Source organism: Cajanus cajan, chromosome 4, assembly GCF_000230855.2.
Source record: "Cajanus cajan strain Asha chromosome 4, NIPB_CcT2T_4, whole genome shotgun sequence".
Classification (NCBI taxonomy): domain Eukaryota; kingdom Viridiplantae; phylum Streptophyta; class Magnoliopsida; order Fabales; family Fabaceae; genus Cajanus; species Cajanus cajan.
The window spans coordinates 68,985,304-69,046,528 of NC_138520.1; the positions used below are offsets into that span (position 1 = coordinate 68,985,304).

Consider the following 61,225-nt stretch of genomic DNA (forward strand, 5'->3'; position numbering starts at 1 on the left):
CTCTGGGTTCTCCTTATTCTTCAGAAGGCGTAAGAAAGAAAGAAAATGAGTCAGAGGAGTGAATGCGTGGAATGACTCTGGTAACTTCTAATAACCTCTCTTTTCTCAAATTAATAAAATAATAATAATAATAATAATAATTAGCAAAAGACTACTATATCCTTCCTTCCCTTCTCATAAAATAATATAATTAAAACACATTTCCTCCTTTAATAAATAACATGAGCATAATCCTTCATAAATAACTTTCATAAAAATACATTTTATATCACTAATGAAAATAATAAATTACAACTCATGCCTTATAATAAAATAGTGCTCATATCAATAATTAAATGACACCAAAAATCCCTTAATAAATAGAGTTAATCACTTATACACTGCTAGTGTAAAGTTTTTTTACACTGTCAACCAATTATATCTTTTAACTATGTCATATCACTGTAAATACATTTACTTTTAACAGTGACATGACACAGTTAAAAGATATAATTGGTTGTTAGTGTAAAAAAACTTTACTATAATTGGTTGCTAGTGTAAAAAAACTTTACACTGGTAGTGTATAGGTGATTAACTCTAATAAATATTTTAAAATATTGAAAGACTACTACATCCTTCCTTCCCTTCTCATAAAATAATATAAAACACCTTTCCTCCTTTTTATTAAATAACATGAGCATAATCCTTCATAAATACCTTTCATAAAAATACATTCTATATCACTAATGAAAATAATAAATTACAATTAATGTTTTATAATAAAAATAGTGCTTATATCAATAATTAAATGATACCAAAAATCCCTTAATAAATATATTAAAATATTGAAATAATTTTCTAAAATATCATTAATATAATTTATGAAAATTGGGGTGTTACAACAAGTTGCATTCTTATCTTTCAAGAGACTTATTTGTAATCATCAAAATCAATTAAGACTATGTCTTATCTTAAGCTTGATCAACAACGTTGATGTAGCCCTTTTCTCCCACCAGTTGAGTTTTGGTTCAAGAATTTGCGTCCTAAATGATTAAGGTAACTTTATTTAGGCAAAATCCACTCTATACCAGGCGCTTCCACCTACACATAAGGCAGAAGCTCATAGTCTTCTAGAAGCTTTAACCTAGATTTAAGAGGATGGACTCCATGATATCTTCATTAAGCTAGATTGCAAATTTATGGTTGACATGCTAGCAAGAGCACCTCCATTTTAAACAAAAGTTGGTACGCTTCTAGCTTGTTGTAGAGCTATTCTATCTATTTCTCAAACCTATGTGGTCAGTTTAATTATGGAACAAGCTAATAGGATTGCTTATACTTTAGCTAGAGCATCCATTTTTCATGCTAGTCACCATGTTTATGATTTGATTTCCATTTGTATTGAATATCTTAATATGAAGAAAATGATATAATTTTCTTCTTGTAAAAGAAAAGTTGTAAAGGCACAAAACAAAGCTTAAACTTTTAAATTGAACCACACTTCATAACTTGATCTCTACAACAAAATTAAGTGTCAAGTAAAATTTTATAATGCATTAAAATATAACTAGATAATAACATACAAATTTAAATTATCGAGGATAAATGTCACTCATAGACATTTCATTGATAGAGAATGATGTGGAATAGTTGGTAATTCGCCTCGAACTTGCATGTGCAACAATTGGATCCATTTTATTATGCAAGAAAAATGTCGGTTCTTTTGGAGAAGGCAATTCAACTAAGTTACTAATGAGATATGAGACAATTGTCATCATCGAAGGTCTATCATTTGGATAATCTTGAACACATAATAAACCAATTTGAATACATTTAATGACTTCAATGTGAGAATGATCTTCTTTTAATTTTGGGTCCAATGTGTTCAATGGTGTTTCATTCATCCAGTGTCTCCAAACCTGTAACAATTTGTTAGCTTGGTCAAACCATTACACTTCCTTACTTTTAGATTGATTTAATGATATATTAATCATGATTAAAAATAAAACCAAAAATATTGTAAAATCATTGTACTCACAAAGTTTCGAAGACCATCATCAACATGGTGTGGCTCATATGAACCTAGGTTCTTTCTTCCACTAATAATCTCAAAAATCATAACCCCAAAACTGTAAACATCTGATTTCTCAGAAAATTGTCCAAACATAGCATATTCAGGAGACATATAGCCACTGTAAAATAATGAAAAATTACAAATTAGTTTAAAAAATATCATACAAAGAATTAGAAATGTAGGAATAAGTATTTGAAAACTTACTATGTTCCAATAACTCTCTTTGTACTTCCTTCTTGTTGATCTATTTCAACAATTTTAGCAAGACCAAAATCTGAAATTTTTGGATTCATATCTTTGTCTAATAGTACATTACTAGGTTTAATATCACGATGTATAACTTTAAGTCGAGAATGTTCATGTAAATATAAAATTCCTCGAGCAATCTCTTGTATAATTTTGTAACGCTCAGACCACCTCAAAACCTTTTCTAATTCAGTATCTACAAGAAATATTCATCATGTGAGAAAAATTAAGTGATGCATGTCTTGTAGTTGATCATTTGAATACAAGATATAATACACGAAATATCATAAATAAATAATGCATGAATGTTAAACTTTAAAAAACTAAAGATAGGTCAAAAGTATCAAACCAAATAAGAAATAGTCCAGACTCTTGTTTGGCACGTATTCATAGATAAGTATTTTCTCTTGTTCGTCAATACAAAATCCTATGAATGCCACTAGATTTCTATGTTGAAGCTTGGCTATTAATAAAACTTCATTTTTGAACTCCTCTACACCTTGCTTAGAATTTCTTGAGAGTCTCTTTACAGCTATATGTCTTCCATCAATAAGAACACCCTAAAAATGTAAATGATTATTTATGTCAAAAATAAGAACATATAAGAATTAAAATTTAATAACATATTTTCTTTTACCTTATAAACTTCTCCAAATCCACCTTTCCCAATCTTGTTTTCATTCGAAAAGTTATTTGTGGCTGCTTCAATTATTGCTAAATTGAATTGCAATGACTCTATAGTAGAACTTTCATGTCCAACTAAAAAAAATATTTTAATTGTTAAACCAATTTTGTAATTAAACTTCTTTAAAATTTATAATTGAAAATTTAGTGCTAAATTGTTTTTTTACCATACTTACAATTTTCTCTAAGAATAACTTTATTATTCTTTCTTGTTTTTCTTCGGATCAAATAGCAACAAAAAGTAAAAAGTATCCCCGATACAATAATGGTAGGGAAAATGATTACGATAATAGTTCGTGACCGGCCTTTCCCTACATTAAAAGAAAAAAAAACAATAACACGTGTGATTAAACCATTGTAAGTTGATAAAAAGAGAGCGAGAGAAAAAGCTTATTTTTGTTTTCAACTAAAATATTATTGATAAAAAATGATCTTAATTAATTAAACCACATAACCTAAACCCAAATACGTCAAAATCTAGCACAATCAAAAAGCCACAAATAATAAAATGTTATCACATGTGCTAGAAAAGTACCCAATAAAATGTTAAAACTTATGATAGGAAACTAATCATGTACAAAACAATTGACTATAGTTTGAATAATATATTTAAGATTTTACCTTATTATCTCTACTACTACTATTATTATTATTATATTATGTTAAACATCAGTATTTTAGGGAAATATTTTTTGTAAATCCAAATTTTCTGAACAAACCACGTATTTTTTTATTTCATAAATAAATACCTATAATATTAGAAAAATCCCTTTAGCATATATCTTTTAAATTGAATGTACTAATTCAATGTAACCTAAAATTCAATTAAACTTTAAATTTCACGTTAAAACTAACAATCTGTAATCTTACTAAATCTTAGTTTGAATATGACTTTTAATTTTAAATTTTAAGATACTTACAAAATTAATTAATAACTACAAGAATAATACATTATTTATTTATTTATATATAATAAATAATACCATTTATATAAAATTAAAATAATTATATTAAAATAATTTAAGAGTTATTTCTTGAAGAGTGCATTTTAACTAGATTGTTTTTTAATAAAACAAGTTTTAAATTTTTTCTTAATATGTTATATATTATTTCTTTTGTTCTATCAAATTTATTTATTTTTAAATTTAATTCTAATATTTTGAAAAATAAATTATTAATACTTTATATCAACCTCTATATATTAAACATAAAAAATTATCTCGCATGAAAACAATTTTAAGAATAATGAGAACACTTTTAATAATTATTTTAACTTATTATATAATTATAATTTTATTATCATATTTATTTATAAATTAAAATTCAATATCTTAAAATAAATTAGCAATAATTAAAAATATTTTTGCACCAAAATATAAATTATTTATCTTAAATATAAAATATAATTTATATATATATATATATAATATAACATATATAGAAGCGATGGATTAATTTAATAAAGACATTTTTTGGACAATTTTATCTTAATAATAAAAATAATATTAATAATTAATTATCTACAAGACTCAAACCTAAGATCTTAAAGTTTAAAGACCAAACACAATACTAATAAATTTAACAAAATATCGATAATTTTTAGATATTTTTATTAAATAAATATAAAGATATAAAATATCTTAATCCTACTAATTATATATAAAGGGATATAACTATTTTTTTTTGTTTTCACATTTTTTAAATGGTTTTACCATTAAATTTTAAGTAATAAAAAATAATATTAAAAGTTAACTATTTTTATAAAAATTAGTTCAATAAATATTGATAATTTTTAAACACTTTTATTAAATAAAATATTAAAATACAAAGTATTTCAATTCCATTAATATATAAAAATATAATTTATGTATTAAAATATAATTCTTATTTATATATATATAATTTATTATAAATTTTAGTTATATATAATAAATATTTAAAAATACTAGCAACACACTTTTTAATATATTTTTTTATAATGATTTTACCTGTAAAATAAGTGTGATAAATGGAATTTATTAGAAAATATATCGGTAGTACTCCTTAATATGCTAATTTAACTAACTTTCATTAGTACAACTGTGATTAATCTTCAAGTCTCAAAGTTTAGAGACTGAGTTTTTATTTAATAAAAAGATGATTTAAGAGGAATAATTTTAATGAAGTATTACCATAGTAAAAAGAAAATTTACACATCTTAAAAAATGACTAGTAATAAGAAAACCTGGTGATGGAGAAGTTTTGGTTGGTGTCTGATTGGTGGCGAGGCCATAGAAAGGGTAGAGTTCATACCAAACGGTACAACTGGGAAACCCAACTCTGCCTCCTTCCTTTCCCTCGCAGCACGACGGAAGGTACCCAATGGCTTCACCAAGACACGTTGAGCAGTTTCCTGGCGACAGATCCTGCGTGCACTGCGCTAGACAGTAAAGGGTCTTCGAAAGCGACAAGTTCGTTTCCTTCGTCGAGAACCTGTTGCCTGAATTCGCCGCTTCTTCCGCAGTTCGGTTCATGGCGTCGAACAACAACCCCATGAACCGCGTCGAGTTGGAGGAGGCATTCACGTAGCTGCTCAAGTCCCACGAGGGAGAAGTGTCCACGGTGGAGAAGAACGCCACGTTGGAAAACCGAACCATGCACTCGGCGTACCAGATAACGCCGTGTTTGGACAGGGAACATTCTGGGTCTGAGGATATATTCGTTGTGGCGTAACTCACGCAGCGGAAGCAGAAGTGGGAGGGTACGTCGAGCCTGCACATGAAGAGACCGTACAAGGTGTCCGAGGAGGTTGTGCCGAGGACTGTGGTGGTGTGGAATTTGGTGGCGGTGGCATTGGAAGCCATGAGGGAGAGGAGGGTTCTGAGGTTGTTTTCGTAAGTGGCGGTGTTGGCGGTGGTTTGGTTTGCACTGCAGCTTTGTTGAACGAAAACGGGGTCGGCGAGCTGTGCTTGTATGATTGTTGTGAAAGTGAAGAAGGTGATGAGGATGCAAAGGGAGATGATGGTGTTGGAGGAATTGGAACGCATGGTTCTATTAGGGTTTGTTTGGATAGAGTGAGTGGTGGATGAATGGATGGTTCTTAGTGTGTTATGATGGATATATATATATATATATATATATATATATATATATATATATATATATAGCGGGGTATGATCCTTTTATTCTATGAGTAAGTCTATCTAGACTTACTCTGTTCAATAATTTATGTTTCGCATTAAATTTTAGCGATCCAATTGTTGAATTTAAAGTTCTTAATTCATATATCAAATCTGCAAATTTTTAAAAAATTTAAAAATCATTTGATACTTCATTTCATTAATTCAAAACAATGTATGAAATAATTTTATAATTATCTGTCAATTTGAATTAATAAAATGAAGTATCAAATAATTTTCAAATTTTTTAAAAATTTGTAAACTTGATCTATGCATTAAGAACTTTAAATTCAACGATTGGATCGTTTAAATTTGATGCAGAACATGAGTTATTGAACGGAGTAAGTCTAGGTAGACTTACTCTTGGAGTAAAATGATCCCTCCTATATATATATATATATATATAAGAGGAATCCTTTTATTCTAAGAATAAGTCTATCTAGAATTATCATGTTCAATAATTCATGTTCTATATGAAATTTCAACGATTCAATCGTTAACTTGTTCTTAATGCATACATCAAATCTATAAATTTTAAAGAATTTTGAAAATCATCTGATACTTTATTTCATCAATTTAAATTGATAAATAATCATAAAAATATTTTATACATTAATTTAAATTAATAAAATAAAGTATCAAATAATTTTCAAATTTTTTAAAATTTGCAGATTTAATCTGTGCATTAAAAACTTTAAATTCAACGGTTGGATTGTTGAAATTTGATGTAAAATATGAGTTATTTAACAGAGTAAATTTAAATAGATAAACAGGTCTCTCCTTTAATATATATATATATATCATTTTCGGTTAACAACATATTTAACATGACAGTGAGAAATAGGTGCAAGCATTAGCAAAAGTCAATGAAGCATATGTATAAACAAGATCCGATATAATTAATAGATATATAATCTTATTTTTTAAAGTATGCTTATATTTAAAATAATATTTATTGTGAGAGATTAATTCTTTAAATAGTTCTCGTAAGCTAGTTTTAAGAATTAATCTTTAGTCAAAGCTCTCTCTCTATATATTAGTTTAAAAAAAAAAATCTGTGAATATGTGAGTAAAACAATTATGTCTCTATCGTTTTGTTGTCTATCCACTATTGATTACCTATAATTATTTTTTATAGATAGTTTATATTGTGTTGAATATAAAGTTAGAAAATGTCAAAATTAGGGGGTGCTTATCTAGTTTGATTCAATATACACTTTATAATTGAATAAATATTTATTAATATGTATATTTAAATATAACAATTTATTAAATTTTAAATATTTATGATATAAATTTTTATTATATAAAAATTTATTAAATAAAATTTTAAATAATTTGTTTATCCAAACCCTAAATCAAATAGACGGTTAATTAGTGTTTCCCTATCAGTTTTTGCTTTATGTTGTAACATCAACACTTTCCAAAAAAAATTTGACTAAAATTGACAAAAAAAAATAAAATTAACAAAACTGAAAAATGATTTTGAAGATCACAGAACTGACTGAACCGTTTACTTTTGAGGTTCTATTTTTGGACACTCCATGCTTGATAAATACTTAAAGGATATGACATCCACTAAGTGACAAAAGAAATTATTAAATTATTAAATTAATTACAGAATGGAAATAGGAAAGAGAAATTATTTTTAATGGATATGTCTATGGGATGATTGTCTTTTTTTGGTGGTCCAAAATAAAAATATTGTGCGTAGAAATAAGAAAGAGATATATAGAATGAATGGAAATGATTTTAAATAGAAGAAAAGTAAAAATGTTTTGTTTAAGTGAAATAAAATAAAAATAAATAAAAATAAAAATAAAAAAGTCAAACACTGTTCATATATTTTTTTCTTTTCTAATTTTTTCTCCCTCATCTGTATTTCCAAGAAAAAAGTCAATCTCAAACTAAATCAAACTGTTTATAGATTCAATGAACCAATTTGATATTAAAAACTGAATTAAAATATTGTAATATCAGTGAACCAGTTCTATATTAAAACCGAACCAAATCAATAGCCGTGGTTCGCGCGTGTATAATTATAAAAACACACTCTAGCACGCCAGAAGCAAGTCGAAAGGAAAGAGGAAGAACTTTTAAATATATATCTAACCATAAATTAGATTACGACACGTTTGTACTTTTCATGTAACACTATGATTTTTTTAATAGCGTGTGGTTCAGCGGTAAGGGTTGATTCATGCTTAAGTAAGGTTAGAGATTTAAATCTTGTATTGTGTATGCAGCCGCGTTAAATCTTGGGGCCAACTATCAAGACCCTTCGAGAGGTGCCTCCAACATAGTAAGGAGATTAGTCACTGCTATTGAGGGTGGATACTCCAAAGATGAACCAAAAAAAGTATGATTTTTTTCTTAATTATTATATTTTATAAACGATTATTTGGTCTGTTATTTTGGAGTTGTTGATAAGAGACTCTGAGAATTAAAGAATTCTCAAAAACTTAAGTAGTTTTAAGAATTTCTCTAGTTAGAAATATAGTTTGATCATGAAAAAAGAAGTGTATATTAAATTTCTTTTAAGAATTACGTTTTATAAGTTTATTCTTAAAAATCCTAAATAGATAAGCTAGAGAGAAATTCTCTAAAGTCGAAGTTTTCCTTTCTTATTCCTTTAACCTTCTTGTGAGTGTGTGATCCCTCCCTTAGAGATTTGAGTTGTTGTTGTTGTTGATTCAAGTCCATAAAGCAGTGAATCAAAACTTTGAGTGTGTAGAGTTCCCTAAAGGAGTTTGGTTTCTTGTTCTTCCTCCTTCATCTCTTTTGATTGGAATTGAGGTAAGAGAACTTAGAATTTGTGTTTATGTTGACCTATGATATATGTATTGACTGAAATTCAATTAAGATTCACGGATATTAGAATAATTGAGATGGGATTACATGTGGTGGAGTAGTTGAGTTTTGAACATGTTGAATAATTTTGAAGGTGGTGAAGACTTTGAATAACTCACACGTAATTTTACATTAAAATTTCATTGTTAAAAAAAATAGTTTACATCAACAATGTCTCGTGAAATTATTTTTTTGTCGCTTCTTATGTATAAATATACACTTTTAAAATTAATTTACATTTTACATGTTTTTCTTCTAATTATTTGGTTTAAAAAGTTAAATAAATTAAACTTTTCCTTCTTTGTTTTTTATTATACCTTGTTGTGCATCATCTCAGTAAGAAATTAATATAAGGCAATAAGAGTTTCTTATGGTATGAATTTATATTTTGATTTGTCAATGATAATAATTAAAATTGAATACAAGATTAATTATTGTATATTTTAGTCCCTTTATCATGAATTTAGTCCAAAAATTATTTGTCAAGGAAGCAACTGCCACGTCCTGCAATTTTCGCCACAACAAGGGCATATTGGAGCGCGTCTGGCACATGCGTACTACCTCCTCTCATGCCTTTGCTAATGTCCCTCTTTTCATTTATTTAATATTATTAATTCTTTTTGCTTTCATTCTTTTATTTTATAGGACGTAATGAGTTGAATTAAACATAACTAATTTGCCAATAAAGATTAATTCAATTAGATACATCTTTGTATTTATAAAGAGAATAAAAAAATATATTAAGTTAATTCTCTTTTAATTTTTTTTTAGTAAATCACTCAATGAAACAATTAGACTAATAAAAACTCATTGTACAAACTCTAATCCCATAATATCTTTAAAATATTATCTAAATCATTTTTTTATCTAGATCTTTAATTACATGAATTTAATTATATTCTTTTTTTCTACAAATAATCTTGAGAACCATAATCTCAAAACTATAAACAGTTAATTTCTCATAAAAGTGTCCAAACATAGCATATTCTAAATTCATATAGCTACTAAAAATTTAAAGGAAACTAGCAAATAATCTTAAACATGTCGTGCAAAAAAAAAAAGATGAGAAATATAAAAATGAGTATTCAAAACTTACTATGTTTCAATAATTATATTTGTACTTCTTTGTTGTTAATCTATTTCAACAATTCTAACAATGTCAAAATTTAAAATTTTTTAGATTCATATTTTTATCTAATAGTATATTATTAGATTTAAGGTCACAATGTATAACTTTAAGCCAAGAGTATTCATGTAAATATAAAATTTCTCGAGTAATTTCTCTAATGATTTTTGTGATGCTGAAACTAGCTCAAAACCTTTTGTAATTTAGTATCTACAAAAAATATTTGTCATGTGAGAAAATTAAGTGATGCACATTTTGTAATAATTCATTTCAATAGGTTTAAATATAATACATTAAAATTCATAAATTCATAAATACATAATGCATGAAAGATAGACTTTAAAAAACTAAAGAGATCGAAAATATCAACCAAATAAGTAGTCCAAACTCTTATTTGACACATATTCATAAATAAGTATTTTATCATACTTGTCAAGATAGTATCTTTTAATCACCATTAGATTTCTATGTTGAAGTTTGACTATTATAAAACTTCATTTTTAAACTTTTTTGCACTTTACTTAGAATTTCTTGAAAGCCTTTTTACAATTATAGGTATTCCATCAATAAAAATCATCGTAAAAATTGAAATAATTATTTATGTTAAAATAAGAAAATATAAGAGAAAATAAAAATAAGATTTTTTTAAATTTTCTACCTTATAAACTTCTCAAAATCCATTGATCTTTTTTCTTATTTAAAAATTTGTTGGTTGCCTCTTCAATTACCGTCAAATTAAATTATAATGACTCTATAGTGAAACTTTCATGTCCAACTAAAAAAAAATATTTCAATCATTAAATCAACTTTGTAAACTTCTTTTAAGTATTTTAATTAAAAATTTATAATATTAAAATTGCCTTTTCTTAACATACATGTAATTTTCTTGGAAAATAGTTTTATTATTTAGCATGATTTCGTATCAAATAACAACAAAAGGTGAAAACTATCACCAATATAATAGTGATGGAGGTAACCACCAAGATAATAGTTCGTGACCGACCATTTCCTACATAAAAAAAAAAAAAAAAAAAAAAAAATATATATATATATATATATATATATATATATATATATATATATATAATTGGATCATGTTGATTTGAGGAAAAGAAGGTTTTACACCAACCTAAAAGTTAATAAATAGATTCAAAAAAATAATTTTATAAAATTTGTTTTATAATTATTTTTTTTATTAAATATGATGTAATATTGTAATCATTTTCTAAAGAATGTTATAAAGGATATAAATAAAAAATATATAATTAATATTATATTAAAATTAATATAATACTTATTTTTTAAAAATTCTTACAAATGATGACACTTATCATAAAATAGAGGGAGCATATTTTTAATTTGCATCTTCACAAATATATTATTTTTTTACGGCACCTAACAAATATATTATTGAAAATTTAGTTAGTGATAGTCATGACATAGCACAAGTTAAAAATGTATAATACCTTAAGGCACATAATTGAAATCTCCTAATACATTCTTCAAATAAGACCTTTACGTGCCAAATAAAATTTAAAATTCATTAAAATATGACTAGATAATGATACAAAAATTAATTATCGACGATAAAATTCACTTATAGACATTTCATTGATAGATGATGGTGTAGAGTTGTTGGCAGACTGCCTTGAACTCGAGCCATTTGAAACAATTGGATCTACTCTATAGTACAGGGGAAATGTTGGCTCGTTTGGAGATGACAACTCAATTGAGTGACTACTGAGATATGAAACAATTGACACCATTGTAGGTCTAACATCTGGATCTTCTTGAACACATAATAAACCAATTTGAATGCATTTAATGACTTCGATTTCAGAATAATTTTCTTTTAACTTTGGGTCTAATGCGTTCAATGATGTTTCATCCCTCCAATGGCTCCAAACCTGTAACAATTTGTAATCATGACTAAATCATCACTATTTCGAACTTTTATTAGGTTTTTTTTATGGTATATTATGTATGAGTAATAATAAAGTGAAAACACTATAAGAATATTGTACTCACAAATTTTAGAAGACCATCGACAACACGATGATTCTTTTTCCCACTAATAATCTCGAGAACCATAACTCCAAAATTGTATATATCTGATTTTTCAGAAAAGTGTCCAAACATAGCATATTAATAGATATATAATCTTATTTTTTAAAGTATGCTTTTATTTAAAAGAATATTTATTGTGAGAGATTAATTCTTTAGATAGTTACTGTAAGCTAGTTTTAAGAATTAATCCTTAGTCCAAACCTCTCCCTATATATATATTAGTTTAAATAAAGTCTATGAATATGTGAGTAAAACAATCATGTCTCTATCGTTTTTGTTGTCTATCCACTATTAATTATACCTATAATTATTTTTTATAGATAGTTATATTGTGTTGAATATGTCTCGAAGAAAGTTAGAAAATGTCAAAATTAGGGGGTGCTTATCTAGTTTGATTCAACATACACTTTATAATTGAATAAATATTTATTAATATGTATATCTAAATATAACAATTTATTAAATTTTAAATATTTATGATATAAATTTTTATTATATAAAAATTTATTAAATAAAATTTTAAATAATTTGTTTATCCAAACCCTAATCAAATAGACGGTTAGTGTTCCACTATCAGTTTTTGCTTTATGTTGTAACATCAACACTTTCCAAAAAAAAAATTTGACTAACATTGACAAAAAAATAATTAACCAAACTGAAAAATGATTTTGAAGATCATAGAACTGACTGAACCGTTTACTTTTTAGGTTCTATTTTTGGACACTCCATGCTAGATAAATACTTAAAGGATATGACATCCACTAAGTGACAAATTTTTTTTATTAAATTATTTAATTAATTACAGGATGGAAATAGGAAAGATAAATTATTTTTAATGGATATTGTCTATGGGATAATTGGATCATGTTGAATTGAGGAAAAGAAGATTTTACACCGATCTAAAAGTTAATAAATAGATTAAAAAAATAATTTTATAAAATTAGTTTTATAATTATTTTTTTATTAAAAATAATATAATATTATAATCATTTTTTAAAGAATATTATGAAGGGTATAAATAAAAAAATATAATTAATATTATATTAAAAAATTAACATAATATTTATTTTTTTAAAAAATCTTATAAATGATGGCACTTATATCATAAAATAGAGGTAACATATTTTTAATTTGCATCTTCACAAATATATTATTTTTTTACGGCACCTAACAAATATATTATTGAAAATTTAGTTAGTGATGGACATGTCATAGCACAACTTGCAAATGTATAGTACCTGAAGGCACATAATTGAAATCTCCTAATACATTCTTGGTAATAAAACCTCTACATGTCAAATCAAATTTAATAATTCATTAAAATATGACTAGATAATGATACAAAAATTAATTATCGAGGATAAAATTTACTTATAGACATTTCATTGATAGAGGATGGTATAGAATTGTTGGCAGACTGCCTTGAACTCGAGTCATTTGAAACAATTGGATCCACTCTATGGTACATGGAAAATGTTGGCTCGTATGGAGATGGCAACTCAATTGAATTACCACTGAGATATGAAACAATTGATACCATTGAAGGTCTAATATCTGGATTTTCTTGAACACATAATAGACCAATTTGAATGCATTTAACGACTTCAATTTCAGAATAATTTTCTTTTAACTTTGGGTCTAATGCGTTCAATGATGTTTCATCCCTCCAATGGCTCCAAACCTGTAACAATTTGTAAGCATGACTAAATCATCACTATTTCGTACTTTTATTGGGTGTTTTTTATATGGTACATTAAGTATGAGTAATAATAAAGTGAAAACACTATAAGAATATTGTACTCACAAACTTTAGAAGACCATCGACAACACGGTGATTCTTTTTCCCACTAATAATCTCGAGAACCATAACTCCGAAACTGTAAACATCTGATTTTTCAGAAAAGTGTCCAAACATAGCATATTCTGGAGACATATAGCCACTACAAAATTAAAGGAAACTATCAAATAAGCATAAACATGTCATGCATAGGATGAGAAATATAAAAATGAGTATACGAAACTTACTATGTTCCAATAATTCTATTTGTACTTCCTTCTTGTTGATCTATTTCAACAATTCTAGCAAGACCAAAATCTGAAATTTTTGGATTCATATTTTCATCTAATAGTACATTACTAGGTTTAAGATCACGATGTATAACTTTAAGTCGAGAATGTTCATGTAAATATAAAATTCCTCGAGCAATTCCTCCTATGATTTTGTGACGTTCAGACCAGCTCAAAACTTTTTCTAGATTAGTATCTACAAGAAATATTCATTATGTAAGAAAATTAAGTGGTGCATTTTTGTAATCAATCACTTACTAGGGTTAAATATAATACATTAAAATTCATAAATATTTTCTTGGAAAAACTAAAGAGAGATTGAAAGCTTCAAACCAAATAAGAAGTAGTCGAGGCTCTTGTTTGGCACATATTCATAGACAAGTATTTTCTCTTGCTCATCAAGACAAAATCCTATGAAAGCCACTAGATTTCTATGTTGAAGCTTGGCTATCAATAGAACTTCATTTTTGAACTCCTCTACACCTTGCTTAGAGTTTCTTGAAAGCCTTTTTACAGCTATATGTCTTCCATCAATAAGAGTACCCTAAAAATTGAGATAATTATTTGTGTTAAAATAACAAAATATAAAAAATAAAAATTAACATTTTTCTACCTTATAAACTTCACCAAATCCACCTTTGTCAATCTTGTTCTCGTTTGAAAAGTTGTTAGTTGCTACTTCAATTATTGCCAAATTAAATTGCAATGACTCTATAGCGGAACATTCATGTCCAACTAAACAAAAATACTTGAATCATTAAACCAACTTTGTAAATTTCTTTATGTATATTTTAATTGGAAATTTAGTATTAAAATTAATTGCCTCTCTCTTTTTTACTTTTAACATACTTACAATTTTTTTGGAGAATAGTTTTATTATTCTTTCTAACTTTCTTTCGTATCAAATAACAACCAAAGGTGAAAAGAATCCCTGCTACAATAATGCTGAAGGTAACAATCAAGATAACAGTTCGTGACGAACCATTTCCTACATCAAATGAATATATAATAAGATCATATTGAATTGAAGAAAAAAAGAAGCTAATTAAACGAAATATGTAGCCAAAATAAAACCTAAATATTTTTTTTAAATAAATGATAATTTTGTGGCACAAAGTCTACATAACGCAGATACGCCAAAATGTAGCACTAACATCCAAAAGCCGGCAATAAAATATGTTAACACTTAGGCATATGATAAACACACCTCCACTCTTGTATAATCACACCCCTTTTTTAAAAAAAAAATATATAAAATATTTAAATTACCCTTAAAAAAATGAAATTCTTAAATTTACATCCCCATCCGCACCCCACACCCCCCTACCCCGCACCCCTACACCCCACGCCCCCCTTCTTCCTAAAGTGACAAACATTGTAGTCCGCAATTGCACCCCCAGTTTCTCTACAGTGCCCAGGTCTCTATTGTTCCCCAGAAGCACGAGGCCCGCCCCAATTGCAGCGAGCGTGGCTGCTGGCACACACATTGCACAGAAATAGTGTTCACCATGGATTTGTCGATGAACACTATTTGTTTTGATTTTGATTTGAGCGAAACAATGGTTGTTTTCTTCCTTGCGTGATTATTGACGATCATCCCCATCCACATTGTTTTTGTTAGGCTGGATATTTTGTGTACCACGTTAGAAAACAAACAGTGTCATCCAAATTAACTTTTTCTGTTAGAGACTGGGTACTGTAGAGAAACTGGGGGTGCAATTGCGGACTACAATGTTTGTCACTCAATGTTGCTACTATGCTACATAGCATGAAACGGACCACCAATGCTTTCCAATTACTCCATCGACTGAGGGATATACTATATGTCAAGTTAGAACCATCCATCATAATATAAATTAAGTTATTTGATATCCAGTATATTTTAGTCCTTAATCGTAGATTTAAGATATATGAAAGATATGTTGAAAATTTTGTTATAAATTTTCAAATTGATAAATAATTATAAAATTATTTTATATATTGATTTGAATTAATGAAATAAAATATTAAATAATTTTTAAATTTGTTATAAATTTGTAAATTTGACTTATGTCTTAAAAATTTTAAATTCAATGGTTGGATCATTGAAATTTGATATAAAACAAAAGTTATTCGATAAAGGTAGACTTACTCGTGGAGTAAATGAATCACTCCTCTCTTTACATACATATATATATATATATATATATATATATATATATATATATATGTTAAACATCAATATTTTAGGTAATTAATTTTTGTAAATCCAAATTTCCTAAACAAACAACGTATTTATTTATTTCATAAATACCTATAATATTAGAAAATTAAAATGCCTTTAGCATATATCTTTTAAATTGAATGTACTAATTCAATGTAACCTAAAATAAAATTAAACTTTAAATTTCATGTTAAAACTAACTTTCAAATTACTGTAGTCTTACTAAATCTTAGTTTGAATATGACTTTTAAATTGAAATTTTAAGATACTTACAAAATTAATTAATAACTACGAGAATAATACATTATTTATTTATTTTATATAATAAATAATACCATTTATATAAAATTAAAATAATTATATTAAAATAGAGTGTTTTTAAGAGTTATTTCTTGAAGAGTACATTTTAACTAGATTATTTTTTTAAAGAAAAAGTTTTAAATTTTTTCTTCATATGTTATTATTTCTTTTGTTCTATCATATTTATTTATTTTTAAATTAAATTCTAATAATTTTTAAAAAATAAATTACAGATACTTTATATCAACCTCTATATATTAAACGTAAAAAAAATTATCTTGCATGAAAACAATTTTAAGAATAATGAGAACACTTTTAAGAATTATTTTAACTTATTATATAAGTATATTTTTTTATCATATTTGTTTATAAATTAAATTTTAATACTTTAAAATAAATTAGCAATAATTAAAAATATCTGTGCCCCAAAATATAAATTATTTATCTTAAATCTAATATAAAATTTACACACACACACATATATATATATATATATATATATATATATATATATATTATAACATATATAAAGGTGATGGACTGATTTAATGAACACAATTTTTAGATAATTTTATCTTTAAATTTTTAAATAATAAAAATAATATTAAAAATTAATTACCCTTACAAATACAAGACTCAAACCTAAGATTTTAAGGTTGAAGACCAAACACAATACAAATAAATCTAAGATAATTTTTAAATATTTTTATTAAATAAAATATAGAGGTATAAAATGTCTTGATCCTACTAATTATATATAAAGGGAATATGAGATTATAATCATTTTTTTTAGAGGAAATTATAACCATTTTTTTTGTTTTCACATTTTTTTAGAAGATTTTATCATTAAATTTTAAATAATAAAAAATAATTGAAAATTAATTACTTTTATAAAAAATGGTTTAACAAAATATTGATAATTTTTAAACACCTTTATTAAATAATATATTAAGACAAAGAGTGTCTCAATTTCACTAGTATATAAAAATATAATTTATATATTAAAATATAATTCTTATTTATAGATATAATTTATTATAAATTTTAGTTATATATAATAAATATTTACAAAATAATAACAACATATATACTTTTTAACATTTTTTAATGATTTTATCCTGTAAAATAAGTGTGTTAACCGTAATTTATTAGAAAATATATCGGTAGTATTCTTTAATATGCAAATTTCACTAACTTTCTTTAGTACAACTGTGATTAATCTTCAAGTCTCAAAGTTTAGAGACTGAGTTTTTATTTAATAAAAAGATGATTTAAGAGGAATAATTTTAATGAAGTATTACCATAGTAAAAAGAAAAACTACACATCTTAAAAAATGACTAGTGTACTATCCGTACCGCAAAGCCGAGCTCCGAGCTCGGCATCACAGCACAAAAAGACCTCAGGCACGCACTATATGACGTCAGCTCGACATTTAAGTAGATCATAACTGATCTTGGAGAATCTCGCCCCAGATAAGATATATTATCTAATCATATATCATCTAATCTTAGGCCCAGGGTCCAAAATAACCCTAATTCACATTAAGGTACGTGCATTACTTATACGAGACTAATAATCATACAAACTCTAACTTTAGCATCGGAGTCTCTTTTGCAGGTACCACCCCCATCTTGGAGCACCAACGTACCAGCAAAGAAGGCTCACCGACCTTACTCGAGAGATCACCTCTACGATAGATTTCCAGTAAGTACATTTGGCGCCCACCATGGGGCCGATCGAGACAGCTCTCATCGGCCACGCTTATGGTTAGCACCAGAAGCCATAGCAGACGCGCAACGGCCGACGCAAACCATCCACCCAGCATGGATAACGAAGCAGCGTTGAGGAGACTGATCGACCAGGTCGAACAAATGCGGTAGCAGCACGAGGCCGATCTGCAAAGCATGCGTGCAAAGCACGAAACTGACCTAGCAGCAATGTAGGCTGCTAATGAAGCTGACCTAGCAGCACTAAGAGCCGAAAACGAGCGCATTCGCGCTCAGCTCCCTCGGCACCACCAGGATCCCCCCTCACGTGAGCAACCACAACGAGGAGGATGAGCATTCCGTCTCCCAACCTCGGGCCGCGACTAGGGTACCAACCCCACGGCCCGCCACGCATCCATCTCACGCACCAACGCATAAGTCAGCCCATGAGGTCAGCAGGGCTCCTACTCATGTTGCGGGAGGGCAGGCAACCTTCCGCCGCCACCCTTTTGTGGACGGCATCATGGAGACACCCCTCCCTCACGGGTGGAAGCCTCTCCACCTCGACCGCTATGATGGCACGACGGACCCGAACGAGCACGTCGACCTGTACACAACACAGGTAAACCTCTACACTAACAATGATGTTATTCTGTGTAGAGTCTTTTCGACCTCGCTCAAAGGGGCCGCACTCAACTGGTATACCCAGCTACCTGCCGAATCCATCGACAATTTTGATACCCTAGTCATAAGGTTCATAGCACAATACGCGACAAGCCGACCTCATCATGTCACTTCAGCCGCCCTAGCCAGTCTCAGGCAAAGCGACGACGAACCACTCCGAGCGTTCATAGAACGATTCGCCGCCACCTCTATCAAAATCAGGAATCTGAATCCTGAGGTCGCCCTGCACGCCATGCTCATGGCACTCAAGCCTGGGCCCTTCGTCGATAGCTTATGTCAGGAATCTCCCTGCGACATGGACGAGCTCCGCGCCCGTGCTGCAGGTTACATCCAGATGGAGGAACACTCCGCTTTCCGTGATCAAGTCCGTGGAAAAGGACCAGCAAAGACAGAACAAGGTCACAGAGATAAAATTAAAGTCAATAATGACAGCCAATTCAAGAAATCGACCAGAGAAAATAAAGGGGGAAGGTACGACTTCTATACTCCCCTAAACGCACCTCGAGTACACATCCTCGAGGAAGCCAGCAACAACAACCTGCTCGCCCTGCCACCGCCAGGTCACACTCCCACCAGTGCCAACAAGTCCAAACACTGCCGGTACCACAGGAACCATGGAGACACCACCGAGGAGTGCCGCACGCTCCGAGACCGTATTGAGGAACTCATCCAAGCAGGTCACCTTGGCCAATATGTCCAACGACAGCAGGGCCACCGAGGAGGCTATGGTGGACGAGGACGAGGCAGAGGATGTGGCTCGGGAGCTCGCACAGACCAACCCTCAGGCTCCCAGCAAAACGCCAGCGGAGCAGTACAGGCCGAGATAAACCACGAGACAGGATCAGCTCCCTTACGGGGAATAATCAACACAATCGCAGGAGGCTTCGCCGGAGGAGGCACCAGCAGCTCTACCCGAAAGAGACACCTGCGGAACATCAACTGTGTCCACTCTACCACCTCAGCCTCGCACCAGAGCTCTCCGCCGATCTCTTTCTCCGACGACGACTACGCTGGTGTCAGCCCAAATCAAGACGATCCCATGGTCATCGTCGTGGAAATAGCCAACTGGGAGGTTCAGAAGACGCTTATTGACCAAGGAAGTTTGGCTGACGTCTTATATTGGCCAACATTCCTCAAGCTAGACGTCCCCCAATCTCTTATGCAACCTCACACGGAACCCCTAGTCGGTTTCGCAGGAGAACGAGTTCACACTCGCGGGTACATAGACCTATTGACAACTTTCGGAGTACCTCCAGATAAGGAGAATCATGGTCCAGTACCTCCTCGTGGAGGCCAACACCTCCTATAACATCATTATCGGGAGGCCAACCTTGAATCAGCTCGGAGCGGTAGTATCCACTCCACACCTCACCATGAAGTTCCCAGGGAAGGACGGTAAAATTATCACCGTCAAAGCAAATCAGAAGACAGCTCGGCAATGTTACGCCGAGAGCCTGAAGATCTCCTTGTCCAGCAAGCAGAGCAAGAGGGATTCCCCCACCATAGCTCCTTAAGTTCCATTTCTCTTTGTCCATATGAACAAAGTTGTGCACTCTTTTCCCGCCTCAGTCTTTGACTGAGAGGGTTTTTAACGAGGCACACAGACATAATAAATGAAATCACCCATTTTACTCAATTTATATTCTTATTCTTCTGCTTACGTAATGAACGAAAACGAACCTTAAACGCGCGAATGCAAATTCCGAGGCCGAATACGAACCTCGACATTTTCGTTAAAGGTCAGATCGGTTCGCTCAAACTCGAGGTCAAATCTGAACCTCGCCATACCAGGTCGAATACGAACCTTGATACCCCCGCCTAAGGTCGAGTTCGAACCTTAACTAAATCCTTTTGCCCAGGCTTCTATGTGAGGTCGAGTACGAACCTCAATGCTTCTATCCAAGGTCGAGTTCGAACCTCGATGTAAATTCGCTCTGCCCAAAAGCGAGGTCGAGTACGAACCTCAATGCTTCTATCCGAGGTCAAGATTGAACCTTGATGTAATTCGCTTTGCTCAAAAGTAAGGTCGAGTCCGAACCTCAATGCTTCTATCCAAGGTCGAGTTCGAACCTCGATGTAAATTCGCTCTGCCCAAAAGCGAGGTCGAGTACGAACCTCAATGCTTCTATGCGAGGTCGAGTCCGAACTTCAATGCTTCTATCCAAGGTCGAGTTCGAACCTTGATGTAAATCCGCTCTGCCCAAAAGCGAGGTCGAGTACGAACCTCAATGCCTCTATGCGAGGTCGAGTACGAACCTCAATGCTTCTATCCGAGGTCAAGATTGAACCTTGATGTAATTCGCTTTGCTCAAAAGTAAGGTCAAGTCCGAACCTCAATGCTTCTATCCAAGGTCGAGTTTGAACCTCGATGTAAATTTGCTCTGCCCAAAAGTGAGATCGAGTACGAACCTCAATGCTTCTATGCGAGGTCGAGTCTGAACCTCAATACTTCTATCCAAGGTCGAGTTTGAACCTCGATGTAAATTCGCTTTGCCCAAAAGTGAGGTCGAGTACGAACCTCAATGCTTCTATGCGAGGTCGAGTCCGAACCTCAATGCTTCTATATCCAAGGTCGAGTTCGAACCTTGATGTAAATCCGCTCTACCCAAAAGCGAGGTCGAGTACGAACCTCAATGCCTCTATGCGAGGTCAAGTACGAACCTCAATGCTTCTATCCGAGGTCAAGATTGAACCTTGATGTAATTCCCTTTGCTCAAAAGTAAGGTCGAGTCCGAACCCCAATACGCCCATCCAAGGTCGAGTTTTGAACCTCGAGTATCCATCGAAAGCTGAGTCTGAACCTCGGTATGATTTGGGTCAAGTTCGAACCCCCACACAAAGTTGTTCAACAATACTAAGAACACAAAATTATTTAACAAGAATCTAAGGTCGAGTTCGAACCTTTATAACGCACTACTTAACAAAAATACGAGGTAGAACTCGAACCTTCATACAAGTCGCTCTACCCCAATTTAAGGACGAATTCAAACCTCGACGCTATTAGCCCAAGGTCGACTTTTCATGACAAAAATCCACCTAACAAAAAACCGAGGTCAACCACGAACCTCAATGCTTTTATCCAACATCGAAATCGAACCTTGAGGTCACCCGTTTCAGAGGTCGAGTACGAGCCTCAATGCTTCTATGCGAGGTCGAGTATAGGGATGGCAACGGGGCGGGTCGGGTACGGGTTTTATGATACCCGTCCCCGTCCTCGCGACATAAACCCATCCTCGTACCTGTACCCGTACCCGCCGGGTATGTGATTTTTATCCCCATCTCCGTCCCCGTCGGGTATCGGGTATACCCGTACCCGTACCCGTACCCGTAAAAAATTATTTTTTTTTTGCAAAAAAAATATATATAATATTTTTAAATTATTTTTCTATTATATTATAATTATAATTAGATTATTTCTTTATCTCATATTTTAATCAAGATATTTCTTAATAATTATACAACTATAAATATTTCACATTATAATAAATAATTACATATAATAAAATGTTAATATTTTTTAATATAATTAAATCGGGTACGGGTATGGGTACGGTTATGGTGTCATACCCGTACCCGTACCCGTACCCGGTTTAATTTATCGGGTTTTACCCGTACCCGTCCCTGTACCCGGTCAAACCGGGTATTCCCCGTCAAAGTCGGGACGGGTTCGGGTATTACCCACGGGTACGGGTTTATTTGCCATCCCTAGTCGAGTACGAACCTCAATGCTTCTATGCGAGGTCGAGTACGAACCTTGATGTAATTCACTTTGCTCCACTCTAAAAAACGAAGTCAAGTACGAACCTCGGCACAACACACGCTAAAAGCGCCAACATAAAGACAACACATTCATGACAGGCCAAGTTTGAGCCCAAAGAAAGACAGTCAAAATAAGAATAAATCTCAAGAAAGCAATATATACACACAATTACGGAGTTCAACACTTGAATTCAAAAGGCAAGACGAAAAAAAAAGCAAAGAAAAACTAAATTATTACAAAAAAAAAATGGCCTACGCAGAGGCATTCTCACTAGAGCTGTCATCGGCGTCATCCTCCTTGACCAGCTTCCAAAAGCGGATTACGTTCTCCACATGCATGGCGGAGAAGTCGAATCCAGGCGCAAGGAACCTGGCCTGGCGAGCAGCCTTAAGGAAGCCCCTCTTATGCTCCACCACAACAGAATGCTCGACCTCCGCCAGTCTCTTTTCCACAGCCGCCTTCCCCACCTCCAGCTCCGCGAGCTCCGCTCTCAAAGAGGCAATCTCGTCCTCCCGGCCGCCAAGAATGGCCTCCGCCAGCTCTCCTTTAAGAGAAGTCACAACATCTTCCAACGCCCGCACTTGAACACAGGAAGACGTCACCTTATCCTCCAAAGAGCGGGCGCGACCACGAGAGAAGGCGACGAGCTCCTACAGCTCCCCCACCTGGGAAGCATAAGCCTCGTTGGATCGTAATGCGATCTCAAGAGATTTCTGCACCCTTGCAAGGTCAGTCCTCACAGAACGAAGTTCGGCCCCTTGCGCCTTCGCCTCGCTCAAGGCAGCGTTCAACACTTTATTCTTCGCCCTCAGGATCTTATTTGCCTCCTTCTAGGGCTGAGCCCGGCTTCTCAGCTTGACCAACTCCTCCTGCTGCTTGGACCACCTATGCTTCCTGTGGCCCATAATAGTCGTAGCCCTCTACAGAAGGACCTGAGCAGCCTCAACGCTTTCCACAGGCCCAACCCCCTCTATCAATTCTTGGTCCCCAGCGCTCAGCGAGCCGCTAGGGAAGAACTTCTCGGCGGTCACCCCCGCACTCCATAATGAGTCCATGTCAGCAGAGGCGCTAACATGGTCCAACCTCACGTCGGAGCGATCCTTCCCGAAGCGGTGAGCAAGATACCGACTTCGGGAAGCCCCCTGGGACGAACCAGGAGAGGGAACAGACATAGTGGGCATGGTCGTCGGGATCTTCGAGCCCAGCCCCTCGCCACGAGCCTCAGCAACAGGAGAATCCACTTCAGGAACCTCTGGCCTCGGGGAAACCGAGGTCTCAGTAGCACCCCCCCTCCTGCAAAAATGACCCCATGTCAAAAGACAAAACAACAACACATCGGCAGGATAGAAAAACTCAAAAGAGAAATACTCACCACGGCTACCTGAGCGACACGCTCAGCAACCCGAGCTCCTACCTCGGCAGCTATCCCAGCCTGTAAAAAACAACATCGCCTCAAAAACTCGTAGAAAGCCCACTCAGAAGAAAGGGACAAGGAGATAAGATACTTACCTCGGCAGAAGGGGCAACCTGTTCAGCAGTCGGAGTCGCCACCTTGGCAGCCTGAGCAGCAGGCTCAGCAGCCCGAGCTATCTCCTCCGTAGCCTCCTGGGACGGCGGACTCTCGGTGAGATCCACCGCGTCAGCATCAGCAGCCTTATAGGCCACCTCCTCGGCATCTGGACGAGCGGAGGTTCCCCCAGCCTCCTTCCTCCCCCTCTTTCTTTTCCGGCTGGCCTCCGGGGGGGGGGGGACACCCTTTTCCTGAGGCTCGGGAACCTCGAGCTCAGCGACATTGTAGCGGTGCTTAAGCTTCTTCCACAAGTTCTTCCCCATAATGCCTACAAAACAGAATACAACCCACATTAGCCAAGAAACCCTAAACTCAAACCTTAACAAACCGCCAAAACATAGAATACTCACGCTCCAGGCCTCTTTCCCTGTGCACCGAGTTCTCGAGCAACAGGATGAGCTTGCAATCGAGCGGCCGAGGAAGTGCCTCAAGATCTCCGATGGCGGCCAACTTTGCAACTGTCAAAAGCAATTGGCCCTCCCCGTGAAACCTAGACGGCTCGGGGCACCAATAAAAGGGGAACTTCGGCAACCCGCCGAAGTAGAATGCCCCATCCTTCACCGGGTCAACATCCACAAGGGCAACCCGGAAGAACTCCTGTTTAAAATTTTTGTACGACTGGGAGTAGAGAGTGAACAAGCCACCATCCCTACTCCCATTCAAAGACAAAATGTCGTAGGGCGGAACGCCTATCTTCAGTTGATAAAAATGTAAAAAAATGGGAAGAGACACCTCTATCCCTAGAACTGTACAAAGGACTTGAAAAACCCGCAAAAAACCCCAACTGTCAGGGTGCAACTGGCAAGGAGCCGAGTTAATGAATTCCAAAAAATCACACTCAAACTGAGTGAAGGGAAGGCGGACACCTAGGTCCCTAAAGAAACACCAGTACATATAGAAATGGGGACGGTCAGTAGACCCCCCCATATACACACCCTCACCGGCCTGACAGGGTTCAAGCTGGATCATTCGAGAAATGGAGGGGTCACAAATCCGTTGTGATTCCCAAATCGCATCGACCTCTGCGAGCGATCGGAACACGCTTTGGACTCCAGCCACATCGCGTTTAACCCAGTCGTAGCCAGGAACCCCTGGCACCAGATCCTTGGGTGGATCACTCTTCTCGGCGGCAGCCTTCCCAGCAACCGCCGCCTTACCACGCCCCCTACCCCTGCCTCGGGCAGACGTAGAAGACCCAGCACCACTCCCCCCAGCCATAGAAAAGAAGAGACAAGAAAGACTCGAAAAAGACAAAGAAAGGAGAAAACAGTAGAAAAGAAGTACCTGGTACTCCTCCTCAAAAAAGAACCCTAACAACGAAATGGTTACCGGAAACGACGACTGAAACGAAAATAGAGGACGGTCGAAAACAAGAGAAGCAGCGTACGCAAGAAGTTGAAAAAGCAAAAATGAGTAAAGTGAAAGGGAGAAAGGCGCGGGTAGGAAAGAGAGGGTCTCCCAAAATTCAAACGGCCACAACACGTGTCAACCAGAAGACACACCTGACCACGCATTTAATAAGACCCATTATGACAAAAGAAGCCATCATTGCATAACTGTCACACCCATTAACACGCCGGCATCGGTTACCGAAATGAGAAATTACAATTATGACACGTGGCATCTTGACAGGCCGGCATCTACAAAAAGCCATCTCCCTACAACGAACTCGATCTCAACTCCTCGACCTACGGTCTCCGGAGCTCGGGGGGCTAGTGTACAATCCGTATTATGAAACCGAGCTCCGAGCTCGGTCTTAACCCCTCTGAAGGGGAATCCAGAACTTGGAATGTCACCCACCTCAAAAGACATTTCTCTTAACTTGTAAATTCAGGTGATGTACTCTTTTCCTCCACAGCCCTTTTGTCTTTGGCCAAGGAAAGTTTAAACGAGGCACACCTCAGAAATAATCAACGAAGGATATCCATTCCCATACAATTTCGGTATTCGCACATTAACCGTGACGACTAACCAAGGTCGAGTTCAAACCTTGATAGGCCAAGGTCGAGTCCGAACCTTGAGATCACATCTACTTAACTATGTCGAATTTGAACCTCCAAACAACAAATTTGGGAAACTCCTCAGGAGCCCCCTTGCTCTTACATTACTCGATGCTTGGGGGGGCAAAGTGTACTGGCCAGCCGAGTTGCCGACTTGTCCCTCACCGAACTGCTGACCCGGTCAAAGGTTTACCAACCTAACCAAGCAGTAGGCTCATTATTGCCGAGCTCAAGGTTCGACCATGAAACATGGATATCGGAACACCACATCGGCCCAAAGAGGCCATGTCATCGAACAAATAAAAATGTAATCTTGTCACCACATCACCTGCACGTTTCCAAAAACAAGGCAACAGGGGTGACATGTAGCACCCCGACAAGCAAGCATACGCGAAAGGTCACGGCCACTTGACAAGCTCAGACTTAACTCCTCGACCTACGGTCTTCAGAGCTCGGGGGGCTAGTGTACTATCCGTACCGCAAAGTCGAGCTCCGAGCTCGGCATCACAGCACAAAAAGACCTCGGGCACGCACTATATGATGTCAGCTCGACATTTAAGTAGATCATAACTGATCTCAGATAATCTCACCCAGATAAGATATATTATCTAATCATATCTCATCTAATCTCAGACCCAGGGCCCAAAACAACCCTAATTCACACTAAGGTACGTGCATTATTTATACGAGACTAATAATCATACAAACTCTAACTTTAACATCGGAGTCTCTTTTGCAGGTACCACCCCCATCTTGGAGCACCAACGTACAGCAAAGGAGACTCACCGACCTTGCTCGAGAGATCACCTCTACGACAGATTTTCAGTAAGTACAACTAGTAATAAAAAAACCTGATGATGGAGAAGTTTTGGTTGGTGTCTGATTGGTGGCGAGGCCATAGAAAGGGTAGAGTTCATACCAAACGGTACAACTGGGATACCCAACTCTGCCTCCTTCCTTTCCCTCGCAGCACGACGGAAGGTACCCAATGGCTTCACCAAGACACGTTGAGCAGTTTCCTGGCGACAAATCTTGCGTGCACTACGCTAGACAGTAAAGGGTCTTCGAAAGCGACAAGTTCGTTTCCTTCGTGGAGAACCTGTTACCTGAATTCGCCGCTTCTTCCGCTGTTCGGTTCATGGCGTCGAACAACAACCCCATGAACAGCGTCGAGTTGGAGGAGGCATTCACGTGGTTGCTCAAGGCCCACGAGGGAGAAGTGTCCACGGTGGAGAAGAACGCCACGTTGGAAAACCGAACCATGCACTCGGCGTACCAGGTAACGCCCTGTTTGGACAGGGAACATTCTGGGTCTGAGGATATATTCGTTGTGGCGTTACTCACGCAGCGGAAGCAGAAGTGGGAGGGTACGTCGAGCCTGCACATGAAGAGACCGTACAAGGTGTCCGAGGAGGTTGTGCCGAGGACTGTGGTGGTGTGGAATTTGGTGGCGGTGGCGTTGGAAGACAAGAGGGAGAGGAGGGTTCTGAGGTTGTTTTCGTAGGTGGCGGTGTTGGTGGTGGTGGTTTGGTTTGGACTGCAGACTTGTTTAACGAAAACGGGGTCGGCGAGCTGTGCTTGTATGGTTGTTGTGAAGGTGATGAGAATGCAAAAGGAGATGATGGTGTTGGAGGAATTGGAACGCATGGTTCTATTAGGGTTTGTTTGGATAGAGTGAGTGGTGGATGAATGGAAGGTTCTTTGTGTGTTTTGATGGAAAATATAGCGGCGAGTTGAAACTTCAAATATGACATGATTAAAAGATATAATTAGTTGTCGGTGTAAAAAACTTTACATTGTCGGTGTATGGATGATTAACTATATATATATATAGAGTTAATCATCCATACATTGTTAGTGTAAAGTTTTTTACACTGACAACCAATCATATCTTTTAAATTATTTTATTTTATTTTTATTTGATAAAATAAGAAAATGATATGGTACTATTAAAAGATATGATTAGTGTTAGGAACAATGGCAATAAAGGAGAGAAGAGAGAAATAAACAATACTAAGAAGTATTTGTTTTGGTGCATTTGTAAACCTTACATAAGCTTCCTTATATAACAAAAGTGAGGCACACCATCTCACAATACTAAGCAATGTGGGACTAACATAGTGAGGAACACCATCTCACAATACTAAGCAATGTGGGACTAAGAAAAAACACACTACAAAACTTAATCAAACTACACAAAAATAACAATTCTCCCACTTGGAGTTTGATTACCACATAGTGTAATTGCCTTCATCATCAGTTATTCTTGAAGGCCAATTGAGGTACTGCAAAGCCTCAATTTTTCTGTTGTGACAACCTTTGTCAACATATCCGCTGGGTTCTTACTTCCTAGTATCTTCCTCAACGTTAGTACTTCATCCTCAAGCAGAGATCTGATAAAGTGATAACGGAGATCAATATGCTTCGTTCTGGAGTGAAATGTTGAATTCTTAGCCAGATGTATTGCACTTTGACTGTCACTATGCAAAACACTCATTTCCTGGATGAATCCCAACTCTGTCAACAATCCTTGAAGCCATATCAATTCTTTGCTAGCTTCTGTTACTGCTACATATTCAGCCTCTGTAGTGGATAGAGCAACGATCTTTTGTATTTGTGACATCCAACTAACAGCTGTAGTTCCAACCGTAAATATGTAGCCAGTGGTACTTCTTCGGTGATCAATTTCTCCAGCAAAGTCTGCATCCACGTAGCCTTGTACTTTTAGTTCACCTTTACTAAAGCACAAACACTTCTCCTTAGTGGCTCGTAAATATCTCAAAATCCATTTCACAGCTTCCCAATGAGCTTTACCTGGATTTGACATAAACCTGCTTACAACTCCCACTGCATAGCCAATGTCTGGCCTTGTGCATACCATCGCGTACATCAGACTTCCAATGGCTGAAGCATACGGAGTTTTAGCCATTAATTCCTTTTCTTCCTCTGTCTTAGGAGATTGGTCTGTTGATAGGCGAAAATGACTAGCCAAAGGTGTGCTAACTGGTTTAGCATTGCTCATGTTGAATCTTTGTAGGACACGGTTTATGTACTCCGCTTGAGATAACTGCAAAGTTCCCTTTTGCTTATCTCTCGTAATTTGCATTCCGAGGATCTTCTTTGCTGGTCCTAGATCTTTCATGTCAAATTCTTTTGACAACTGCTTCTTCAAATTTCTGATCTCAATCATATTTGAACCTGCTACTAACATATCATCGACATAAAGTAGCAAAATGATATAACTGGAGTTATACCTCTTGAAGAAACAACAATGGTCAGCATTGCACTTCTTAAAACCTTCCTTGTGCATGAAGCTCTCAAACTTCCTATACCACTGTCTTGGAGCTTGTTTCAGACCATACAAGCTCTTCTTCAACCTGCACACCATATTCTCTTTTCCTTTTTCTGAGAATCCTTCTGGTTGGTGCATGTATATCTCCTCATCTAGATCTCCATGAAGAAATGCGGTCTTCACATCCAACTGCTCTAGATAGATCTCTTCACTAGCAACAATACTCAACACTGTTCTGATTGTATTGAGCTTCACAACTGGAGAAAAAATCTCTGTGTAGTCAACTCCTTCCTTTTGCTGGAATCCTTTGACGACTAATCGAGCTTTGTATCTTTTGGAGCCATCATGCTCCTCTTTTACTCGATACACCCATTTGTTGTGAAGTGCCTTCTTCCCCATAGGTAACTTTGCTAGTTCCCATGTTTGGTTTGAGATCAAAGACTTCATTTCTTCTTTCATTGCAAGCTCCCACTTGCTCGCATCTCTGGTTTGACATGCTTCTGAATAGTCTTCAGGTTCTCCTCCATCTGTTAACAACATGTAGTTCATGTATCTCCTGTTAGGCACAGGAACTCGAGAAGACCTTCTTAATTCAGGTTCTGGAACACATTGTTGCCCTCTGTCTGGTTCAATTGATTCCACTGACTGAGAACTCTCAACTGGAGGACTTTCAAGAGCATCGTCTACCTCTACATAAGTAGGCTCAATCGGTTTTGAGTTGCTGGCACTTGTGTTTTGTTTGTCTTTGTACATAACTCCTTCGTTGAAGATCACGTCTCTACTACGGATCATCTTTTTGTTTTCATCATCCCAAAGACGGTAGCCAAACTCATCTTCACCATAACCGATGAAAGTGCACTTCTTCGATTTGGGATCAAGCTTATTTCTGCCTTGATCACTGATGTGCGCATATGCTACACAACCGAAAACTCTAAGATGTGAGAGTTTTACTTCTTTTCCGCTCCATACCTCTTCTGGTATTTTATGCTCCAATGGTACCGATGGACCTCGGTTGATCAAGTAAGCTGCTGTATTTACTGTTTCAGCCCAGAATTGCTTCGGTAGGCCTGATTGCATACGCATGCTTCTGGCTCTTTCAGTCAACGTTCGGTTCATACGCTCAGCTACACCATTTTGTTGAGGCGTTCCTGGCACAGTTCTCTCCATTCTGATCCCGTGCTCATAGCAAAACCTTTTGAATCTGGTGTCTTCATATTCACCTCCATTGTCAGTTCTGAGCTTTTTGATCTTCAACCCTGTCTCATTTTCTACCATAGCTTTCCACATCTTGAAAGCTTCAAATACTTCAGACTTGTGTTTCAGGAAGTATACCCATACCTTCCTGGAGTGATCATCAATAAACGTCACAAAGTATTGCTTCCCACTGATGGATGAAACAGTCGTTGGACCCCACACATCTGAGTGAACAAGCTCGAGCCTCTCCTTCTTTGGGGTTCTTCCACCCTTTTGAAAGCTAACTCTCTTCTGCTTTCCAAATATACAGTCTTCACACATTTCAATTTCCATTGACTGAAGACCTGGTAATTTTCCCTTCGAGTGCATGATCTTCATCCCTTTCTCACTCATATGGCCAAGTCTCTGGTGCCATAGATTGGGATTGTCATTTGCAGCAACTGTGATCAGATGACATGCTTCTGTTGTCTTGTAAAGAGTACCACTCTTCTTGCCACGAGCTATTGTCATTGCGCCCTTTGAAATCTTCCATTGTTCTCCTTGGAAGATTGTTGTGTAGCCGTCACTGGCCAACTGACCTACTGAGATTAAGTTTTTCGTTAGGTCGGGAATGTGTCTAACATTCTTCAATTCCCAAACAGATCCATTCAACTTGATCTTCACTACACCTTTTCCCACGATCTCGCAGGATTGTTCATTTCCAAGGTAAACTTTACCGAGATTTCCAGAGACATAATTCTCGAAGAGTTCTTTCTGTGAGGTTGCATGGAAAGATGCTCCAGAGTCTATCACCCAAGACTCTTCCTTATTTTCCAAAGAACATATCAGCGCATCATCTCCTCCTGAGGTCGTAGCAACGTTTGCTTATCTTTCACCTCCTGTTTCTTCGAGGCACTCCTACATTGATTTTTGTAGTGACCAGTCTTCCCACAATTCCAACATTCGATAGTTTTTGATTTGTTAGAGCTTTGATGATTTCTGGATTTGGATCTCTCCTTTGATTTGCCACGTCCGGTTCCTCTGGTTGAACTTCTACCTCTTGACTCTGTATGCAATACTGAAGAGGTTGTGGATTCACCCGTCTCTCTTCGGCGGACTTCTTCACTGAGGACCAAGTCACGAACATCATCAAACTTTAACTTGTTACTTCCTGAGGAGCTACTCACAGCTGTGACAGTAGCATTCCAACTTTCTGGTAGGGAAGAAAGAAGTATTAAAGCTCGTACTTCTTCATCGAAATTGATTCCAACTGAACTCAACTGAATTGTAATTGTGTTGAGTTCGTTTATATGTTGCGCTGTTGATGCACCTTCTGTCATCCGTAGGTTGAACAACCGCCTTATCAAGTGAACTTTGTTTGCGGCTGACGGCTTTTCGTACATGCTGGAAAGGGCCGCCATAAGACTAGCTGTAGTCTTTTCTTTTGCAATGTTGAATGCAACATTACGGGATAACGTCAAACGGATGGCTCCGAGAGCTTTTCTGTCTAGAAAGCTCCACTCATCTTCCTTCATAGCTTCTGGTTTTTTGCCCGTGAGAGGTTCGTGCAAGCCTTTCTGATACAAATAGTCCTCTATTTGCATCTTCCAAAAGCCGAAGTTTGCACCATCGAACCTTTCAATCTTCATCTTGCCTTCGTCCATTGCCATCACTCCTACTGCTTTTGAAGAAAAGCTCCCCCACTAGTTCTCTGAACTGAGATCCCAAGAACAAGAGAAAAAAAAATCTTTTCTGATGTGGAAGATCAGACACAACTGCAACCACAGAGCATACTAAGAAAAATTTTACTCTAACCAAATCTTTTCTGATGTGGAAGATCAGACGCTGCTGCAACCACAGAGCATACTAAGAAATGGGCTCTTGATACCAATTGTTAGGAACAATGGCAATAAAGGAGAGAAGAGAGAAATAAACAATACTAAGAAGTATTTGTTTTGGTGCATTTGTAAACCTTACATAAGCTTCCTTATATAACAAAAGTGAGGCACACCATCTCACAATACTAAGCAATGTGGGACTAACATAGTGAGGAACACCATCTCACAATACTAAGCAATGTGGGACTAAGAAAAAACACACTACAAAACTTAATCAAACTACACAAAAATAACAATTAGTTGCTAATGTAAAATTTTTACACTCACAGTGTATAGGTGATTAACTTATATATATATATAGGGAACGTATCAAGTGAGATGAAATTTATTATGAAAGATGATAGGGCTAAAATATAACCCTTAGATTAATTTTACGAACCCTCAAATTTCAGCGTATCAAGTAAGAAAAAATTAATCTAAAGGTTATATTTTAACCTCTCATCTCTCGTAATAAATTTCCTCTCAGTTAATATGTTCCCTATATATATATTCAGTTAATAACATATTGAACATCTCAATGAAGAATAGGTGCAAGCATTAGCAAAAGTCAATGAAGCATATGTATAAACAAGATCCGATATAATTAATAGATATATAATCTTATTTTTTAAAGTATGCTTTTATTTAAAAGAATATTTATTGTGAGAGATTAATTCTTTAGATAGTTACTGTAAGCTAGTTTTAAGAATTAATCCTTAGTCCAAACCTCTCCCTATATATATATTAGTTTAAATAGAGTCTATGAATATGTGAGTAAAACAATCATGTCTCTATCGTTTTTGTTGTCTATCCACTATTAATTATACCTATAATTATTTTTTATAGATAGTTATATTGTGTTGAATATGTCTCGAAGAAAGTTAGAAAATGTCAAAATTAGGGGGTGCTTATCTAGTTTGATTCAACATACACTTTATAATTGAATAAATATTTATTAATATGTATATCTAAATATAACAATTTATTAAATTTTAAATATTTATGATATAAATTTTTATTATATAAAAATTTATTAAATAAAATTTTAAATAATTTGTTTATCCAAACCCTAATCAAATAGACGGTTAGTGTTCCACTATCAGTTTTTGCTTTATGTTGTAACATCAACACTTTCCAAAAAAAAATTTTGACTAACATTGACAAAAAAATAATTAACCAAACTGAAAAATGATTTTGAAGATCATAGAACTGACTGAACCGTTTACTTTTTAGGTTCTATTTTTGGACACTCCATGCTAGATAAATACTTAAAGGATATGACATCCACTAAGTGACAAATTTTTTTTATTAAATTATTTAATTAATTACAGGATGGAAATAGGAAAGATAAATTATTTTTAATGGATATTGTCTATGGGATAATTGGATCATGTTGAATTGAGGAAAAGAAGATTTTACACCGATCTAAAAGTTAATAAATAGATTAAAAAAATAATTTTATAAAATTAGTTTTATAATTATTTTTTTATTAAAAATAATATAATATTATAATCATTTTTTAAAGAATATTATGAAGGGTATAAATAAAAAAATATAATTAATATTATATTAAAAAATTAACATAATATTTATTTTTTTAAAAAATCTTATAAATGATGGCACTTATATCATAAAATAGAGGTAACATATTTTTAATTTGCATCTTCACAAATATATTATTTTTTTACGGCACCTAACAAATATATTATTGAAAATTTAGTTAGTGATGGACATGTCATAGCACAACTTGCAAATGTATAGTACCTGAAGGCACATAATTGAAATCTCCTAATACATTCTTGGTAATAAAACCTCTACATGTCAAATCAAATTTAATAATTCATTAAAATATGACTAGATAATGATACAAAAATTAATTATCGAGGATAAAATTTACTTATAGACATTTCATTGATAGAGGATGGTATAGAATTGTTGGCAGACTGCCTTGAACTCGAGTCATTTGAAACAATTGGATCCACTCTATGGTACATGGAAAATGTTGGCTCGTATGGAGATGGCAACTCAATTGAATTACCACTGAGATATGAAACAATTGATACCATTGAAGGTCTAATATCTGGATTTTCTTGAACACATAATAGACCAATTTGAATGCATTTAACGACTTCAATTTCAGAATAATTTTCTTTTAACTTTGGGTCTAATGCGTTCAATGATGTTTCATCCCTCCAATGGCTCCAAACCTGTAACAATTTGTAAGCATGACTAAATCATCACTATTTCGTACTTTTATTGGGTGTTTTTTATATGGTACATTAAGTATGAGTAATAATAAAGTGAAAACACTATAAGAATATTGTACTCACAAACTTTAGAAGACCATCGACAACACGGTGATTCTTTTTCCCACTAATAATCTCGAGAACCATAACTCCGAAACTGTAAACATCTGATTTTTCAGAAAAGTGTCCAAACATAGCATATTCTGGAGACATATAGCCACTACAAAATTAAAGGAAACTATCAAATAAGCATAAACATGTCATGCATAGGATGAGAAATATAAAAATGAGTATACGAAACTTACTATGTTCCAATAATTCTATTTGTACTTCCTTCTTGTTGATCTATTTCAACAATTCTAGCAAGACCAAAATCTGAAATTTTTGGATTCATATTTTCATCTAATAGTACATTACTAGGTTTAAGATCACGATGTATAACTTTAAGTCGAGAATGTTCATGTAAATATAAAATTCCTCGAGCAATTCCTCCTATGATTTTGTGACGTTCAGACCAGCTCAAAACTTTTTCTAGATTAGTATCTACAAGAAATATTCATTATGTAAGAAAATTAAGTGGTGCATTTTTGTAATCAATCACTTACTAGGGTTAAATATAATACATTAAAATTCATAAATATTTTCTTGGAAAAACTAAAGAGAGATTGAAAGCTTCAAACCAAATAAGAAGTAGTCGAGGCTCTTGTTTGGCACATATTCATAGACAAGTATTTTCTCTTGCTCATCAAGACAAAATCCTATGAAAGCCACTAGATTTCTATGTTGAAGCTTGGCTATCAATAGAACTTCATTTTTGAACTCCTCTACACCTTGCTTAGAGTTTCTTGAAAGCCTTTTTACAGCTATATGTCTTCCATCAATAAGAGTACCCTAAAAATTGAGATAATTATTTGTGTTAAAATAACAAAATATAAAAAATAAAAATTAACATTTTTCTACCTTATAAACTTCTCCAAATCCACCTTTGCCAATCTTGTTCTCATTTGAAAAGTTGTTGGTTGTTGCTTCAATTATTGCCAAATTAAATTGCAATGACTCTATCGCGGAACTTTCATGTCCAACTAAACAAAAATACTTCAACCATTAAACCAACTTTGTAAACTTCTTTATGTATTTTAATTGGAAATTTAGTATTAAAATTGCCTCTCTTTTTTTATTTTTAATATACTTACAATTTTCTTGGAGAATAGTTTTATTATTCTTTCCAACTTTCTTTCGTATCAAATAACAACCAAAGATGAAAAGTATCCCTGATACAATAATGCTGAAGGTAACAATCAAGATGACAGTTCGTGATGAACCATTTCCTACATCAAATGAATATATAATTAGATCATATTGAATTGAAGAAAAAAAGAAGCTAATTAAACGAAATATGTAGCCAAAATAAAACCTAAATATTTTTTAAATAAATGAATAATTTTGTGGCACAAAGTCTACATAACGCAGATACGCCAAAATGTAGCACTAACATCCAAAAGCCGGCAATAAAATATGTTAACACTTATGGTGAACGAAGGTCAAACATTAATGTTGTAGCCCGGCCCATTACGAAATATTTGACGGCTATAGTTTTGGATAATTAACGAAATGAGAAGATGGATTCAAAGCTGCTGCTACTATGCTACATAGCATGAAACGGACCACCAATGCTTTCCAATTACTCCATCGACTGAGGGATCGATATATTATATGTCAAGTTAGAACCATCCATCATAATATAAATTAAGTTATTTGATATCCAGTATATTTTAGTCCTCAAACGTAGATTTAAGATATATGAAAGATATGTTGAAAATTATGTAAAGAAGGTTTGGTGTGGAAAAAAGAATATGGTGAAAATATAAAAACCTGGCGGTGGCGGTGGTGGAGAGGCAGTCAAATCGTAAAACTTGAACATTTCAAAGCGTAGAATACAGCTAGGATACAGAACTCGTCCACCTACGCTTCCCAAACGAGCCCATACAATGGCTGAACCAATGACATCATTTAGGCAGCCACCGCAATCGGTGCTAGAGAGATCCAACGTGCATTGAGCAACAATATACACCGTTTGTTTATCATTCAACACTAATGTTTGAGTTTGGTATTTGTTACCAATGTCCCCCGTGTCGTTCGCTATCGCAGCTATTTTATTCGACAGTTTACTGGCAACAGACGTTTGCAAGGGATGGGAGTCGCTGAGATTCAAATCCACAAACCTCGGACTTGTTTCCAATGTTAAGGAGCGAGTGGAGTAGCGAAGCCAGCAGTGGTTGTACCAAATCACACCTTCCGTAGATAAATCACACTCGGAGTCAGAGGCTATTTTCTCCGTTGCGTTTCGGACGCATTGCTCACACAGCCTAGGAGAAAGGTCGCCACGACACGTGAACAGTCCTTGCACTGTTCCCGATTGTATCTTGTATTTATTGCCACCGCCACCGCTGGCGTTGGAAGCCATGTCAGAGAAGAGGGTCTCGATGTCTGATTGGAAACCATTGTCGTTCAACTTTTTGTTGGTTGAGCAGTTGTGGAAAATATAGCCAGGATCTTCGGAATATTCAGAATCTGTGTGTGAATACTTTGTTTCAGGAACCAGTCCTTGTGGTTCCTCATCCGTGATGTTGTTGTAGAAAGGGTACAGTTCATACCTAATGTTACAACTGGGAAACAGAACTCTCCCTCCCATCTTTCCATCACAGCAGCCTGGAATAGACGATATGGCATATTCAAGACAGTCACTGCAGTTTTGGGTTGACAGATCTTGTGTGCACTGAGCAAGACAATAGAGAGTCTGATATTGAGATAAAATTGCTTCCTTTGTGGAGTACCTATTGCTAGTATTCGCTGCTTCATTTGCAGTGTTCCTCATGGTGTTGGCCAACAAATTATTGAAGATTTCTGCGTCGGAGGAGATGTTAGCCCCGTTGGATAGGGAAATTCCGGGATCGGTGTCCATTGTGGAGAAGAAACTAACGTTGGAATACCGAACCATGCAGTTATCGTACCAAGTGACAGCCACTTTGGAGGAGGAACAAACTGAATCTGAGAATAGTTTGTTGGTTGCGTTCCCCACGCACTGTATGCAGAGGTCAGAGGCTAGGTCGATATCGCCCCTGCACATGAACATGCCATATACAGTGTCAGATGAGTTTGTTCCCACCACTGTGTCGTTGTAGAATGTCTTGTGGGTGGCCTTCGAAGATAAGGAAGACAGCAGGATCCGGCGGTTCTCTTCATAGGCGCTGTTGGCACTGGATTCGTTGTTTATACTACACACATAGCCAATAGCATCGGTGGCGTCCCGTGCTTTGGTGGTTGGGAAATTGAAAAGGCTAATAAGGATACAAAGGAAGATGGGGTTGAAGAAATTGGAAAGCATGGTTCTGTTACTTCTGTTGATGTTACACGACACAACGCTACCGTAGAGGATATATAGATGGATTTTTGCTGCAGTTCTTCATATAGTTTCTCCAGATTCTCTTGTGTATTCCACCATATGTACTTACGCACGCACGAAACTGCATTACACTTTCATGTCCCTTTTTGTCAAACTAGTTTTCTTTTTAAAAAAATTTATTTGACTTTTCTCTAATCAAAAACAAACACGCGGCTTCTTTCCCATCTGCGAAGGATTATTTTAGTGTAAGACGGCAGTGAGAGATGGCATCAAGTCAAGGAAGCATGTGAGTCACAAATACTTATATCTCTCATTATTCTTTGGGTAAGTGCATAACTCCTGAAAATGAAATTTGTAGACATTTCTCCACAATATTTTAAAGCAAGAGTCAATGAATTCGAGAGCTCATGCATATTCTTCGGTACCAATTATTATTCAACAACATTTTGGTACAGTCATATCATATCATTTGTATCATCATTTTATATTTTAATATTAAAATTATTATATTTTAATTCAATCTTTAAATAATTATATTCATTTTTATTTTTAATTTTAAGGAAGAGATTCAAATTAAAAGAAATTTTATCCATAACGATATAATTAATAAATATATAATCTTATTTTTTAAAGTATGATTATATTTAAAACAATATTTATTATGAAAGGTTAATTCTTTAAATAGATCTCGTAAGCTAGTTTTAAGAATTAATCCTTAGTCCAAAGATATATATGTATGTGAGTAAAACAATTATGTCTCTATCGTTTTGTCCAAAAAATTTTTTGACTAAAATTGAAAGAAAAAAAATTAACCAACCGAAAAATGATTTTGAAGATCATAGAACTGACTGAACCGTTTACTTTTGAGGTTCTATTTTAATTTGGACACTCCATGCTTGATAAATATTTAAAGGATATATATGGCATCCACTAAGTGACAATTTTTTTTAATTATTTAATTAATTACAAAATCGAAATAGGAAAGAGAAATTATTTTTAATGGATGTCTCGTGTCTCTATAGATGATTTTGTCTTTTTGTGATGGTCCAAAATAAGTAAAACAAATATGGTGGGTAGAAGTAAAAAAGAGTGATATATATAGAATGAATGGAAATAGTTTTAAATAGAAGAAAAGCAAAAATGTTTTGTTTAAGTGAAATGTAAAAGAAAAAGAAGAAAAATAATAATATAAATAAACACTATTCATTTCCAATTTGAGAGAGAAAATAAAAAGGTGTGGAGTTCTTTTCTCCCTCTTATTATCGTTTAATTTCAAAAACTGTTCATTTTAATTTCTTTTCTAATTTTTTCTCCCTCGTCTGTATTTTGATTATATTTCGGTGTTGCCAAGCAAAAAGTCAATCTCAAACTAAATCAAACTGTTTATAGATTCAATGAAATAGTTTTGTATTAAAAACTGAATTAAAGTATTATAAATGAGAAATTCTCCAATATCCATATTATTTTAGAGGGTACCGGTATAGTTATAATTATAATTTTATTTTATATTTATGTTTTAATATTTTATTTAAATAATATTTATAATATTTTATTCTTTTATTTTGTAAATTATTTAATCATTTTATTTTTATTTTATATGTTTTAATTTGATTTGTAATAATAATATTATATATTTAAAAAGTTTAATTTTAATAATTTTTTAAGTATATTTTTGTCTTCACTTTAAATTTTTGAATTTATATATTGTAATTTTAATAAACTTTTATTTTTATTATTTATTATTTATTTATTTATTTAATGTTTAGGCTTTAGGATTTATTTATATAATATTTATGATATTTTATTCTTTCATTTTTTAAAATTATTTATTCATTTATTTTTATTTTATATGTTTTAATTTTCTTTGTAATAATATTAATATATATTTAAATAGTTTTATTTTAATAGTTTTTTAAGTATATTTATGTTTTTTTATCTTAAATTTTTTTATTTTTATATTATAATAATTTTTTTATTTCATTATTTATTAATTCTTTTCTTTTTTAATGTTTTATAACATTATTGAAATCTTATAATTTTAATCTCTATAATTTTGTCTTACTTTTTATTTTATAAATATAATTTGAATTATTTATTTTATAATTAAATTAATATTTTTAAAAATCTTTTATAAATTTATATTGTAGAATATACTGAAACCCCTCAATCTTTAAGGGTACCGTAGCAACTTCCATTATAAATTCAGGAAACCACTTCTATATTAAAACCGAACCAGATCAATACCCGTGGTTCATGTATAATTAATAAAACATACTCACGCACACCAGAAGCAAGTCGAGAGAAAGAGGAAGAACTTTCAAATATATGTAACTAATTAATGGCTTAAATATTTAATTTCTACCTTTTTTTATTTTGGTGTAAAAAAAACTTTTGTTTATTTGGTTTTAATCTCTGCATTTTTAGTTTGAAGATTTTATAGTTTTAAAACTGTTAGGAATTAGTCCCTCCTATTATATATGTAAAAAAAAAAAAAAAAAAAAAAACCTCTTTTTATATGTACACACTTTTAAGTCTTGATCTTTACGTATTAAGAGTTAATTTTTAGTTTGAAATTTTATAAATCAAATAAATTGAACTTCCAATTATAAGAACCAAATCAAAACTCCCGAGCTAACTATTTCGTCTTCGGATATTGTAATATAATGGATCAGTACTATGATAATTTAATTTAAAATTTAAGAGATAAAAAAATTATGATAATTTAACAAATTGATCTTTCTTTTTCTGGTTGAATAAATTATTTAAAACTATATGACATTGGATTCAAACTATGATATTTAATTCCACATATTAATTCAAACTATTCTCCGTCGCCTCCTGATTGGACACGTTTTGGGATGTTATCCCTGGATGAGGTTGAGGGTCGCATATATATTTCTTTTAAATGGGACCCAAAATGGTCAATTGACTTCTTCTCCATTTGGAGTGGTTGAGTTTTTAGGCTTTTTAGTTTTTATATACAAATTTTAAAATAAAATGTATTTGATAAAAATGGAGTTAAAATTGTTTTAAGCTAAATTTTAAAACACTTTTATATTCATTTTTGAAAAAAATATATGAAAATTTAATTTTTAGTAAATTTTCATTAGATTTTAACCATAAGTCTTTCAACTCCCGCCACTATATTATGACACTAGCACAACCATCCCGCAATTGTGAAACTCATTTGTAACATTTTAAAACTGTGTATTTAAGTTTTTATATATTATGATTTACTCATTGAGGAATAAAATAAAAAAACAATTAAAAAATCAAAGACATTGTACTTTTGAAGAAATTAAAATAGTATGATTTTTATTGAACCAATGGAGTATAAGAATTCATGTATCAATTTTTGATATACATATTAATTATATTTTATGTGATTCAATTAGTGATTTTTTGGATTCACTACTGAATCACTAATTTAATATCTTAATTGAGCTAATAACTTGCTTAAAACTTAAAACATTGATAAAGAGATTTAAACAAAAGTTATTAGATGTTATTAAGTGAATGAATAGACTAAAATTGCATAATCATAATAATTGAGAATCATATTAAAAATAAATAAATAGACCATCAACGTCACGTTTTGCAAATCGACTTCTTTCAACGTTATTGTCACTCTTCGTGGGAGGTTTGAGATTTTGTCCCTCATCGGCTCCTTCCTGTCACCTCTGATGCCTCCGATTTGATGGTATACCTGGCCAGAGGACAAGGCTAGGTGGTTGGAAGAAGTGTGGTGGGAACGCTGATTGCTTGGAGGATTGCTTGGAGGCCAGTGGTTATAATATTATAGCTTCGTTTAGCAACGCTACGTATGAGAAGCTTCCTTTGGAAGATGAGGACCCTTTCGTGGCGATTTAGGGGGGTTCGATTGGGTTATCCGGCGGTGGCATTGGCATTGGTCAACCACGACAGCTTATGGGGACCATTTAATCTAATTTAATATGATTCATTAAATTAATCTAAGGATTATATTTTAACCATCTCATCTCTCACAATAAAATACTCTTTCACCTAATATGCTCCATATATATATATAGTAAGAGTAAATTATGTACCTTAAGTACCAATCAAGCACAACTATATAAAACTATCACATGAAAGACTTGAAAAAGAGAATAATTTTATTATTATTATTATTCATACATATTACATTTTCCTTATACCTATTTGTAACAATCTAATCTTATAAAATAAGGAAATAAGGAAAAATATCCTAGAAGATTCTATAGATATTTTCTCTAATTAGGAAGATTTTTCCTCTAATTACAACACTCCCCCTCAAGTTGGTAAATGAATATCAATCATTCCCAACTTGCCTACAAGATCTTGAAATCTACCCTGAGGGAGCCCTTTTGTAAAAATATCTGCTATCTGAAGTTCTGTAGGAACATGAGTTGTAATCACAAAGCCTCTGTCTAGATTATTTTTGATGAAATGTCTGTCAATCTCAATGTATTTGGTCCTATCATGTTGTACTAGATTATGGCCAATGCTCATGGCAGACTTATTGTCACAGTATAGTTGCATGGGGTTGTCCACCTTGACTTTAAGGTCATCCAAAATGATTTTCATCCAGAGTCCTTCACACATTCCTTGAGCAAGGGCTCGGAATTCAGCTTCTGCACTAGAACGAGATACTCTATCTTGCTTTTTGCTCCTCCACGTTACGAGACTATCTCCAAGAAACATACAATACCCAGAAGTAGATTTTTTGTCAGTAATAGAACCTGCATAGTCAGCATCAGTATATATTTTCATAGTCAATGTATCTTCCCTTTTGAACAATAACCCCTTTCCTGGACTTGACTTCAAGTACTAGAGAATTTTGTCAACTGCTTGCATGTGTCTATCTGTTGGATCATGCATAAATTGGCTCACTACACTAACTGCATAAGCAATGTCTGGTCTTGTGTGTGATAGATAAATCAATTTCCCTACCAATCTCTGATATTGGGCCTTCTCTACAGGAGCACTTTCTTCACTTCCAATTCTGTGATTTTGTTCTATAGGAATTGTTGAGGTTCTACATCCCAGCTTCCCTGTTTCTTTGAGGAGATCAAGTACATATTTCCTTTGGGAGATGAAAATTCCATTTTTGGAATAAGCAACCTCTATTTCAAGAAAATACTTGAGTTTTTCTAGGTCTTTCATTTCAAATTGGGCTGCCAATTTTTCTTTTAATGCCAATTTTTCTGTTTCATCATCTCCTGCAATAATCATATCATCCACATAGACAAGCAATAGAGTGAGTTTACCTGTAGAAGAGTGTTTTATGAATAGAGTATGATCTCCTTGGCTTTGTCTGTATCCCAAGGAAACCATTACTTTTGTAAATCTTCCAAACCATGCTCTAGGGGATTGCTTAAGACCATACAATGCTTTCTTTAGGAGGCATACCTTGTTTCTTTCATTTTTCACTTCAAAACCTGGGGGAATCTCCATGTACACTTCCTCTTCTAGATTTCCATGAAGAAAGGCATTTTTCGCATCCAACTGGTGTAAGTCCCAACCAAAATGAGCAGCCAAAGCGAGAACAACTCGAACTGTATTCATCTTTGCCACTAGGGCAAACATCTCCTCATAGTCAATCCCATAAGTTTGGGTATAGCCTTTTGCCACCAATCTAGCTTTATATCTTTCTATTGTCCCATCTGCCTTATGTTTCACTGTGAATATCCATCTACACCCTACTGCCTTCTTGTCTCATGGCTTATCAACAATCTCCCAAGTTGAATTTCTTTCTAATGCATTCATCTCTTTTTTCATGGCTTGAGTCCAATGTTCAAGTTTCATGGCCTCCTGGGCTGAGGTAGGAATTTCTGTGGCATCAATGGAAGCAATAAAGCTTCTGTGCTTATCAGAGAGATTGTTAGTGCAAACATACTGAGAAATATGATATTTACCACATGATATTCTTTCCTTTCTCAATGCAATGGGTAAGTCTTCAATAATACTTACCTCCTCACTATTATCTTCAGGGATCCTCACCTCCGGATTAGACAATTTTTCTTGCTCGAGAGTCGAAATGGGTTGTTTTCTTCTTTCATATTTTTTGCCAAAAAATTTGTCTTCCTCTTCTTCCGCTTCTTCCTCATTGTGGACCATGGTAGCTTGATTGCTTAGATCTTGGGCATCCTGCAAAGACAAATATGGTAATGACAAGAAGGAGAGCTCCTCCACTTCAAGTGCTTTCTCTCCCTGAAGTGGTGGACTGGCGTAAAAGGATTGTGTTTCCTAAAAGGTGACATCCATGGTGATAAAGACGTGACGACTCTGAGGATGATAACATTTATACCCTTTTTTATTAGAAGGATAACCAATAAAGACACATTTAAGAGCTTTGGGATCTAATTTACTATGATTAGGATGATGAGAGTGAACAAAAATAGTACATCCAAAGACTCGACTAGGTAGACTCGGTATTAGAGGGCAAGAGGGAACAAAAGACAATAGAGACTCTATAGGACTAATGCCATTTAAGATACGGGTGGGTAACCTGTTGATGGGATATGTGGCAGTTAACACAACTTCTCCTCAATAATTTTTTGGAACAGACATTTGAAAAAGAAGACCTCTAGTTACTTCTAGAAGATGAAGATTCTTTCTTTCTGCAACCCCGTTTTGTTGAGGGGTGTTTACACATGTTAGTTCATGAACAATACCATTACGAGACAAAAAATTAAGAAATTCATGATTCACATATTCAGTACCATTATCAGACCTGATTCTTTTGATATTTTTTCCAAATTGATTTTGGACCAGACGGAAAAAATTAACAAAGATTTGGAAAACTTCTGATTTATTTTTCATAAGGTATGTCCATGTGACACGGGTACAATCGTCAATAAAGGTAACAAACCATCTAGTTCCGGAAATAGATTCTACGACAGGTCCCCAAACATCAGAGTAAATTAAATCAAATGGAGAAGTACTCTTTTTATTACTAATAGGATAGGATGCATGATGGTGTTTTGACAATTGACAAATATCACAATTAAAAGAATCAATAGACTCCTTAGTAAACAAATAAGGAAATAAGGATTTAAGAAGGTTGAATGAAGGATGCCCAAGCCTTTTATGATGTAGCCATATTTGGGAATTTGCCCACGTTTCAGATGTAGCTTGTTGACTCCACTACAAAAAAAAAATAACCTATGCCTACAGACACTTTTACTTATAGACTTGAATTAGTGTAGGTAAAACTAAGAAAAAAAATTTACCTACCAATGTTTAATGTAGGTATAACTCAAAAATTTATACCTACTTTTGTTTGGTGCAGGCAAAACCCAATACAACTCAAAATTCTTCTACCAACAAATTGTCAATGTAGGTAAAAGCCTTTAAAGACTTATGTCTACTACTACTTCATGTAGGTAAAAAGTTTACAAGATTTATACCTACAGTTGTTTAATATAGATAAAAGTCTATTTAAAACAAATAAATAATTATATATAAAACTAATTAATTTCATAGAAAATCAATATCAATACAAACTATATAATTAAAATATGAATTAAATAATCAATAGAAGGGAAAATGATTTTAGAATAAAATGTATAAAAAGCAAGAGAAAATAATGATATAATAGAAATGTGATTTAAAAATAATTATAAATATAAAATGATTTTAGAAAAAATTGTGTACAAATAATAGTTATCCTCGTGCCATGTCATAGAAGTGAATAAAATGACTTATTCACTTTACACCATTCTTTCTCTGAGTACCCATTCCATAGAAGGGAAAATGTCATAGTAGCACGCATTCCTCGCTCAGTTTCGTTGGGAAAATGTCATAGTAGCACGCTTTCCTCGCTCAGTTTCGTTTCTCCGTTCTGAGTCTTAGTTTGACGCACAACCTTCAAATACTTCTTCAATATTATTTATTCACAGGTTTATCTTGCTTTTGTTTCTTCTAATCTAGGTTTTGGTTCATATAATCCCAAGTCCTCTACTTCGTTGCGCTTTACTTTTGGATTTTATCTCGTACTTTTTTTCTTCTTGAGTCTAATGTAGGATTTATTTATTGGTACTGATTTTGCTCACAGATGGCGAAAATGCACTCACAGATCCCGTGTTTGAACGTTCATCCGTTTGTCAATAGGTATTTTATATCTTCTCACTCTTGGATTCTTCCTTTGTAGATTACATTTTAAGGATCATATTTATACTCTTAGATTCTTCTTTTATAGATTTTCAATTTTGTCCATGTCCTGAAAACTGAATCTTAATTGTATTTTGTTTAATATATTTGTCTGGATCTTAATACTAATAATATTTTGTTAATCTGTGTTTTATCTCTGCTTTATTTTAAGCTTCCTAATTAGTAATTACAGATTGCATTGTTTATGCACATGAAATTGGATTCTCTGTTTATGTTAAATAACCTTTTGTATTTCTATCTTTTTCTGTTTTTATCTCATTTACCAAAAAATTAAAATGAATAACTTTTTTGTATTTCTGGATGTTGAGTTGTTGATTGTAGAGGAATTCTAACTTTAGAAATGGATAATCTGATTAATTTTTATAGTTATTCATAGCATTGGTTGCCTCTATCAGTTTGTGCTTGGTCCATGTGGCTGACCTGTGGGGTTGATTTTTGTTTTCTCTATTTTTCAGTATCAATATTACTACAGGTTTTTAAAATCTAGTACTCTAGAAATAGCTAAATCCAAAGCACCGTGGTTAATAAAATAACCTGTGAAGCACTTCTATATTTTTATATTTAATTTTTAACAATTTAATGTGTAACTGGAACATGATAAATTTAAATGAAGACTGACTGAATTTTTATCATTTTAAATACCTCACAATAGGTTGGATTACTGAAAAAGAACAGTTTAAAACATTATTCCTTATTATAATCCGGAAAATTTTGTTATACATTCCTTCTAAGTAACTATTTTAAAACAGTTTTAAAAAAATTAATTTGGTTAGCTTCGGTAATTGCCTCCTTGGAACGGTTGCTTGGAAAGGAAAAGAAAAAGGAATGACATAATGTTGTTATGGTTTATAATTTCAACAGAAATTGCATAATTTTGTAATTTCTGGAACTTACAAGGTTTCTTCCTGTATATGTAGTAGTGAAATGGTTCTGGTAATATGATATGAGAATGCCAACTATTGAAATATCAAATAATAGTTAATGGCAATAAAATTGAAGTTCAAATAGGAAGTATATGTACTATGGTTAGCGCAAAACAAAGTTGTGACAGACGACATGAGTTGGTGGTTTATGTATCAATATATTTATAAACTTAAATCACTTCCCATTAACTATAATTTTAATTTATTTAAATTAAATAGATATATTGTGATCAATATACATTTACCCCAAGGAGGACATCAACTAATGTTTTCCTGTCAAGTGTAGAGTAAATGATACTAGTCAGAGTAGAGATGGCAAAAATTGGCGGGCCGGGCCAAGCATTTCAACCCGCCAACCCGCCAAGCCCGCCACGCCAAGCCCGCCAACCCGCCGGGCCGGCCCGCCACAACCCGCCGGCCCGCATATATATATATATTTTAATTTAATTATTTTTATGTTTATTTTATTTTGATGTAGAAGATGAGGATGAAGATGATTAAGAAAAAAAGTAGACATCTTCTTTCAAGAGAGCTTCTAATATTCTTAAAATAAAAATTTAAAGTTAATTAATTGTATTTAAACTTGTTTGTGGACTATCAAAAAATTTAGTGTATAAATAATTTGTAAGTTTATAATTTAGTTTTGATTTTGGTGTAAATGGACTAATTTCTATTTGATTTTGGTGTAAATGGACTAATTTCTATTTGATTTTGTTTTAAGTTTGTAATTTGTTTTTGTTGAACATATATTAAGTACAATATGTATGCATTTTTAATTTCATATGATTATATTTATTTATTTGTAGCAAAAAAATTTTTATTTAACCATAAAATAATTTTTTTTCCATTTTTTTTTATTTTTTATTTTTGTAAGCGGGCTGGCCCGCCAGCCCGCCAGCCCACCCTTAGGCGGGGCGGGCCAGCATCTCCAGCCCGTTTTACATTGGCGGGTCGGGCCGGCCCGCCCCGTTTTTGGCGGGTCGGGCCAAAACGGGCCGGGCTGACCCGTTTTGCCATCCCTAAGTCAGAGTATAATAAAGGCAAGTTAAATATGGAGTTGATACCAGATAGCGATGATAATGAAATGTTGTATATAATCTTTCTCATCATTTTTGAAGCCTTTTTGGAGCAGGGATTCATTGTCTGTCATTGACATTGGGACAGGAAGGTCGTAGATATCATTGACTAGGAATATATATAATAACAATCATCATAATTCATACCAATTTCCAAATGAGAGTGACCTGATATCTAGAAAAAAGAATAGTAACAATAGTAGGACACTTGAAAACTTTAACATGCATTAGCTATCAATGGAAACAAGTCAAATACATTGAGTTTACAGCATCAGAAGTCAAGCTATACAAACAAGAATATTTAAACAGAATATGTTTCACAAGTACAAGACTGAATTAGAATAAATAACTATTGAGATTTACATCAATATAGACCAGATTATAAAGGCTGTCAAGAACAAAATTTTGGACCCTCAACAACCCAAAAAAACTCAAGTGAAATGAACATGCCATACATTAAGCACGATATGGAACATTATCATCCACACATAGAAAAATCCTATTCAAGTGCATTGTAGTTGTGAAGAAATTCACTGCCACGATATTAAAGATAATAGATGCCTTTAAATCCAATTTAGTGATGAGTTACTGTCATAGGGGAGAGCACCAGAATAAGTGATCCAAGGGTAAATCCAATTTAGTTCAGAAGGGGAAAAGTAAAGGTGAATTAAGATTGTGCAGTTTACATTTATAAACTTCGTTCTATACTATATAGACATAAGAAGCAACTAGGAAATGAAAGTAATTTTTCTATAATTATTTTATGATGTTATTGCATTAATTTTTTCTCCTTTCTTTCAATTTCTGTGATAAAAACATGCTTAAGATTTTCATAAAAAGTTGGGAAAATCGTGGCAGGGTTAGAAAAAGCGTGCTTCAGATTTTCACATAGCTAGCGTGCCCTACCCAAATCTCTTTTGAACTTTTTAGCTATACTTTTCTTGAACAAATAGTATAAATTTTTGTCAATTTTTATTTTCAATTTTAGCCTATGGGTGATGGTGACTAATAAGAATCATAATATAGTACTTTTTGATATTAACCATTGCACTCTTGCTTTAGCTCTAACTCTATCATTTTTTCTATGTAAATGTACATTTGTTATTTCTGCCAATAAGATCTTCCGGACTCACTTTTAAAGATTAATCTACATTGCAACTTGATCACCAGGTATATATGAGTTTTTCAACTTAATCTACATTGCAGCTTGATCACCAGGTATATACGAATCTATCACTTTTATTCTATTATTGTTTTTTAGCTTGTTAAAAATTCAAAAGAAAATAGTATATATGAGTTTTTTATGTCATTCTATCACTAGTTTATTGAGGTCATTTCATTCAAAAAAAATTTACAGTTTATTATATCAAATGGATAAGAGTTGGATACATGACAACTCTCTAAATAAAGAGAAGTACATTAGAGTTGGATAAGAGCTGCATGCACCAAGTCATAGGTTCTAGGGTATGTTGGAAAAGCCTCGCACCTAGAAGCCACAAAAAAACAATTGTTAAGGAAACTATAAGCTATGTAGGACCTAGCAACTAACTATTCTTTCACAAAATCTTATCAAGACTAAAAACCATATGTGATTCGAAAAGTAAATAAAACATGTTTTAATTTTTTAATCAACTATGGTAAACAAATAGTGACTCATTCTTGAGAAAACGATAAGGTTTCATTTCATATAACTCGATAATTTTAGAGCCTGAGTTCATAGGGAAATCCATAAATTATGTTGTGAAACTTTACATGGATATAAGCTCCAAGCTCTGGTATTTATAAATTTCTTACAATTTTATCACAATATATTTCTGTAAAAATAATGTTGATGTCTGCATCCTTATAAATCTATTTTTCTATTTTTAGAATAGGCTAATATTAATAGTTGATTCTTATGTTAGCACAACACTACCCATATTCCCAAATCAATAGCCAAAAACTGTGGAAGACTTGTAAATATACTTGTTTTGTTGGACTTTATACTTATACTTGTTTTTCTTATGTAGGATGAGTTGAAGAAGCATATGATTGAGGCAGAAAGTTCACAAACCACTCAAGATACTACCAATTGGAAAAATGATATATACTCAAAAGTTAAAGGACCTGAAAAAAGAGGACGAGTGCGTTGTCTTGGAAAGCTTCCACGACATGCAAGTTCATACCAAAGCTCTACCATAGACAATAGGATTCAAAAATTAGAGAGTTTGCTTGGAAATCTTGTTGCTGTCCTTCAATCACGGTTTGTAGATGATCCACAGATTAATCAAGTTTTACAAGATGTAGCTGAAGAGGTATGAATTTTTATAATGCAATTTATTTAATAACTCAAATGATATAATTATTTATAAATTAAAAAATCTTTTTTTTTTCTCATTTAGGTACCTATAAATGTTTCAAATGATTCTATCAGTGAAAATCATCCAGCATGTGAGTGATGATGAGGCAGGGCTTATATATAGTCAAAATTGTCTTGACGAAATGCATATAGAATCCTATACGAGCCAAGACAATTCACAAGGCAACGCATTTGCATGATTCCATGAGAATTACCAAAGAGATAACCACCAGGCCAAGACAAAAACTAGAAAAAAAGGAAATATGATAGGAAGGAACCATGGTAGAAACAGCAGAAGAATACTCACTGATTCGTGCGTTAAAAAGTACTCTTTTTTTTTTCCAGATCATAATTTTCTCTCTTCATGTCATGTAATTAAGACTAGTATAATAGACGTAAGGAAAACAGTATTGAAGACAAAAGAAAAAGAAATTTCTCCTCTTTCAAATATTCAATGTAACTAAATATTAATTTAGAATCCGAATTCAACATCATTAATTAAACGATAACAATTCATCGCTAATAGATGATAGAAAATACCATTAGTTTAGTTTATTTATCTAAATTTAATTTAGATATTAAATATGTCTGTTATATTTTAAGATAATATAAAATAATATTATAATATATTTTGTATATACAGTTTTATTATTTAATGAAATTTAGCAAGAACAAAATATTAAATTAGATATATCAATATATCAATTAATGAAATTTGAACTATACTTCGTATAGAGTACACATATTCTCTATAAGAGATATATACATATATGTATGTATGTATGTATGTATATATATATATATATATATATATATATATATAGGTACAATAATAATAATAATAATAATAATAATAAATACTTTTACCTATAGTCAGAGCATGTAAGAATAAGTTAATGACTTTTACCTACGGTCATAACATGTAAGTACAACTTAATGGTGTTTACCTATAGTAGGGGGTGTAAATATAAGTCAATGACTTTTACCCACGCATATTGCAAATTGTAGGTATCTCTTATAGTGACAGTCAAATGTAATTGTTGGTAAAATTATGTCTGTAGGTAAAACTTATAGTGATAGGCTATTAGTTGTCCCTATATGCCCTCTCAAAGTTGACAACTTCAATGTCCGTAGGTCAAAGTCCATGATACCTTTACCTATGGAATTTAGATTTTTAGTGACATTTTTTGTGTGTAGGCATAAGTCATTTTTCTTGTAGTGCTCATGATTTTTGTTTTGTTTTTGTCATCAGATTCCAACAAATACAACCCACTCTGCTCTTTAGCAGTTAAAATCGTCTTCCCCGTAGCAAGGTCCTGAAAAACACAATGAGTTGAGAAAAATGTTATTGAACAATGTAAATCTTTTGTGAGCTTTTGCACAAAGATTAGATTATTGGCTAATTGTGGAACATGTAAAACATCCTTTAATACAATAGATGATTCCAAAATTATATTCCCAGAGCCGCATATGGGTACACCTTGACCATTCGCAACTGTAATAAATTGTTCTCTATTCCTTTGAATATATGATTTGAAGATCATACGAAAAGGTGTCATATGATCAGTTGCTCCTGAATCAAGAATCCAAATACCTTGAGATACAAGACCCACAGTATGGAGAGAACTCTTACCTTTCATGGACAGAGTACATGGTCCAGAGGACTTGCTTATTGATTCAATCATTCCTTTCAAATGATCTAGTTCCTCTTTAAAAGCTTTCATCTCAAAAAATCTGATGGTGGTAATTTAATGGATTGATTCGGCGACTCTGTCTATGGCGACAACGATGAGTGGGCCGTGGAACGGACTTAGGAGGCTCCGACAACCAGTTCTGTGACAGCAGCAACGAGTGGGTCTCATCGGAGCTAGGCGCGTGGGACGTCACTGGAAAAGGAACAAAACTAAAAACTCAAATCTACTCAAATCTGCGCCAAATGGGACATCACCGACCCGTGGAATGGACTCAGGAGGCTCCGACGACTCTTTTTGTGGCGGCAGCGAGTGGGTCTCGCCGGAGCTAGGCCCGTGGGCTACACACGCCGGCAACAGTGGCGGCTCGTGGCGGCGTATTTCCCGGAGCGAATTCTAGCGTTATGTTCACCGGAGTTGGGCGCACCTTTCTGCCCTATCAACGACCTCAACGGCTACGGCGACAGCCGCAGTGGCCGGACAGCAGTGGCAGTGGCTACTGTTTGCAGCGGAAACAGAGCTCCCAAAATCGGGAGCTCTGATACCAACTTGAAAAGGAGAATAATATTTTTATTATTATTATTCATACATTTTACATTTTCCTTATACCTATTTGTAACAATCTAATCTTATAAAATAAAGGAAATAAGGAAAAATATTCTGAAAAATATCCTAGAAGATTCTATAGATATTTTCTCTAATTAGGAAGATTTTTCCTCTAATTACAACAGAAAGTAGCACAAAACGTCCAAAGGTACTACCATCCACCTGATGGCCTCCACTATAGACCTATCCTGCTCTACTCTCATATCAAGAATGATCATCGTAGTTAATCTACATGAAAATATACAAGGTAAACTAAATTTCAAAAACAATGCAAGTATAGGAAAAAAACATCCATACTGCAATCAACATATTTTAAAACTTCAACAACCAACTAATCAAATATTCACCTACATGTAAACCAACAAACAACAACAATTGAAATTATACAACAATCAACCTATTTGAAAGCTTCACACCAAGCAGTCAAACTCACACCAAGTAATATTATATGATAGAATATTCATCCAATGAACCTGAACACACCAATCAAACACACATCATATGCATATATCTTAATTAATGCGTTATCTCGTATTCATCTAGGGAGATCTCTTAATACACCTGAGCAGTTTAAATGACTTAACCATACTAAATTAACCTTAATTGCTTTCATGCCATACATGCTTATTGGATCCACCACTAAAATAGGATATCAATCCCTCCTCTAATACATGAACTCCTAACTAATGAAGATATGAAGTTGAAACTCTATAAATTAAAACCAAAAGCCTTACTAGAAAATCAAAAAAATAAAATGTACTTTATAATTTGACCTCTACAACGTAATTAAGTTCCAAATAGCATTTTATAATACATGAAAACATGAATAGCCAATGATATTTTAAAATAAATTATCAAGGATAAAATTCACTTATAGATACTTCATTAATATAGGATGGTATAAAACGATTAATAGATTGTCTTGAACTTGATGCATGTACAATAATTGGACATTCTTTGGTTCAAGAAAAATGTTTGTTCTTGTAGAGATGACAACTCAATTGAGTGACCACTTAGATATGTCATATGAGACAATTGTTATCATTGTAGGCCTAGCAATTGGATTTTCTTGAACACATAATAAACTAATTTGAATTCATTTGATGACTTTAATGTTAGAATAATATTCTTTTAATTTTGGGTCCAATGTGTTCAATGGTACATCTCATCCTTCCAATGTCTCGAAACCTATAACAATTTAAAAGCTTAGCCAAATCACCACACTTTCCAACTTTTAGATTCATTTAATTGTACATTGAGCATGAGTAGTAATAAAATAAGAGTATTGCAAAATTATTGCACTCAAACTTTAGAAGGCTATCAAAAACATGATTTGGTTCATATGAGCTTATATTCTTTTTTCCATTAATAATCAAGAATTATAATTCCAAAACTATACACATATGATTTATCATAATATTATATATATATATATATATATATATATATATATATATATATATATATATATATATATATATATATATATATATATATATATATATATATAGGGAGCATATCAAGTGAGAAGAATTTATTATGAGAAGGTGAGAAGGTTAAAATATAACCCTTAGATTAATCAAATGAGAGAAAATTTGGGATTTAATCAAGTGAGAGAAAGTTAATCTAAGGGTTATATTTTAACCTTCTCACCTTCTCATAATAAATTCTTCTCACTTGATATGCTCCCTATATATATATATATATATATGGGATTGCTAACATATATTCCCACCTATTTTTTAGTTGGAGTATGTTAGCACCCTACACCAAAATTTTATGACAAAAAAATCATTTATTTCTTTTGATTTGGTTAATTTGTATAGATGATATTATAGTAATTTAATTTAATTTTAAAAGAAAATAAAAATGTTTATCTCCTACTATCCTTCCCTATAAGCATTTGCACGCCCATCACATTCTCTTCTTCCATCTTTGTTCGGTCAAATCCATTAGAATAGCATCAAAGAAGATTCAAGTGGGTTCAAGGAGCTACAAAGAAAGATTCAACTGTCATTCTTCATTGGAAGTTCCATCAGGAAGTCTTAAGTTCATTTGTCATCAACTTCTCGATCCTCAGCATCCAAATGTCAGGTGGTTTATACTTGCAAAAGAAGCTTTGGTACCAAAATTAGTAATTAAGTAATTAGAGTAATTAAGTGTATTGTGTATATGTTACGTACTTTACAAAAATTTAATGTATGTATATTTATAAGTGTATTTAAGAGTTTTTATTATCATGTATTGACCAAATATTACTCCTTATAATGATTGCGATGAGGGTCTTAGCCAAGTCAAACAGTTTTCAGACATACAAATTACTATTTAGATCTTTCAAGTATTTTCCCGCAAACAAAGTTGACAACATCTCAATCCCAAAACCTTTTCGATACAAAAATTCTACCAATTTTTTTTTTAAAAGATGTAACAATTAATAAAGATAACTTTGTATTAATAAAAGAATAAAACTTACACTATCTTTTTCATATTTTGACCACGTCGTTATCACGTGTGCTATGCGTTGAGATCGGTAACAAAAATGCAAGGATAGGAATCATTAACAAACATATATAGGTTAAAATTTACATATTTTCATCCCGTAACTACTGATCTCGCTATTTTGTATTATAAATAAAAATAACTGATTTTATACATATTAAAAAGTTAATTATTTATATTAAATTTTATTATTTTTTATAAGATTCTTCTTAAATTATCTTTATTACAAATATCAAAAGAAATAATATAATTAAAAAATTATACATTAAAAAAAATATTTTTAAAAAATATCATTAAATAATACAAAAGTAATTTAATTTGATTATATTTAAAAGAATTTTTTTTTTCTTCTTATAATATAAAACAAAAGGAATAGTTTTAAATTATACGAGTAAATAAATAGTCTTTTACTTATTTATATTTATTATTATTATTATTATAAATTATAAATAAGTTGACTAAAAACATATTACTACGCGTCTTCTTATTATAACAGCGAATCTCTACACTTCTGTGGAAACACTGAAACAACGCGTTTTCATTTTTAACAAGCTATAGTCTCGTATTAGGAAGTCTAACTCAAACGGGATTATTTATTGATGTGACTCGCCTATATTTACCTTAATCCATACCTTTCGTGACAAAAAGGAGAAAAACATGCATAAAACGAAGAGGAGAATTTAATAGCCTCTATTTTATCACCGTAGCGTAATCGTGCACAAATTCATCAAAGTAGTATAACTTCTAACTCATTCATTAAAATAGAACACTCCTAAATGCCAGACAGTACAGTATGACTTACATAGTAGTATTAGCAATTAATCTCTCGGGAAAAAAAGAAAAAGACAAGAGTAGTGATCCACCTCCACTCCCACCTAATTAAATCGTACAAAATCAATATAAGAAATTATTTTTCACTTATATTATTTAATTGTTTATTCAGTGAATAATTCTTTTTTAATAATTTAAGATAAGTGATCATTTTTAAAAATTTTGGATAACTCTAATACTATTTTAAAATAATAAATTTAAGTCTAATTTAACTCTATAAAATTAACTTATAAATAATAATTGTTGTTTAATTATACACTATTTAGTTGTTTAGATATGAGATCAAATTTTTTTTCGATATTAATTTACTCCAACAGTTCATGCATCTAAAACTTTCAACTCATTCATTAAAATAGAACACCTATAATTGTTCGAAGATTTTGGTTAGATTAGCAACAAAGTACTACGAATTCGAACAAGATTAATCTAGTGTCACCATGGCTTCTAATTCCTTCAACCTCGTGTTCCTCTTCATCTTCCTCAGTTTCATCAACTCTACAACCACTACCAAGGCACAGGACCCTCCCTCCATGTACCTATACTGCGAAGACAACACCACCAACACCACCTACCTATCAAACCTCAAAACCCTTCTGGCCACACTAGCCAGCAATGCCGCCGCCGGCACCACCTTCCACAACGACACAGTCGAAAACACCGTCTTCGGCCTCTTCATGTGCAGGGGCGACATGGTCCCTCCCCTCTGCGCGCACTGCGTCCAAAACGCCACCACCAAACTCTCCTCCCACCCCGAATGCTCCCACTCCAAAAAGGGCGTAATCTGGTACGACGACTGCATGCTACGCTTCTCCAACGCCACCTTCTTCTCCACAATCGCCACCGAACCCGCCTTCTTCGGCTTCAACATCGCCAACGTCTCCACCAACGAAGCCACCTTCAACCGCCTCGTCTCCGCCGCCATGAAGAAAACCGCCGCGGAAGCCGCCAACTCCGCCCAGGGGAACCTCTACGCGGCGACGCACAAGAGCGTGTCCCAAACCCAGACGCTGTACTGCATGGCGCAGTGCACGCAGGACCTGGGGCGTGGAGATTGCGCCACGTGTCTCTCGGACGCGGTGAAGAAGCTTCCTGCATGCTGCGAAGGAAAGCAAGGAGGGAGAGTTTTGTTTCCAAGCTGCGACGTTAGATACGAACTCTACCCTTTCTACCGCGACGGCTCGTTGACAGAAGACGGAATCATTCCCACAATCGAGTTTCATCAGTTTTCAGAATCATTACCACAATCAGGATACATCTCTCACAACTGCTCCAACAACCAAAACGGCGTCGTCGACAACACCACCTTCAATTCAAATCTCAAATCCCTCCTCTCTGCCCTAACCTCCAACGCCAGCAACGGCGTTGAGTTCCAAATGCGCATGGGAACGCTATACGGTCTCTTCATGTGCCGCGGCGACTTGCCACGCGCGGTTTGCGGAGAGTGCGTTAAAAACGCGTCGCATGCAGTCCTCTCCGCGTGTGGTTTATCGGAGGAGGGTATAATTTGGTACGACTACTGCTTGGTTCGTTACGCGTGTCGGGATATTTTGTCGAGAGTGGAGAGGAGTCCGATGTTTAAGGATGTGAAGGAGTCGGCGAAGGATGTAGTGGAGACAGCGATGATGGAGTTAACGGTTGCGCTGTCGAATAAGTTGGCGGATATGGCGAACCTGACAGGGGACAGCGGCGAGAGGTACCGGTCGGAGACGCTGAGTTTGAACAATGAGCAAAAGTTGTACATTGTGGCTCAGTGCACGAGGGATTTGTCTAGCAGTGAGTGTGGGGGGTGTTTGAGTGATATGATTGGAACGACGATTCCTTGGCGTCGTTTGGGGGATGCTCGTGGAAGGCTTTTGTATCCAAGCTGTGTTCTCAGGTTTGAACCCTATGATTTTTTTTATAAACTGCCTCTGGCCCCGCCACACCCGCAAATTATCACGCACCATCCAGGTATCAACGTATTTTCGCACTATCAATGTTTTTTTATTATCATCATTTTTTTTTAAAGACAATAACATGGGTGTGAAAGAGAGAAGAGAAATAAAAGGAAAAAAAAATAACATGGATGTAAGTTTTTGTTTTTTTTTTTTACTTTTTTTTTTCTTTTAAATATGGAAGAAAAAATATTTAAAATGAGGGGTGCAAAGGAGTAAATAATATATATCTAGAGAGAAAGAGAATTGAAATCCATTAATATAAGTGTAAGTTTAAAAATTAAAATTAAAATTTATATTTTCAATAAATTTTTGTATAATACAAATTTAATTAATTCAATTATTAAATTATGTGATATTTTTCTTAAAATTATATATATCAAAATTTACATAATTTTTAAATTATTTAATATTTATAATATTAAAATAATAATATTTAAAAAATGTAAATATTTTTTAAAATAATATTTAAAAAAATTAAATTATATAAAATTTAATATGCATAATTTTAATTATAATATTACATAATTCGCGGTTGCTCGCTTAAATTTATATTATACAACGTATGAAGTTAATATATATATATATATATATATATATATATATATATATATATTGTAAAAGAATTTTACAAGAATTGCTATGTAGAATTATTTTATTAACTATGAATCTTAGACCGAAAATTTTAAGCATTTATAAGGAAGTTTTAAAGAGTATTCTTTGCAAGATTGTAAAGATTGTTGCTAACAAGAAAATTAATAAATAAATAAAACGGTGTAAAGATTGTTATATTCACGGCGCATAAAAAAAATAAAATAAAAAACTCGATATAAACATAGTTTTGTTTCAACATGCATGCAAGTGTAGATAGTAGGGATGATAAAACGGGCTAGTCCGGCCCACCAAAAACAGGTTGGGTCGGGTCAGCCCGCCAATGTAAAATGGGTTGGGGATGCTGTCTAAGGATGGGCTGACGGAATGGTGGGCTAGCCCGTACAAAATAAAAAATGAAAAATATATATATTTTATGTTCAAATAAAATTTTTTTGCTACAAATAAATAAATATAACCATATGAAATTAAAAATGCATACATATTGTATATAATATATGTTCAACAAAAGTAAATTACAAACTTAGAACAAAATCAAATAAAAATTAGTCCACTTACACCAAAATTAAAATCAAATTATAAACTTACAAATTATTTATAAACTAAATTTTTTGATAGTCCACAAAACAAGTTCAAATACAATTAATTAACTTTGAATTTTTATTTTAAGAATATTAGAAGCTCTCTTGAAAGAAGTTGTCTCTACTTTTTTTCTTGATCATCTTCATCCTCATCTTCTACATTAAAATAAAATAAACATAAAAATAATTAAATTAAAAAATATATATGCGAATCGACAGGTTGTAGCGGGTCAGCCTGCTATTTGGTCCTGCGGGTTGTCAGGCTTAGCGGGACAGACTTGACGAGTTGATGGGTTAAAATGATGAACCCAACCTACTAATTTTTGACGGTCCAACGGGCCGACCTGCAGGCCACGGCACCTGCCATCCCTAGCAGATAGCCTTTATCTGAAGCCTTAAAAATATTAATTAGTTTCAATATATTTACAAAGTGCTTACCTTTTTTAGTTATAATAGTATTACATGAACAAACAGATGTCATAACCTGATAGCTGATAATGATGAATGATGTTGATCACCAATTAAAGATTATTGTTGTTTCCGCCTTTTACATAGACTGTTAGAGTATTAATTATACTTTTTATGTGCAATATTTCATTTTTTAATTTTATATATAACTTAAACATCTATACATTTAACTTTCTTTTTCTGTCACGAGGCCATAAGCCCATAACTAATATTAGAATTAATCCACTTTAATTTATCTTCTTGCTACGTATCAACTGGCTATTTCAATGACATTATTATTTTCTCAATGTAGAAAGAAAAAGTTCGTCACGAACAATTATCTTGATCATTGTCGTTCCCACCGTTATCATTTCAGTGATAATGTTCTCTTTTGCCTCCTACTTGATACGAAGAAAAGCAAAGCATTGCAAAGCCATTCTCAAAGAAAATTGTAAGTTTGGAATAATAAAAGAAATTTTGTTACATAATATGCATAGATATTTTTGCTAATTAGTTTAACGATGGAAGCTTTTTCGTCTAGTTGGAGATGAAAGTAATATTGTAGAGCCACTGCAATTTGATTTGACTATAATCAAAGCAGCAACCAATAATTTTTCATATGAGAACAAGATTGGTAAGGGTGGATTCGGAGAAGTTTACAAGGTAAAAGAAAATATGATAAAATTTTATTGTTTACATTGGTCTTATTTTCTACATATATAGATAATTATTTATATTTATAGGGCGTTCTTATTGATGGAAGACATATTGCAGTAAAAAAGCTTTCAAGAACTTCTAGACAAGGTGCAGCAGAGTTTAAAAATGAAGTTTTATTAATAGCAAGACTTCAACATCGAAATCTCGTGGAATTCATTGGATTTTGCCTAGATGAGGAAGAAAAAATACTTATCTATGAATACGTGTCAAACAAGAGTCTGAACTACTTCTTATTTGGTTTGATGTTTTTAACCCTTCTTTATATTTTAAAGTTTAAGATTCATAAATTATTTATTCATGATGTTTAATGCATTAGATCCTAAATTAGATCA

General features: G+C 33.5%; 7 protein-coding genes across 11 annotated transcripts in view; 3 read left to right on the top strand and 4 right to left on the bottom strand.

Moving 5' to 3' along the window:
- Positions 1 to 1,456: 1,456 nt before the first annotated feature.
- Positions 1,457 to 6,048, bottom strand: LOC109818425 (cysteine-rich receptor-like protein kinase 19). Its single transcript, XM_029268840.2, has 7 exons — positions 5,208 to 6,048; positions 3,160 to 3,294; positions 2,937 to 3,058; positions 2,649 to 2,859; positions 2,258 to 2,495; positions 2,018 to 2,171; positions 1,457 to 1,898 (listed from the first exon to the last, which is right to left on the bottom strand). The coding sequence occupies exons 1-7, from the start codon at positions 6,007 to 6,009 to the stop codon at positions 1,572 to 1,574; spliced, it is 1,989 nt and encodes a 662-aa protein (XP_029124673.1). The 5' UTR covers positions 6,010 to 6,048; the 3' UTR covers positions 1,457 to 1,571.
- A 7,431-nt stretch (positions 6,049 to 13,479) lies between these two features.
- On the bottom strand, positions 13,480 to 14,818 carry LOC145956939 (cysteine-rich receptor-like protein kinase 6). Its single transcript, XM_083072909.1, has 3 exons — positions 14,210 to 14,818; positions 13,989 to 14,124; positions 13,480 to 13,865 (listed from the first exon to the last, which is right to left on the bottom strand). The coding sequence occupies exons 1-3, from the start codon at positions 14,296 to 14,298 to the stop codon at positions 13,536 to 13,538; spliced, it is 555 nt and encodes a 184-aa protein (XP_082929035.1). The 5' UTR covers positions 14,299 to 14,818; the 3' UTR covers positions 13,480 to 13,535.
- A 4,166-nt stretch (positions 14,819 to 18,984) lies between these two features.
- LOC109818426 (uncharacterized) lies at positions 18,985 to 20,659 on the top strand. Its single transcript, XM_020383889.2, has 2 exons — positions 18,985 to 20,421; positions 20,525 to 20,659. Exons 1-2 carry the CDS (start codon positions 18,985 to 18,987, stop codon positions 20,657 to 20,659), a joined length of 1,572 nt encoding a protein of 523 aa, XP_020239478.2.
- A 6,857-nt stretch (positions 20,660 to 27,516) lies between these two features.
- On the bottom strand, positions 27,517 to 28,122 carry LOC109818427 (putative cysteine-rich receptor-like protein kinase 9). Its single transcript, XM_020383890.2, has one exon. It carries the CDS (start codon positions 28,120 to 28,122, stop codon positions 27,517 to 27,519), a length of 606 nt encoding a protein of 201 aa, XP_020239479.2.
- Positions 28,123 to 32,870: 4,748 nt separating this feature from the next.
- LOC109818428 (cysteine-rich receptor-like protein kinase 10) lies at positions 32,871 to 38,585 on the bottom strand. Its single transcript, XM_083072910.1, has 7 exons — positions 36,936 to 38,585; positions 36,257 to 36,391; positions 36,024 to 36,145; positions 35,744 to 35,954; positions 35,369 to 35,606; positions 35,148 to 35,283; positions 32,871 to 35,024 (listed from the first exon to the last, which is right to left on the bottom strand). Exons 1-7 carry the CDS (start codon positions 38,446 to 38,448, stop codon positions 34,695 to 34,697), a joined length of 2,685 nt encoding a protein of 894 aa, XP_082929036.1. The 5' UTR covers positions 38,449 to 38,585; the 3' UTR covers positions 32,871 to 34,694.
- A 7,474-nt stretch (positions 38,586 to 46,059) lies between these two features.
- Positions 46,060 to 54,616, top strand: LOC145956941 (uncharacterized). Of its 4 annotated transcripts, none has more exons than XM_083072912.1 (6): positions 46,060 to 46,398; positions 46,523 to 46,578; positions 49,808 to 49,855; positions 50,647 to 50,931; positions 51,019 to 51,067; positions 52,228 to 54,616. In XM_083072912.1, exons 4-6 carry the CDS (start codon positions 50,665 to 50,667, stop codon positions 52,293 to 52,295), a joined length of 384 nt encoding a protein of 127 aa, XP_082929038.1. In that variant the 5' UTR covers positions 46,060 to 46,398; positions 46,523 to 46,578; positions 49,808 to 49,855; positions 50,647 to 50,664; the 3' UTR covers positions 52,296 to 54,616. The 4 variants fall into 4 exon arrangements, 2 of the variants coding, with proteins under 2 accessions (XP_082929038.1, XP_082929037.1); XM_083072911.1 differs by having other exon boundaries at positions 46,060 to 46,367; XR_014433337.1 differs by lacking the exon at positions 46,060 to 46,398 and having other exon boundaries at positions 46,405 to 46,578; positions 51,019 to 51,300; positions 52,228 to 54,195.
- A 2,370-nt stretch (positions 54,617 to 56,986) lies between these two features.
- Positions 56,987 to 61,225, top strand: part of LOC109818412 (cysteine-rich receptor-like protein kinase 19) — a 5,427-nt gene continuing 1,188 nt past the window's right edge. The window contains exons 1-4 of one of the 2 annotated variants that reach the window (XM_083072913.1): positions 56,987 to 58,552; positions 60,553 to 60,627; positions 60,718 to 60,839; positions 60,920 to 61,130. In XM_083072913.1, coding sequence (XP_082929039.1) covers positions 57,040 to 58,552; positions 60,553 to 60,627; positions 60,718 to 60,839; positions 60,920 to 61,130 — 1,921 coding nt within the window. In that variant the 5' untranslated portion in view covers positions 56,987 to 57,039. Of the gene's footprint in view, positions 58,553 to 60,489; positions 60,628 to 60,717; positions 60,840 to 60,919; positions 61,131 to 61,225 lie in introns of both variants that reach the window. The other variant, XM_020383867.3, reaches the window with a different exon arrangement.

What these genes read in the sequence shown, in the direction of transcription:
- LOC145956941 (XM_083072912.1), top strand. Translation starts at nt 50,665, where the DNA reads ATGATTGAGGCAGAAAGTTCACAAACCACTCAAGATACTACCAATTGG. An exon ending in TACAAGATGTAGCTGAAGAG is followed by an intron (nt 50,932 to 51,018) that starts GTATGAATTTTT and finishes TTTCTCATTTAG; the next exon opens with GTACCTATAAATGTTTCAAA. An exon ending in CAGTGAAAATCATCCAGCAT is followed by an intron (nt 51,068 to 52,227) that starts GTGAGTGATGAT and finishes TTTTGTCATCAG; the next exon opens with ATTCCAACAAATACAACCCA.
- LOC145956939 (XM_083072909.1), bottom strand. Translation starts at nt 14,298, where the DNA reads ATGAATCCAAAAATTTCAGATTTTGGTCTTGCTAGAATTGTTGAAATA. An exon ending in AATAGAATTATTGGAACATA is followed by an intron (nt 14,125 to 14,209) that starts GTAAGTTTCGTA and finishes TTAATTTTGTAG; the next exon opens with TGGCTATATGTCTCCAGAAT. An exon ending in TCGATGGTCTTCTAAAGTTT is followed by an intron (nt 13,866 to 13,988) that starts GTGAGTACAATA and finishes AAATTGTTACAG; the next exon opens with GTTTGGAGCCATTGGAGGGA.
- LOC109818428 (XM_083072910.1), bottom strand. Translation starts at nt 38,448, where the DNA reads ATGCTTTCCAATTTCTTCAACCCCATCTTCCTTTGTATCCTTATTAGC. An exon ending in TCCACCACCGCCACCGCCAG is followed by an intron (nt 36,392 to 36,935) that starts GTTTTTATATTT and finishes CATTTGATGTAG; the next exon opens with GAAATGGTTCATCACGAACT. An exon ending in CCTCGACTACTTCTTATTTG is followed by an intron (nt 35,607 to 35,743) that starts GTTTGAAGCTTT and finishes TATTTCTTGTAG; the next exon opens with ATACTAATCTAGAAAAAGTT.
- LOC109818426 (XM_020383889.2), top strand. Translation starts at nt 18,985, where the DNA reads ATGGAGACACCCCTCCCTCACGGGTGGAAGCCTCTCCACCTCGACCGC. An exon ending in ATAAGGAGAATCATGGTCCA is followed by an intron (nt 20,422 to 20,524) that starts GTACCTCCTCGT and finishes CTCACCATGAAG; the next exon opens with TTCCCAGGGAAGGACGGTAA.
- LOC109818427 (XM_020383890.2), bottom strand. Translation starts at nt 28,122, where the DNA reads ATGCGTTCCAATTCCTCCAACACCATCATCTCCTTTTGCATTCTCATC.
- LOC109818425 (XM_029268840.2), bottom strand. Translation starts at nt 6,009, where the DNA reads ATGCGTTCCAATTCCTCCAACACCATCATCTCCCTTTGCATCCTCATC. An exon ending in AGTTATTCTTAGAGAAAATT is followed by an intron (nt 3,059 to 3,159) that starts GTAAGTATGGTA and finishes TATTTTTTTTAG; the next exon opens with TTGGACATGAAAGTTCTACT. An exon ending in GATTTGGAGAAGTTTATAAG is followed by an intron (nt 2,860 to 2,936) that starts GTAAAAGAAAAT and finishes TTACATTTTTAG; the next exon opens with GGTGTTCTTATTGATGGAAG.